This window comes from Beta vulgaris, chromosome 6 (assembly GCF_026745355.1).
Source record: "Beta vulgaris subsp. vulgaris cultivar EL10 chromosome 6, EL10.2, whole genome shotgun sequence".
Lineage (NCBI taxonomy): Eukaryota > Viridiplantae > Streptophyta > Magnoliopsida > Caryophyllales > Amaranthaceae > Beta > Beta vulgaris.
The window spans coordinates 39761284-39833372 of NC_079207.1; the positions used below are offsets into that span (position 1 = coordinate 39761284).

The 72089-nt window shown below is 36.5% G+C and overlaps 1 protein-coding gene, 1 non-coding gene and 1 pseudogene across 2 annotated transcripts; 1 reads left to right on the forward strand and 2 right to left on the reverse strand.

The window, feature by feature from the left end:
• Positions 1–17305: 17305 nt before the first annotated feature.
• LOC125494418 (small nucleolar RNA R71) lies at positions 17306–17412 on the reverse strand. The gene has a single exon (XR_007270688.1). It is a non-coding gene; the product is annotated as a small nucleolar RNA R71 (small nucleolar RNA).
• A 10870-nt stretch (positions 17413–28282) lies between these two features.
• On the forward strand, positions 28283–29689 carry LOC130591821 (DNA-directed RNA polymerase subunit beta''-like). Its single transcript, XM_057395754.1, has one exon. It carries the CDS (start codon positions 28466–28468, stop codon positions 29687–29689), a length of 1224 nt encoding a protein of 407 aa, XP_057251737.1. The 5' UTR covers positions 28283–28465.
• A 4579-nt stretch (positions 29690–34268) lies between these two features.
• LOC125494414 (uncharacterized) lies at positions 34269–36397 on the reverse strand (annotated as a pseudogene).
• Between the last annotated feature and the right edge of the window lie 35692 nt (positions 36398–72089).

A 72089-nucleotide genomic window follows, 5' to 3' on the forward strand; every position in this document is an offset into this window, starting at 1 on the left:
GTTTTTATATATGAATACTTATTTTCTAATTACCTTTATTATAGTACTATTAAGGCATTGGCCCAACCTATTCTCAGGAGAAAATTGATGAACTCAGGGATTTGTGGATTACATACGTCGGAGATCAACACGAAGCACAAATGATGAATGAGTTCTAACTTTCCGCCTAATTTTTTTTTACCTTGATCCACTTTTGGACAGGCATTGTATTTTTGGATTTGGATATTGATATCATGTGGTTTTTTTTAGAAGTTTAAAATTATGAATATTAGTTGAATTATTTTGTGATATAAAGAATTTTGGAAGTTTGGAATATCATATTCAATTTATTGTTTGTAAGATCTTATGGGTTGAGTATTAATTATACAACAGATACAGGTACTGTACTATCTTGTTAGAAAAAGGAATTGTACTGTACGACATTGTTGTGCTGCGTCTGTCAATATATATGTGAAATGATAATTTGATTCTTTTTTTAAAAAATATCATAGATAATAGTTATAAGTAATATATGTTATATATATTATAGGAAAACATAACAGTTATTCAGGATACGTGTTAAATTTTCCTTTTTCAATTTGTTATATAAATAGCAAACATAACACTTATTTACAAAATGTGTTATCTAGTGGCATAACGTGTATTATAAATGACTGTAATGTTTTCTCTGGCAAACATAACACTTTCATCAGGTGTTATGTTTACTTTACATTACATTGACTTGGATAACACCTCAAAACTGTTATGTAAAGCCTTATTTAACAGTTATCTTTGCCCTTTTTTGTAGTAGTGGTATTGCTCCTACGTTTTCATTTCGAAAAGTTAGACATAAAATATTTTTGAGAACCAAAATATTTTTTTTGATATGAACCGAAATTTTTTTTCTTCGGAAATTGAGGTTCGAAAATTTTTTCCGGAAAATTTGAAAGTTCGAAATATTTTTCTTCTTCTCTCGAAAATTTTGAGGAGTCCGAAAAAAAAAAAAATTTCGAGTGAAAGAAATTTTTTTCGAGTGATCATGTGGTCCGAAATTTTTTTTTTTTTATTCGAAAAGTTATTTTCAGGCACTTAAGTAATATTATTTATAAAAGTGTCTGCATTTTTTTTTCATGCCTTTAAGGTTTATAGTATTGTATTGTGAGAATGGGTAGTATAAGAAGGACATATAAGATAGAAACATTATATGTCTGCATCAGGAAGTTAGTTCAGCATCATTATTATTTTTCTTCCTGCAAATCTGCACATTATCATTTCTTTCTGTAATGATGCATTATTATTATACTACCCTGCTATTGATGCATGAATATTTTTCTTCCCTACTAACTGTTTATAATTCTTGCCTGCAAAGTGTATATTTACATGCCTTTGTTTTTGTTTACCTCTTGTTATTTGTGGGAACACGTTAGAAAGAGTGCTAAACCTTCTGGTTTATTGTGATGTAGCTCTGCGAGTATGGCTGCTAATCTAGGAAACTATTTTAACCCCATCATTCTGACTGACGATGAAGCCGACGACCGTCATGCACCCATTGACCATAGGGAGTATGAAGACCTGCATTGGATAATGCGTTGTATTTTGAGGAAGGAATTTGCTAGGGATGATGAAGTCATCATAGAGATGGACCGTGCTAGAGGTACTACTAGAGAGGATATTTATGATGCATGTATGAGGATTGAATCTGAACCTGAAGAGGACGAAGACACCATACCTATTAGAAGGTCTAAGATTCAGAGGAAGTTCATCGATTACTATGAGGATCAAGAAGAGGATGAAGCTAGTGATGAAACCTTCATACATGAGCAATATAAGGAAGACAAGGATAAGGATGGCAATGTAGTGCCATAGGTTATATATAGACTTATATACTTTTTTTTATATATAGGTATACATAAGATTTTAGTTATAAGAATTTGTTAGATATGTGCCAACAAGACAAAAGTGTTTTATAGAGTTACCATTCTAGGAAAAATATAGATACTAGTGTGTTATTTTTATTTCACATTATTTTTCCCTTCTATGGAAGAATAAAATTAAAATATAGTTTATTTATTGGAGGAATAAGAATTTATTTTGGGCACGTAATGGGAAATATTTTTTTATTTTATTTTATTTTCATTATGTGATTATATTTTCTTGCTCAATTCCATTTCATGTGGATATGAATTTATTTACGTGAACAATTATATGAATATTAGAGAACATTTCATATTGGAACTTAGTGGAATTGTATGTTGATGCGATCTTTAATGATCAAATCAAGTGTTGCCTTGCTTAGACGACTATGTAAGTTTTCTGGAACCTGAGTAGAGTTATATTACTTTCAGAACCCGAAGTAAAATGGCTAACAACACTGAACTAGCTGATGATATTCGCCTCTTGGCGGAGAAACTGAATCAGGACAAGGTCGAACGTCCAGAGACTGCTGGAGAGATGTTCGAAAGACCGGCCAAAGTGAAACCACCTTACTTTAAGGGACAATCTGACCCTACTTCCTAGAGAACTGGATTAGGGAATTTGAGAAGTTATTTGAAGTAGTGAATTGCCCTGCTAATATGAGAGTAGGCCAGGCTGTTTTATACCTAAAGGATGAGGCCGATTTGTGGTGGAGAGAAAATGGGGCTAGATTGAGTGCTGCTGAGGGATTCAATTGGGAAGCCTTTGTGGTTGTGCTGAGAGGAAAGTTTTACCCCGCCTTCATGAGGAAACAGAAATCTCAAGAGTTCATCAACCTTAGAATGGGTAGTATGACTATTTCTGAATATTATAGTAAGTTCATAACCCTGTCTAGGTTTGCACCTGAGGTGGTAGCTACTGAGGAGCTTAAGGCTCAAAGGTTCGAACAAGGGTTGACTGATGAAATCCAGCTGAGATTAGGGGGTGAAACCTTTACATCTTTAGATGTGGTGTATGGGGGAGCTTCTCATATATATGGGTTGCAATCAAGGAGAGATAAGAAGAATGGGATAGTTGGTGAAAAGAGAAAAGAGGTTAGTACTGGGGAAAACCAAGGAAACTTTAAGAAAAACCGGAATGGAAATGTGAATTTCCAAGGAAGGAACAACCAGGATAACCGTAGTCAGGGTAGACCTGAAAGGGTTTACAATTGCAAGAAGTGTGACAGAAACCAGCCTGGGAAAGACTGTAAGGAAGAGCTAGTGACCTGTCACTATTGCCAGAAAAAGGGTCATAGAGAGTATGAGTGCTTCTCCAAGCACGGGAAAGATTTGAAGACTCAGGGGAATGGTAATCAGGCTAGATCGGGGTCCAATCAGCCAGGGAACCAGGGTCCTAAGCCTGGAGGTCAGAATAACCAAGGAAACTATAGTAGGCCTGCTAATGAAAATCCTACCCAGAACAAGCCTGCGGGAAAAGTGTTCGTGATGAGTCATAGCGAAGCAGAGAGGTCCGCTGATGTGGTAACTGGTAATTTCTCTATTAATTCAGTTTCGTTAAAACGTTATTTGATTCGGGGGCAACCTATTCTTTTATTTCGTCTTCTGTTCCAAAGCGTCTGGGATTAGTAGAGTATGAGTTAATTGACTTGTCTATCAGTATTCCTACTGGGGAAGTCGTAAAGTGTACTAAGTTGTTCAAGAACCTGCCCTTGAAGATAGGAGAGAGTGTCTTTCCATCTGATTTAATCGAGTTTAACTTAGGAGACTTAGACGTGATTCGTGGGATGAACTGGTTGAGTCATTACAAGGCTAGGATTGATTGTGAAGTTCAAAAGGTAGTGTTGAGAAACCCTTCGGGAAAATTGACCTCATATAAACGATTTGGGAAACCCAAGAAGTTTGGAGTGATCTCTGCTATGCAAGCGCAGAAGTTAATGAGAAAGGGGTGTGAGCTATTTTTCTGTAGCGTGCAAGATGTTAGTAAGGAAGCTGAACTAAAACTTGAGGATGTTCCAATAGTGAATGAGTTTATGGATGTATTTCCGAGTGAAATTTCAGGTATGCCGCCTGCAAGAGCCGTTGAGTTTACCATAGACTTAGTTCCTGGAACTGCACCTATATGTAAGGCACCTTATAGAATGGCACCTCCTGAGATGGGTGAGTTGAAGACGCAATTGCAAGAACTTCTAGATAAAGGTTACATCAGGCCTAGTGCATCGCCTTGGGAAGCTCCTGTATTGTTCGTGAAGAAAAAGGATGGGAGTATGAGGTTATGTATCGACTATAGGGAGTTGAACAATGTTACCATCAAGAACAAGTACCCTTTGCCTAGAATAGATGACCTATTCGATCAACTGAATGGAGCAAGTGTGTTCTCGAAGATTGACTTACGTTCAGGATATCATCAATTGAGGGTAGCAGATAAGGATGTACCTAAGACTTCCGTTAGAACGCGTTATGGTCACTATGAGTTCACTGTAATGCCATTTGGGTTAACCAATGCTCCTGCGATATTTATGGACTTGATGAATAGGATCTTTCATGAGTTTTTGGATAAGTTCGTAGTGGTTTTCATTGATGACATTTTGATATATTCGAGGAATGAAACCGAGCATGATGAACATTTAAGGATTATTTTGGAGACTTTGAGAAAGAACCAACTATATGCCAAGGAATGAAACCGAGCATGATGAACATCTTTACTCAAAAGGACTTGAATATGAGGCAAAGAAGATGGCTAGAGTTGATTAAGGATTATGATTTAGATATCCAGTATCATGAGGGGAAAGCAAATGTGGTTGTTGACGCCTTGAGTCGAAAATCGAGTCATAGCTTGAGTGCTTTGATAGTCCCTGAGGAGTTCTGTCGAGATATGCAAAGGTTGAGCCTAGAAATTCTAAATCCTGGGGAAAGTGAGGCTAGACTTAGTAATCTTTCTTTGGGAGTGTCAGTTTTCGACGAGATTATTGAGGGTCAAGTCGGGGATGAGCACCTAGACAAGATCAAGGAGAAAATGAAGCAAGGTAAGGAAGTAGACTTCAAGATTCATGATGATGGGAGTCTAAGGTTTAAAGGGAGGTGGTGTGTACCACAAAAGTGCAATGACCTTAAGAGACGTCTTATGGACGAGGGCATCAATACTCCTATTCGTGCACCCTGGGGGTGACAAGTTGTATAAAGACCTTAAGGTGATCTATTGGTGGCCGAACATGAAGCGAGAAGTAGCTGAATATGTGTCTAAGTGCCTCACCTGTCAGAAGGTGAAAATAGACCATAAGAGACCTATGGGGAAAGTTCAATCGTTAGAGGTTCCTGGATGGAAGTGGGATTCTATTTCTATGGACTTTGTGACTGCCTTACCCAAGATGAAGAGTGGAAATGATACCATTTGGGTTATTGTGGATAGACTGACCAAGTCCGCCGTGTTCATACCTATTAAGGAGACATGGAAAAAGAAGCAACTCGCTAAGACCTATATCAAGCATGTAGTGAGATTGCATGGAGTTCCAAAGGACATTATCTCGGATCGTGACTCTAGATTTCTATCTAAGTTCTGGAAAAAGGTCCAATTAAACCTTGGGACAACATTGAAAATGAGTACCGCCTTTCACCCTGCGACCGTGGTCAGACTGAGAGGACTAATCACTATGGAGGATATGTTGAGAGCTTGTGCAATTGATTTTCAAGGAAGTTGGGAGGACCAATTAGATTTGATTGAGTTTTCTTACAATAGTTACCATGCGAGTATAAAGATGGCACCTTTTGAGGCATTATATGGACGGAAGTGTAGAAGTCCCATTTGCTGGAATGACTTTAGCGAAAATATAGTTTTGGGGACTGAATTTATTGAGGAAACCGTCAAGAATGTCAGATTGATTCAGGCTCGAATTCAAGCTGCGCAAGATAGGCAGAAAAGTTATGCAGATTTAAAACGTGCGAAGATGAGTTTGCTGTAGGTGATAAAGTATTCTTGAAAGTATCACCCACTAAAGGCGTTATGAGATTTGGGAAAAAGGGCAAGCTAAGTGCTAAATATGTAGGCCCATATGAGATTTTGGAGCGCATTGGGAAAGTAGCTTATAGATTGGCATTGCCAATGGAGTTTGAAAAGATGCATGATGTATTCATATATCCCAACTTAAGCGCTACATCCCTGATGAGCGTCATGTGTTAGAGCCTGAAAGAGTGCAGATAGATAGTAGCCTCACATATGAGGAAAGACCTGTCAAGATTCTCGACAGGAAAGTGCGTAGTACGCGCAACAAAGATGTTCATATTGTCAAAGTTCTTTGGTCTAACCACGAGTCAGAAGAGGCAACGTGGGAAGCCGAAGAGGATATGAAGAAAAAGTATCCACCTATTCCTTGAGGTGAGTTACGAGGGCGTAACTCGTTTTCTTTAAGGGGGTAGAATGCGATAAATTTCGCGCTTTTGTCTATTTTTATGAGATTTTCATGCATATGTATGCCTATGGAGGGCAAGTTGCACATGTTAGTGCAAAAGAGGTAGAGTCTCCGCATAAGAAAATGTTCATAAGTAACACAAGTGTTTTAAAAATGGGAAAGTGACACGAGGCACTATCTTTCTTCAAAAGTTTTCGAAATGTTGAGTTCAAATATTTGAAAGTACGAGGGTTTTGTGTTAAGTTTCGGGACGAAACTTCTTTTAAGGGGGTAGACTGTAATCCCCCACAATTTTAAAGAATTTTCATAAATATATTAAAGTATTTATGTAGTTATATTTAAATCCAAATGAGTTTGGAAAATGATTTGACTTTTAAAAAGGGTTGACTATTTTAAAAGTCAACTAAAAATATTTTTCATAGCTTAATAAAATTGTAATGTTTTAATTAAGCATGTTTTAATAAGAGTTTTAATTATTAAAAGTATTTGAAAAGGAAGCTTAATGGAATCGAAAGCCCAAAAGTGATAAAAAGGGAAAGGTTATTTGATGACTAAAGTCCTAATGAGCCCATCTTATTAGTCATCAAAGTTTATTTTTAAAATCTCTTTTTAAGCCCAATAGGAAAAGCCTCTATTTAAATATCCTAAAAACCCAAATTTTACCCTACACACTCTATTTCTCTCTCCTCTTTCCACGTGATCTCTCTCTCACTCGGCGCTCCTTCTCTCTCTTCTTCTTTGTGTGCGTCGTTCTTCGTTTCTTCTCAAAAATTGTTTCTTCTTCTTCAAGTAACGTTTCTTGTTGAACAAGAAACGTCACAAATCTTTTCAAGAACCAAGTTATTGCTGCCGCCGGTCCCTTTTGCTGCACTGTGTCCGGCGCCCTTTCTTCTCCATTGTTGTGGTTGTTTTTCTTTCTTCTCTTAAGATTCCATTAAAGTATAGTTTTTATATTATTTTATTATTTATTAGCATGTTTTAGATTTAAATTATTGTTTTATATGCAATATAATTTCGGCATATTATTATATTATAATAAATTTAGATTATTAATTAAGTTATTTTCAGTTTTTTATATGAAATTTATAGTTTTTAGGGTTTTTAATCACTAGAAACTATATTTATAAAGTATAAATCATGAGATTTGGTTAGTATATAATTTTATATGTATTAAATATATTTTCAGAAGATTTATTAAATTTTTAAATGCTGTAATTTCAGAAAATAAGTATTTTAAGGTTTTTAAATGATTTTTAATCACTAGAATAGTTGTACTATACTAGGGATTAAAAATAACGAAAGTTTGTACGAAAAACGATTTTAAAACACGTTTAAGGGGTTTTGGTCGTTTTAAAGTTGCTGTAAATTTTTAGTTACGGATATTTATTTCATTATTTTATTTTCTTGGCGGAGATTTCATAGTAGGAGACTTTTAGAGCGTAAAAGTGGCCTACAGATTTGTTTATACAAGGTACGTACATCGTCTACGTGCTATATGATTTAGAAGCATGCTCTAAGATGTTTTTTATTAGTATCATGTATAGGACTCTATTTGTTCATATATATGATTTACTGGAATTGTTTTACATGTTATTTGCCTGTGTGCTACATGTAAACTAGAAGTATTTATGAGTATAAATGTTTGTATGGAAGTTTGATGCAAGCAGATAAGTCAAGTTTATTATTAATTCGTGAGTGAATTAATGTAAGTAGATTGAATCATGTTTTCATGGATTCTTGAGTATTATTATTATCTTATAAGAACGTGGATCTTATTTGGTAAGTACAAGTTATACCTATATAAAGGTAAAGTTATTGTTGGCTAGGTTCAACAAGCAAGTTAGTAAAGTATAAAAAGAAGTTAAAGGAGTCTTGATTGATAAGTTGTGAACACTTGTTAATCAAAGATAAAAAGGATTTTGTTATGATTGTGTGATTATTAGTTATGTGTTATTTTTGGTTGGTGTCAACAAAGTAATAAAATATATTCAACGTAAAGTGAAACGAGAATAGGTTATAGACTTTAGACTGGTGCACGTCTAGAGTTGGACACTAAGGGTTGGAGTACATGGTGGTAGCCCATGGCTTTTCTAGGATTGGATTGATCACCATTCCTCATTAGTTCAAAGGTTCCTCGATATCGCAGGTCATTTTGGAATATGTCGTAGCTCCCATATTTCCTATTTTCAGGTTAGACAACTCGTCCAATAACTATTCCATTTAAAGAAAGAAATAAAGTTTAGAGTCTAGTTCAGTAAGAGTTGTCTGCAGATTATTATATGTTTCATTATTTTTATTCCTGCAAGTTATTTTGTAGTATCATGTTTAGGATTAGTATGTCTGATATGTAGTACTCAGCTTTGCTGATTACGTGCTTGTTGTGTTTGTATCATGGCTTTGCCTATTGATCCTGGGTGATCCTTCGGGGGGCAGAGTTGAGACGGCATTGACATTACAGGTTCGAAGATGCATCTCATTGGGAATCTGGAGTGGAGAGACTCTTGTATTAGTAGTAGCATTTAAGTTGTTTTCATAGGAGCTTATGTTTTCAGACAATAGTTTTACATGTTTATATGGCATTCTTGACACTTTTTCACTACTTACTAATGGGATTTAACACAAGTTTTGTAATGATTTTGATCTTTTTCTCTACAATTTTGTAATATGCTCTTGTTAATCATTTGAGCTCATTTGTGTTGGAGAAAGTTCAAGTTGGGAAGTTAGCATGTCGAAGAGACTCTTTGAAGAGTTATCATAGTGAAGCAAGGAAGTGGAATGCGCGCTTCATGAATAGTTTTGGTATGAGTAAGTCATTTTCAAGAAGGGAGATGAGAAGCTAAGGTCAGGTCTCCGCGGTCACTGGAGATTTCATTGCGGCCGCGACGAATTATGACAGAAAAGAGCCGAGAGCTCCTCCACGACTTCACCGCGGGCGCGGACCACCTCCGCGGTCACGGTGCTTTCCTCCGCGGTCGCGGAGCCCTGCAACGAGAAATTCGGCTTTTCGTCTTCCCCTTTTTTTCGGATAAAAACAAGAGTTCGTCTTTTGTGTTGGGTCGTTTTTTTTTCATCTGGTTTTTAGAGAGAACTCAAATAAAAAATTGTAATTTCTTTTATTATGGAGGTAATCTTCCATCTTGGTGTATCAATCGAATCAACCATTTTAATCAACTTGTGAGTTCAATTCTTCCTTTAATTGCTTGAATGTTGATGATTCTTCATGTTCTTCATGTTTGATTGTTTTTGTGCTTAAGTTAACTTGATCAATTAACTTTTCTTATTCAATCTCTACTATCTAGATAATTGTCTGCTTTGAGATTATCTAGGGTTTGTAGTTTATGCCCAATTATCGCATGCTCGTGGATGATTGAGTATAAGAAGAATCATCATATAATTTTGCATTCGATCGCTTGTGTGAATGCTAGATTACGCTATTGAAATCTCCCTAGTTGTTATCTAATTGCTTAATTAAACCTAGAACGCTCGGTAGGTTGTTAGCCATTAAGGGTAGATTAGAGCGCTCGCTTAGTCTTACCACTACGTTAGGGGAGATTGAATCTTATGATTCACAATAGGGCGTTCAAGTAACTTAGGTGTTGAATTGTTCAATGATCAAGGGTTGAACTGGTTGTGAAGATTGATTGCCAAGATCTCGTTTATTATTTGATTTTCCTTGTTTTTGCTTTGTTGTTTCATTTTCATTCCTCAAACCCCCCCATTGTTACCATAGCACACATCTAGTCAAACCAAACCTACCTTCTCCGTGGATTCGAACCTTACTTCCTTATACTACGTTTGTGTAAGATAGAATTGATTTATTTGCGCGTTAGCCGATACGACTTAGGCCTCGCCAAATTTGGCGCCGTTGCCGGGGAAGGCAGCAAGTTTGGGTTTTTTTTTTTGTGTGTTTCTGTTTACTTTTGTTGTTGGTGTGTGAACCCGTCTTATGGTTCACACCCGTGCTTCTCATATTGGATCTTTGTTGTTTGATTCAGAGATCGAAAGGACACTCTATCGGTTGAGAAAGGAAATTCGGGATATTCCGGAGTTGCCCTTATTATATTGAAGTTGAGGAAGAAGAGATGCCGCCTAGAGCTGATCCGACATTGAGGGAGCTTTCTGCTCCTAATCTGGACCAAGCACCATTGGCCATTCAATATCCAGAGTTAGGGGAGAATGTTACTTTTGAGCTGAAGTCGGGTCTTGTTCATTACTGCCAAGCTTCCATGGTTTAAATGGGGAGATCCAATCAAACATCTTGCGGAATTCCATGCTGTTTGTACTAGTATGCAGCCAAGGGGTGTTACGGAGGATCAAATCAAACTTAGAGCCTTTCCTTTTTCATTGAAGGATAAGGCTAATGATTGGTTCTATCATTTGAGCCCCAACAGTATCAACACATGGAGGGGGATGAAGCAAGCTTTCTTGGAGAAGTTCTTTCCTTCAAGCAAGTTGAATGAGCTTAAGAGGGCCATTAGCAACATTGAGCAAGGTTATGATGAGATCCTTTATGACTACTTAGAAAGGTTTAAGAGGCTCGTTGCTTGTTGTCCCTATCATGGTTTTGCCGAGAAGGATCTTGTGTTATACTTAGTTGGTGGGCTCCTTCCGTGAGAGAAGGATGGTAATGCTGCTTGTGGGGGTAACATTGATAACAAGAACCACAACAAGCCATGGAGCTCATAGGTGAGTTTGCTGAGAGTTCTCGCACTTATTCTAAGAGAATTACCACTCGGGGAGTTAAAGCGGCAAGTTCTACATCATCTTTGAAGTCGGAGGTGTCCGACCTTAAGGGAATGTTTCGGCAATTTTTGGTGAGTGGTAATCAACAACAAGTGAAGGCTTGTGGTATTTGTTCCAACAACGATCATCCGACTGATTCTTGTCCAACTTTGCAAGAGGAAACCCGAGAGGTGAATGCCGTGGGATTTCAAGGGCAAAGGAAGTATGATCCATTCTCAAACTCTTACAATCCCGGATGGAGAGATCATCCGGCCTTAGTTACAAGAAGGGAATCCAACTCTTCAAGGAAATCAAATTTTCAACAAGGTAATCACCCTCCTCCTACATGCACCATATCAAGCTCAAGGGAAATCCTCTAGCTCCAACTCAATGTCCACCGAGGATATGATCAAGGCCTTGGCTCAAAATGTGACTACTATGCAGTCCAACATGGTGCAATTTCAACAGGAGACAAGGTCTAGCATTCACAATTTGGAAACAAGTGGGCAAATGTCTAGTGTCGTGAATAAACTTGAGCCCAAAGTTCGGGGAAGCTACCATCTCAAACCGAGGTGAATCCAAGAGAATGTGAGTGCCATGACTTTGAGGAGTGGCAAAGAGTTGGTGATCAAGAGCCGCAAGAGCAAGGTTGTGAGGAGATTGTAACAAAGGAAGAGGAGGTGGATTCTAGTCCCATCAAAGAAGTTGAAAATTGGTGAGTCCTAGCTCTCACCAAGAAGTAAAATCTTTTCCGGATTTCAAACCGGTACCCCCATTTCCCGAAGCATTAAAGGACAATCGTAAGCTTGAATCTTCTAAGGATATTTATGAAACATTTAGTCAATGTGTCGTAAATATTCCTTTGTTAAAATTGATAAAAGATGTGCCTTTGTATGCTAAGTGGTTGAAGGAAATTTGTTCCATCAAAAAGAAGAAAATTTCAAAAGGGAAGCAAAAGGTGAAGGTTAGTGAACATGTTTCCGCCGTTTTTCAAAAGAGAATGCCAAAAAATGCAATGATCCGGGCATGTTCACTATACCTATAACCCTTGGTGACACAAAGATTGATAGGGCTATGCTAGATTTGGGAGCCTCCATTAATGTGCTTCCTTATTCCTTATATGAGTCCGTAGAACTTGGTGAATTGCTTCCTACTAATGTTGTCATACAATTAGCGGATCGGTCCACTTCCATTCCTAGAGGTGTATTGAAAGATGTTCTAGTGGAAGTTGATAAGATGACTTTTCCGCTGATTTTTATGTAATTAACATGGAGCATGATAGGCATTCGCCCCTATTCTTTTAGGGAGGCCGTTCTTGAAAACGGCTAATGCTAGGATCGATTGTGGTACCGGTTCTTTGACCATGCAGTTTGATGGTCAAAACGTTGAGTTTAAAATGCATGATGCCATGGGAGGTAAAGAGGATCACTCTATCTATTCTATTGATGTGGTTAAGCTGAGTGTTCATGATTTGTTCGATATGAGGTAAAATTTTGGTGATTGCATGATGTCGAGCTTTCGACTTTAAACTAAGCGTTTCTCGGGAGGCAACCCGTGTTTTGTATATATTTTTTTTGGAGATGAGTTGTTATGTTTTGTTTTGTGTGTTTTGGTGTTTTGTTTCTTGTAGGACAACCTTTGAAGTAAATCAAGAGAGCTGAAAGGGGTGGGTTTCATCACCACTTCCTTTGGAAAAAAAAAAAAAAAAAAGACCGCGGGCTAACCGCGGGCGCTGCAGCAGACCGCGGGCGCGACGTCAGACCCCGCGGGCGCGGCCCGGATTGCAAGTAAAATAAAAAAAGAGCCGCAAGCTATCCGCGACTCCCCGCGTGAACCTCCGCGGGCGCGGACCTTTTTCCGCGTCGCGGATCATCGTATTTCCGCCAGGTACGTTTTTTCTATTCGCCCTTTTCTCTTTCTTCTTCCTTCACTCCATTTCGACCCTCTCTCTCCCTCTCCTCTCACTTTCCCTCTCACAAAACCTCATCCCCTTTCATTTCTTCAATTCTTTCACTAAATTACTCTCTTTCACTCATTCAATCCTTTCCTCACTCTCTCATCTCATTTCCCACTCAATTTCCTTCAAAAATCTCCACTTTTCTCATCTTTTTACAAAATCTTTTGAAAACCCTAAAATTTGGGGGTTTTTGATTCTTGGAGTTTTTGGCAATTAAAGAGCAAGGAGCATTCTTGGGTGTTGTTCTCACTTGGTACTTATCAACCACTTTATTGATTCTTCCATAAGGTAAAACTTCAATTCTTCACTCTCTTTTTGGAAGTTCCCTTCATTTTTCTTGTGGTTGATTGATTATTGAGATTGTGGAGATTGTTGTGTTTTTAGAACTCTTTGTGGTTGTGTTGCATTGTTGAGAGTTGAATTTGTGAATTTTGGAGTAATTGTTGGAGGTTTGATTTGAGAAATTGAGGGTGGAATTGTTGTTTGACTTACTTGGGTTGTCTTGGTGAGATTTGTGGTTGTTTTAGCAATGGTAAGAAAGCGTGGTCGTACCCAAGGTTCCAATGAGCCTGAGGCTCATGAGGAACCTGCTGCTAGTGAGGTGATGATTGACACTATGGGGTTGACTGGACTCAATAGGTGACTTGGAGAAATCTTTGTCGATCCAAACGAGTGGTCCAGTGTACCAAGTTCATTGACACTACTTTCTTGGCTCAGTTGGGGCTTTTAGATGGATTTAGAGAGATGATGGGAGAGCTGGATTATTGGGCATGCTTGATTATACACCTCGCACTTATAAGAGGTGTGTTTATGAATTTTTATCTACTCTCACCTTGGTGAAGCATAGGGGAGAAACCCGTATTCGGTTTAGGATGCATGACCGAGTGCGTGATATTTCTATGAGCCAAGTTAGAGAGGCTTTTGGTTGGGTCGCTCCTTCCAGCGACAATCCTTTTGTCCCCATGGGTGTTCCTCTGAGGAGGTTGGTGTCTTTTGGTATCGCATTTCTGGATTACCCCTTAGCAGTGGTGGTGAGAAGATTAGTAGTATCCGTCACCCTGGTCTACGCATGGCTGCTTACTTCCTAGGCATGACTATCTTCTGCAAGGGTGAGACGGGGAAATTGAACCAATTAGAGATGTGCTATCTTCGTTCCTTGCTTCCGGTAGTGTTGGTATTCCGGATTGGGCCGACCTATGGCTCAAGTCTTGCATTGATGTGCGAACCAAATTGGGTGGTCACCTAAGCATGGGGGGTATGATTACACATTTGATTACGCGGTTGGGATATCCTCCTAATAATGCTTGTGAACCGGTGGCTGATAAGTTTCTCTTGTTTAATGCCCGCACATTGTTGAAAATGAACATGTTGAAGAGCTCTGATGGTCCCCATTTCAGATACACTGTGGTGATGGTTTTATCTTTCTTCCTTGGGCAATTTTCCTTTTGGCCCCACGGTGGCCGATTTCTTTATTGGCCCGAGGTAGGCGGTGGATTTTGGATGATATGGATGAGGATGAGGAAGGTGATGGGGATTATGATATGGAGATGGAGCAAGGAGAAGGAAGTAGGCTTTCCTCTATCGAGGAACAGTTGCAGGCTCTTACTCTCCAGGGTAATGCTACCATGGGCTACATGAGGCATTTAGATGCTTTCTTTCAGCAGCAGTATGGTGGTAGCTATGTTCCATATGGTGATTTCCCTGGAGGAGCATCTGGCTCGGTGCTTCCGGTAGCGGTGGGCATATCATGGTGATCCCTAGAGGTTTGTTTTCCTCTTGCTTGCTCTTTTGACCTTCTTACACATTGGGGACAATGTGTCATTTAAGCATAGGGGAGAGGAGTTTTTGATATGTGTTTATATTGTAAATATTTGTTTTTCATTTCGTAAGTTTAATCAAAAAAAAAAAAATGATGAAAAAAAAAAGAAAAAAAAAGAAAGAAAAACAACAAAAAAAACATGAGATGAAAAAAAAAAAAATGATGAGTGGCTAGGTGAAAACCCGGGAGGGCGCCTAGGCAAAAGGAGAGGACTCGGATGTCACTTATTTTTCGGAGTGGTGGCATATGAAGGGTGTTTGAAGCGGCGTTTGGGTAGGTCACTCATTGTTGAAATAAGGAGGTTGTGGTTTAGATGGTGGTAGGTTAGAAAACCTCTTGTTTTTCATCTTGGAGCCATAAGGGGAGTGGAGGTTTTTTAAAGAGGTAAGCTCTTGGTTTGATGGTGTTATTCCGAACCAAGGCTTTGTTTTGAGGGAGTAGTGTGTGAGTTGAGCTTGGGGGACTAGGACATGTTAGCTCCCTTGCTCTTTGGTTTGTTGTGAGTTAGCTTGGGTGTGTTGAGGTCATTTCCACCCAAGTTAACTATCCTTGTGGATTTGGAGCGATAAGATGGCTAGAGTTTTGGTGCGTTGAGATTACTTCCGCCAAACTTTAGCTAGTTGCGATTCATCATTATTCGCTTTTGATTGGAGTAGTGGTGTTAGGATTGGATTTTTGTGTGAATTTCTCCATGCTTTTCTTGATAGACCTTGGAGATAGAAAGGAGTTAGGATTTTACTCGAGGACGAGTAAAGGTCTAAGCATGGGGGAATTTGATATGCCATGTTTATATGGCATTCTTGACACTTTTTCACTACTTACTAATGGGATTTGACACAAGTTTTGTAATGATTTTGATCTTTTTCTCTACAATTTTGTAATATGCTCTTGTTAATCATTTGAGCTCATTTGTGTTGGAGAAAGTTCAAGTTGAAAGTTAGCATGTCGAAGAAACTCTTTGAAGAGTTATCATAGTGAAGCAAGGAAGTGGAATGCGCGCTTCATGAATAGTTTTGGTTGAGTAAGTCATTCAAAGAAGGGAGGTGAGAAGCTAAGGCCAGGCTCCGCGGTCGCTGGAGATTTCATTGCGGCCGCGACGAATTATGGACAGAAAAGAGCCGAGAGCTCCTCCGCGACTTCACCGCGGGCGCGGACCCCTCCGCGGTCGCGGTGCTTTCCTCCGCGGTCGCGGAGCCCTGCAACGAGAATTCGGCTTTTGTCTTCCCCTATTTTTTGATAAAAACAAAGTTCGTCTTTTGTGTTTGGTCGTTTTTTCATCTGTTTTTAGAGAGAACTCAAATAAAAATTGTAATCTTTATTTTGGAGGCTAATCTTCCATCTTGGTGTATCAATCGAATCAACCATTTTAATCAACTTGTGAGTTCAATTCTTCTTTTAATTTGAATGTTGATGATTCTTCATGTTCTTCATGTTTGATTGTTTTTGTGCTTAAGTTAACTTGATCAATTAACTTCTTGCTTATTGCAATCTCTACTATCTAGATAATTGTCTGCTTTGAGATTATCTAGGGTTGTAGTTTATGCCCAATTATTCACGCTCGTGGATGATTGAGTATAAGAAGAATCATCATATAATTTGCATTCGACCGCTTGTGTGAATGCTAGATTACCCTATTGAAATCTCCCTAGTTGTTATCTAATTGCTTAATTAACTAGAACGCTTGGCTAGGTTGTTTGCCATTAAGGGTAGATAGAGCGCTCGCTTAGTCTACCACTACGTTAGGGGAGATTGAATCTTATGATTCACAATAGGGCGTTCAAGTAACTTAGGTGTTGAATTGTTCAATGATCAAGGGTTGAATTGGTTGTGAAGATTGATTGCCAAGATCTCGTTTATTATTTGATTTTCCTTGTTTTTGTTTGTTGTTTAAATTTTCATTCCTCAAACCCCCCCCCATTGTTACCATAGCACACTCTAGTCAACCAAACTACCTTCTCCGTGGATTCGAACCTTACTTCCTTATACTACGTTTGTGTAAGATAGTATTGATTTATTTGCGCGTTAGCCGATACGACTTAGGCCTCGCCAGTTGGTGTGTTTTAGTTTCTGACATTGTTATTGGTTTCATAAGTTTTAATAAAGTTGTTTTAGAAAGTTGTTTTCCGCTGCAAAATTCTGAGTAAGCCGAAACGTTATCACACGGGCGATAATGCCTGGGTAATTCTCTAAGGTTTATTATAAAAGTATTTTCTAGAAAGGAGAATTGTCGGGGTGTTACAACAGTTGCTTAGAATGATCAAGCAAGAGCCTTATGGAGGATTTACTCATGAGTGTCCACTTGACCATTTGGCGAACTTTCTTGAACTTTGTACCACGGTCAAGCAAAATAATGTTAATGAAGAGTTCGTGAGGCTTAATCTTTTTCACTTCTCTCTCACGGGAAATGCCAAGAAGTGGTTACAGTCTCTACCCCCCGATTCATTGACTACTTGGGCACAAGTAACGGCGGCTTTTGTTGATGAGTTCTATTCCCAAGAGAAGACTTCCGAGGCTAGGAGGAAGATCTCTAATTTCATACAAGATGAGGATGAGAGTTTGAATAAGGCATGGGATAGGTTCAAAGACCTCCGAAGGTCATGTCCGCACCATGGGTATAGTCAATGGATGTTGATGCAAAGCTTCTATGTGGGTTGCTTCCAATGACTAGAGCTAGTCTTGACTCCGGAGCGGGGGGTTAACTCACCAAACTACCGGTTGATACCGTTGAGCCCACCATAGAGGAGGTTGTGCGGCATTACTCTTGGGGGAACACAAGGTCTACAAGCAAGAAGGTTAGTGGCAAAGGGAAGTATGATGTAGATGCTATGGATCATATCCATTCCAAGCTAGACACTCTAGCTAAGAAACTTGAGAAGGTGAACTTGGCATCCCCAAGCCAACCACCTTCCCAAGCTTTCTCTTGTGAAATTTGTGGGGGCACCGATCATGCAAGCTCTTATTGTGGAGGATCTACGGAACATGTTGCATGGGTTGGTGCAAGGCAAGAGGGACCTTCAAACTTCAACAACCAAGGGAGGTGGAACAACCCCTCTCAAGGATCATGGAAACACCCTCCACCACAAAATCACAACAACTACACATCCAATTTTCGACCACCCGGTTTCAACCAACCACAACAAAGACCACCCTTTGAGCCTAACCCACCAAAATCTTCATCACTTGAGTCTACACTTCAACTTTTCCTTGCCCAACAAACCAAGACCAATGCCGATAATGATAAGAAGTTTGGTGATATTCACTCTTCCTTGCAATAAATGCAAACTCACAACAAAATGATTGAGACCCAACTTGCTCAAATTGCCCAACAAGTAAGCAACACCACTTCTTCTTCTACTCAATTCCCAAGCCAACCCGTGATTCACGAGCATGCCAAGGCCATTACTTTGAGATCAGGAGCAAATTATGAGGGGCCTAAGATGCCTAGTGAGGTGAATGAAAGCCCGAAAGTTGAGAAAAGGGGGAGTGAAGGGGAGGTTGAGAAGCTTCTTGAAGAGGTAATAGTGGAGGATGAAAGTGATGTCGTACCGAGCCTAGAGAAAGAAGTTCATGAGCAACGCAACGAGGCTAGCCAATCGGCACCCAAGGCTTATGTGCCTCCAGTTCCTTTTCCTCAAAGGCTAGCTAAGAAACAACTCAATGATAAATTCATGAAGTTCTTGGAAGTCATGAAAGGACTTCAAGTGCATATCCCTTTCCTCCAAGCCATGTCTCAAATGCCCACTTATGCACCAAGCTCGAGGAAAGTGCTACTATTGCTTTGACCGTCGAAGTTAGTGTCGTACTTCAAAGCAAGCTCCCCAAGAAGCTTGAAGATCCGGGGTCATTTTCTATTCCTTTGAAGATTGGGGACTTGGAGCCCAAGAGGGCCTTGGCGGATTTGGGGCCGAGTGTGAGTTTGATGCCCTTGTCCATAGCTAAGCAACTTAATTTTGAACTCAAGCCTACAAGGAGGCTCATTCAACTCGCCGATAGATCGGTGAAGGTCCCAATTGGAGAGTTGGAGGATGTGCCGGTCCAAGTTGGAAGGGTCTTCATCCCTTATGACTTTGTGGTTATGGAGATGGAGGAAGACTCCCAAGTTCCTCTTATACTTGGGAGGCCTTTCCTTAAAACGGTCGGGGTTCTTGTTGACATGAAGCGTGATGTGCTTACATTAAGGGTAGGAGATGAGAGCATGGAGTTTGCTTTTAAACAATCAATGAAGTCTCCAATCATGGAAGAGGTGAAGAGGATAGATAGTTTTGGTGAGAAAGTCTTGAGTTTGAAGGGTATGAGGAATAAGAAGGTTCCATTGGAAGATGTACTTTTGGGAGAGGATTGGGAGGATAATGAGGAAGGGAAAAACTTTAAGCTTGCCATGGATGCCTCTCCAACCTATTGTGCCAAGGAGGAGAAGATCGAAGCCCTTGAGGTGCCTTCACCTAAGGAGGAGAGTTCTAAGCCTCCTCCCAAGGTAGAGTTGAAACCTCTTCCCCCTTCTTTAAAATATGCATTTCTTGGTGAGGGTGAGACTTACCCGGTGATAGTCAATGCTACGCTTGAAGGCACTCAACTTACTCAACTTCTTGATGTCCTTTGGGAACATAGAAGTGGCATTGGGTATAGCATTGAAGATCTCAAGGGGCTAATTCCTATCCTATGCATGCATAGAATTCATCTTGGTGACGATCATGCTTCTTCTATTGAGCCTCAAAGGAGGTTGAATCCCAATACGAAGGAAGTGGTCAAAAAGGAGGTCTTGAAACTCATTGAGGCGGGGATAATCTACCCTATCTCCGATAGGCGGTGGGTTAGTCCCGTCCATGTGGTCCTTAAAAAGGGAGGCATGATCGTCATCACCAATGAAACGGGAGAGCTAATCTCTACTAGATCGGTGACCGTGTGGCGTATGTGCATAGATTACCGGAGATTGAATAAAGCCACCCGGAAAGATCATTTCCCCATCCCATTTATAGATCAAATGTTAGAAAGGTTGGCGGGTCATTCCCATTTTTATTTCCTTGATGGTTATTCGGGATTCTTTCAAATTCCCATCCACCCCGATGACCAAGAAAGGACTACATTCACTTGTCCATTTGGTACCTTTGCTTATCGAAGGATGCCATTTGGCTTGTACAATGCGCACTCTACATTCCAACGATGTATGGTCGCCATCTTTTCAGACATGTTGGAAGATACCATTGAGGTATTCATGGATGACTTCTCTGTGGTAGGTTCATCTTTTGGCGATTGTCTCAAGAACTTGAAAAATGTGCTTCAAAGATGTCAAAAGATGAATCTAGTGCTTAATTGGGAGAAGTGTCACTTCATGGTTGAGGATGGCATTGTGTTGGGACATAAGATTTCCCAAAAGGTAATTGAGGTAGATAGGGCCAAGATTGAGGTCATAGAGAAGTTGCCCCCACCTACTACGGTGAAGGGGGTAGGTTCTTTTTTGGGTCATGCCGGCTTCTATCGCTGGTTCATAAAAGACTTCTCTAAGATTGCTAGGCCCCTATCTAGCCTCTTGCAAAAAGATAATGAATTTGTTTTTGATGATGATTGCATGAACGCTTTTGAGACTTTAAAGCATGCCCTTATTTCCGCCCCCACTGTGCAAGCTCCGGATTGGAGCTTGCCTTTTGAACTAATGTGTGATGCTAGTGATTATGCAGTGGGAGCCGTTTTAGGGCAAAGAAAAGAGGGAAAGCTTCATGTTGTTCACTATGCGAGCAAGACACTTGATTCGGCTCAAAAGAATTATGCCACAACGGAGAAAGAGTTGTTAGCGGTTGTGTTTGCCTTTGATAAGTTTCGGCCTTATCTTGTGTGCTCCAAAGTGGTAGTGTACATGGATCACTCGGCAATCATGTATCTTATGTCCAAGAAGGATGCGAAGCCGCGATTGATTCGATGGATCTTGCTCCTCCAAGAATTTGATATTGAGATTAGAGACAAGAAGGGAACGGAAAACTTGATGGCCGACCACCTTTCACGGTTACCTTTGATTGAAGACTCCCCCTCCCATGAGCTTCCCATTGATGATAGCTTAAAGGATGATCTCCTATACTCCATCAAAGCCCTTGATCCCCCTGGTTTGCCGACATGGCGAACTACTTGGCTTGTAGGATTATTCCTTTTGAGTTTACATATCAACAACGAAGGCGGTTCCTCCATGATTCTAAGTTTTATGCATGGGAGGACCCACTTTTGTTCAAACGGGGGGAGGATGGTTTATACCGGAGATGCCTTCCAGATGATGAGATAGCAAGTGTGATAAAGAAATGTCATTCATCCCCTTTTGGAGGACATATGGGAGCCGACAAGACCGTTGCCAAGATCTTATCATGTGGATTGTGGTGGCCGACATTGTTCAAGGATGTTTTGCGATAGGTGTCAAAGGGTTGGCAACATCTCAAAAAGACATGAATTACCCCTCACCAACATTCTAGAGTTGGAGATCTTTGATGTTTGGGGGGTGGATTTCATGGGACCTTTTCCTTCTTCACTTGGTAACTCCTATATTTTAGTGGCGGTTGACTATGTCTCTAAATGGGTGGAAGCAATCGCCTCTCCTACAAACGATGCTAAGGTAGTTACCAAGCTCTTCAAGTCCGTGATATTTCTGAGGTTTGGGGTTCCAAGGGTCGTCATTAGTGATAGGGGATCCCATTTCGTCAAAAAGAGTTTCCAAGCACTCCTCTCCAAATATGGGGTGCATCATAAAATGGGGCTCTCCTATCATCCACAATGTAGCGGCCAAACGGAAGTGTCAAATAGGGAGGTGAAGCTCATCTTGGAGAAAACTGTGAACCGATCTCGCAAAGATTGGTCATTAAAGCTCGATAATACTTTATGGGCTTATTGGACAACTTTTAAGACACCAATTGGCACAACCCCCTACAAGCTTGTGTATAGCAAATCATGCCACTTGCCAGTTGAGTTAGAGCACAAAGTATATTGGGCCATCAAGCTTTTGAATTTTGATCTCAAGTCATCCGGAGAAAGAAGACTTTTGGATGTGCATGAGCTCGAAGAGCTTAGGTTGGATGCCTATGAAAATGCTAGGATTTAGAAGGAGAGAACTAAGGCATGGCATGATCGAAGGATAATGAAGAGAGAGTTCAAGGTAGGAGATAAGGTCCTTCTCTTCAACTCTAGGCTAAGACTCTTTCCGAGGAAACTTAAGTCTAGGTGGAGTGGACCGTTTGAAGTTAAAACGGTGTTCCCGCATGGAGCGATGGAAGTGTGGAGTGAAGAAAAAGGGACGTTCAAAGTAAATGGGAAAAGACTCAAGGTATACCACGATGGAACCCAAATTGAGCACATTTGTCACATTGCTTTGGATAACTACCCCCTTCCCCTATGAAAATTTTAATCGTAGGGAAGTCAAGCTAATGACTTTAAAGAAGTGCTTACGGGAGGCAACACAGGTTCCAAGCTTTAAAAATAATAATAAAAAAGGGGGGGGAGTGAATAAGAGGTTTTGTCATGAGAAAGATTGAAAGAGGAGTGAAAAAGATGAAAAAAACGGCTAAGTGTTGAAGAAGAGAGGGAGGAGCGAGCCAAAAGAGCCCAAAAAGGGCGCTCCACAAGAGGAGCAGGCGCTCCTCTAAAACAGGAGCGGGCGCTCCGTCCCCCGCAGAAAAATTGGCAGAAAACAGAAGTTTTGGAGCGTTCGGGGAGCGTTCAAGGAGCGCCCCGCTCCAGGCTTAAAGCAGGCGCTCCCTTTTAGCTAGAGCGGGCGCTCCAGCGCGGTAACGCGTTTTCTTTTTTTAAGCTCCCTTTTTTCCATCCGCCCCCCCCCCCCTTCTCACTCACTCACATTCCCCCCTCAACTTCCATTCAAACCCCCTTTTCTCTCTCTAACGTCCATTAAAACTCAACCTTGAAACCTCCATATCTCCTTCATTTCTCAACATTTTCACTCACTTCCTTCACAAAACCTTAATATTTTCTCTTCCTCTACACAAAGAACCCACTTTCGTCCAAAAGCCCCAAATTCGAAAATTCGTCATCACTGAAAAGTTGAAATTTGGGGGAGATTTCTTGAAGAAAAAGGTTAAGGAACACGGTTGAAGCTTGAAATAGCCTACATTGTTCGCAATTGGGAATTTCTTCACCCCTTTTAAAGACGGAGGTAAAACCCTAACCCTAACTTTCATTTTTCTTCTAGATTTGGTTAGGAAATTTGAATATATGATGATTTTGGTGCTTCTTGTGGACTTAGCTGGTAGATTTAGATAGATTTTGATTTTTATCTGATTTTTTAAATTTTTGTGTGATTTCTTTCATTATTTTCTTTTTAGTTGCTTACTCCTTTTAGCTTACTTAGCTTAATTTTTCCTAGTTTCTTTTGTTTTTAATTTTTTATAGTTTCTTTTCAATTTTTCTTAATTTTTACTTTGATTTTTTGGACTTGTCTTAGTCGGTACCCTCATTTTTGTGCTTATTTATCGGGTTGAGCTCGTGTATTTTGATTTCTCAAAACCATCTCTTGGTTGAGTTATTCTCTGTAAACTCCAAGCATGTTTCGTTCGCACAAAAAAAAAGTAAGAAAGACCATGGCTCCTCTTCCCAAAAGAACCCAAAGGGCACCCTTCCGGCCCTTAAGTTCGCCAACCCCGAACATAAACGTTGGTATGACGAACTTAAGCACCGGAAGATCAAGGCTTCTATGTTTTTCCATGGTGACCCTTGAAAGCCTAGGGATACGGCGTGATGTAAGGCGTGCCTTGTTTGTTTTAGGCATGGTTAGATTTTACACATTTAGCGCTTTGACGTATAAGCGCCTCACCTTGGACTTCCTCGCCTCTCTCGAGAGACGTGAGGTTGAGGGACATGAGGGGGAGTATGAAATCTCATTCCAATTGTTCAATCAACCCCAATGCATCTCTTTGGCGAGACTAAATCAAATTTTCCAATGTATTGCCTCAAACGCCATTTGCAACCCCGAGATTTGGCAATACCCAGTCTTCTATCAAAGGGACGTATTTTGGCGCGACATTGCCGGATACGCCCCCTCTGATCCAAAGACGGGTTATTCCTCTCACATGCATTCCCCCATCCTTAGATACATTCACTGCCTCTTGGTTATCGCCATTTACTCAAAAAAGGAACCAAGTAAGGAAGCATCGGAGGAGGTGATTGCACTCTACATTGCCGCCCATCACCCTGACGAAATTGGGGGCAAGTTGAATTTCGGATTTCTATTTCTCCAACGGTGTCTTGCTATACGCCATGGGGAACTATTCAAATCCGATATTCATTATGGGGGGATGGTTACTATCATTGCCTCCGCTCTTGGGTTTGGGTAGCAACTCTCTTTGTTGACTCCAGTTGATGAGAACCCCTTCCTTGATTTGAATTATATTAGAGCCGCTGGGTGGATTGACTTTACCCCCGACCCCGAGCGGTTTGTTTGGAAGGTAAGGGGTCGTCATCACTGTTACCTCCCAAACCCGGAGGTGACCCGATTTGATCGCGACGGGGAGGATGCTGATATTCTTCTCATCCCTTTTGAGCCCCCCGTCGGGGAAGCCCAGGCCGCACGCGTCGACTTAGCTCCTCCTCTCCATCAAGAGGAGCCGAGTTCCGGCCGTCGTGCCTCAGTGTCGTCCTACTCTTTTGACTACGAAGGGGCCTATTACAATCTTGCTCTCAACCAGGATCATATGATGAATATGATCCAAGGCATGAGAGAAGATTGGAGCAGTATGATGGTACAAACTAATGCTATGTACCATCACCACGTGGAGAGTGGAAATGTTGACCCATATGTCAACTTTCCAAATTGGCCTCCTCAACATGGGCCGGTACCGGGATGGAATGAACACCAACCCACGTACCCGTATTGGCCCCAACACGACCCACCCTATGATTGGCAAGCACCCAGGGGTTCCAACCCCATGGGTGATCCCGCTTATCCCCACCCCTATGGTGCTTGGCCGTCGGGCTACACGGACGGTTGGAAGCCTCATGGCCCCTCCCCTTTAGCTTTCTACGGCTTGATGCCGCGCCCTCCCCCTTCGGGAGGCATGCCACCACCTCCCCCTTCGGGAGATGGTCCATCTCACATGGACGAGGACTAGTTCCTTTTGCCCCGCTCCCCCTTTACTTGTTTTGACTGATTGCACCGAGGACGGTGCCTTGATTGTTTGGGGGGTGTTTATATTTGATTATGCTCGTGGGATGTGGCTTCTTTTTAAGGGTTTGGGGTGTCTTTTTGGGTACGCGTATTAGAGAGGATGCATTGCTAGGTCGGGTTTACGGGGCATGATAGGAGAGTGTGCTTCATTGTTTATTGCTTTGAGGAATTTGATGATAAGGACCATGGTGGACTGTTTTTCTTGTATATTACATGTTATATGACTTTCTCCTGTTTCTACTCTTTTTGTTGCTTTGTATATATCTTTTTGCTTTACTTTTTTTAATTTTCTTCTTATCTTCTTTAGGTCTTAGACTTGCATGTAGTATAGTTGCATAGCATGATAGTTTTGCATGTAGCTTATAAATTGCATATAGGATTTGTCTTTTGTAGTTTGAGTATAAATTTTTAAAACAAAAGTTCTTTTTTTTCAAAAACATCAAAAAGATTTTTGCATCACCTAATTAAGGAATAACTCTATGATTTGAATTTAGAGGTTAGAGGTTGGGAACTTGGCTTTTAAGTAGGGGTGAATTAGCTTGAGTGTCTTATGTGCTCGTTAGGAGTATTAGGGGTGCTTTAAGCTTGGATGCCTAGGTCTTGATACTAATAGACCCCTCGATTGTCCGAGACTCGCCTTAGCGTGAATTAATGTCACTATTTCCCTATGAAAAGTCTTTACTCTCTCCTTTGATCTTGGATAAGCCTTTTAGCTACCTTGAGAACCCTTCTAGCTCAATTAAGTGGAAAGCTAGTAGCGTTTAAAAAAAAATGAAAAAAATGAAAAGAAAAAGAGCCCTTTGGCCAATTGGATCAAATAAGTGGTGCATAAGAACCCACAAGGCTAGTAGCCTATAGTTATAAAAAATAAAAATAAAAAAAAATCATGCTTTGGCCTCTAGAGATGCTCCAATGCCTTGGGTATGAGCTACCTGACCCTCTTATCGCGTTTCATACCGAGTGCTCGGTACCGTGCCTCAGAAACATGACTATCGAGTGAGAGGTAGACCGCTTGAGGAGGTAGTGTAGGGCCCTTGCAACAACAAAAAAAAAAGAAGTTAGCTAGTGAATAAATAGGCTAGCTTGGGGGATCTTGTGAGCTTATGGGGCGCGATTGGTACAAGGTTGAGCGAGTTTTTCCATTTTGTAGGGAAAGGTTTCACTTAAAATCAATGACGGCTTGTGTGATAGTTGAGGGTCCTCTAAGACGATCATTTTCTTTGTACACTAGCTTAGACCACCCCTTTAACCCCTAACTTGTGGATAAGGAAGGACGGCTATAAGCTTCGAAAGTTGGTCGAGATTTCCCTTTGCCTTGACACCTCTTATAAGACGAGGACCTTGATTTTGTGATGCCCTTTATAGTTTTTATTCATGCATTGGTTTCCTTGAGAATGTTGATTGCTTGAGGACAAGCAATTCGCAAGCTTGGGGGAATTTGATAAGTGGACTTTAGGTTCACTTATTTGCATTTAGTTTAGGTCATTTAGATTCATTTAGGCCATATAGTTTCCTTTTTCTTCCCCTTTTCCATCATTTTTCATATTCTCATGCTTAGCATTTAGTTTTAGTTCATTTGCATATTGTTAGGTTGCATATAGGTCACTTCATTTGCATGTACATTCCCCCCCTCCCCCATCTAATATTTTCTTGGAGTGTTTTGAAGCTAAGATAAGAAAGGAAGAGGCTCCAAGCAAAGGAGCGGGCGCTCCTGAGGAAGAGGAGCGGGCACTCCATATTACGCAAAGAAACAAAGGCAAATGGCAGTAGCTTGGAGCGGCCAAGGAGCGTTCCCGGAGCGGGCGCTCCAAGCCTGGAGCGGGCACTCCATGTTGGTAAGAGCGGGCGCTCCGTCGTCCAGATTTCCTATTGTTGGCAGTAGCTTGGAGCGGCCCAGGAGCGATCCAGGAGCGGGCGCTCCATGTTGGTAGGAGGGGGCGCTCCGTCGTCCAGATTTTCCAATTTTTGTTCTGTCTTTTACAACTTTGCCCTTATTTCTACGGGGTATAAAACCAATTTTGTAATAATCCTAATCAGAAGCTTTTAATTTCGGAATTAATTAGTTCTAATTAGAGAGAGTTTTTAGAGAGAGAAGTAGAACTTAGAGAGAGAAACTCTATTTAAGCTTTTGAATGTGTGTTATTAAAGCTATTTCAATGGAGTTTTGCATTTGATTTTCATCCATCTTTGAGTATTTCTTCTATCTCTTCTCTTTATTAACTTTTAAATTTGTTTTACCTTGTTTTAGTATTGATTAGTAGTAAATAGTTGATGATTAGCTTATTAGATATGATTTTCACCATTGTTGCTTCAAGCTTTTTATTTATTCCTTTCCATGGCTAGTGAGTATATTAGTAGCTAGGGGAAGGGATGACCTTGCTAATCATGTGTTGGCCTTGAAAGTTAAGCTTGGGGGTGTGATTTGGGTGAGATTGTGTTGTCTAGCTAATTTGATTGCCTTGTTTATTTGATTGATCACCATTTGAACTTGTTGTGGAAATCTAAGGTGAAGGATTGAGAAATGAAACCTTAGATAGACCTTTAGCTAGATTTTAGGTTGGCTTCACCATGAGAATAGGTGATTGACCCCCTAGGACCTTATTTGGATCACTATGAGTTGTGGAAATGCTTGATTAATTGATTTTACCATGAGAATAGGTAAAATCGGTTGATTAAGTCCTCTTAATTAGCTCGAGAGAGTAACTAGGAAGCATTTGAGTGACTTAGTCCCCTAATCGACCCTAATGAATCCCCTTGGCTTGACAATTTGGTTAATTACATGTTAGCTCGTGAATCCCCTATCCCTAGTGTCCTCTTAATATAGTTTAATTCGAATCATTGTAGTCTATTTGTTAGTTTCTTAGTTCCTAATTTCTTAGTTGTTCACTAATCTCAAAAACCCCAAAAAATAGGCTTAGCTCGCTAAATGGCATTCAACCCTTGATTAATCTTTGCTTCCTCGTGGATTCGACCCTTTCTTACCCTATATTAGGCTAAGTTAGGTATTTAATTTGGCACGTGCAACGACCGTGTCATTGTTTTAGTAGATACATTATATTTAAGTTTGGTTTGAAGTTAACATTGCTAGTGTTGTTTGGTTTTAAAGTTACTTTGATTATTTATTATATTTCAATTCTAGAGTTTAGTTATATATTTTCCGCTGCAAAATTCTGAATAAGCCGATACGTTATCACACGGGCGATAATGCTTTGATGATTCTCTAAGTTTTATATTGAAAAGGTATTTTGTAAAAGAGAGAATTATCGGAGTGTTACATTTAGCTTCCGTTGGAACTCTAAAACACTTTAGTTATTAGTATTATTTAATGAAAAAGCCTGCTCATAGGGTACTTAGTCATATTGTACCTAAGCTACGTAATTCTCTGATACCAGTGGAATTCGAGTCTGTCGGGTTCAACTAGGATCATAATTTGTGAATTTTTAGGGGAATTAAGATCAAGAAAAGGAAGTTTTCTAATCACTAACTCAAACCCATTCATTGTCGAATCCTACTCAGCGGAATATGGAGGTACTTATGGCAGAACGGGCCAATTTGGTCTTTCACAATAAAGCGATAGATGGAACTGCCATGAAACGACTTATTAGTAGATTAATAGATCACTTTGGAATGGCATATACGTCACACATCCTGGATCAAGTAAAGACTCTGGGTTTCCAGCAAGCCACTGCTACATCCATTTCATTAGGAATTGATGATCTTTTAACAATACCTTCTAAAGGATGGCTAGTCCAAGATGCTAAACAGCAAAGTTTGATTTTGGAAAAACACCATCATTATGGGAATGTACATGCGGTAGAAAAATTACGTCAATCCATTGAGATATGGTATTCTACAAGTGAATATTTGCGACAAGAAATGAATCCTAATTTTAGGATGACTGACCCTTATAATCCAGTCCATATAATGTCTTTTTCGGGAGCTAGAGGAAATGTGTCTCAGGTACATCAATTAGTAGGCATGAGAGGATTAATGTCGGATCCACAAGGACAAATGATTGATTTACCTATTCAAAGCAATTTACGCGAAGGACTCTCTTTAACAGAATATATCATTTCTTGCTATGGAGCCCGCAAAGGAGTTGTGGATACTGCTGTACGAACATCAGATGCTGGATATCTCACGCGCAGGCTTGTCGAAGTAGTTCAACATATTGTTGTACGTAGAACAGATTGTGGCACCATTCGAGGTATTTCTGTAAGTCCTCGAAACGGTATGATTCCGGAAAGAATTTGGATCCAAACATTAATTGGTCGTGTATTAGCAGACGATATATATATAGGTTCACGGTGCATTGCCACCCGAAATCAAGATATTGGGGTTGGACTTGTCAATCGATTCATAACGCTTCGAGCCCAACCAATATCCATCCGAACTCCGTTTACTTGTAGGAGTGCGTCTTGGATCTGTCGATTGTGTTATGGCCGGAGTCCTACTCACGGCGACCTGGTTGAATTGGGAGAAGCTGTGGGTATTATTGCAGGCCAATCCATCGGGGAACCTGGTACTCAACTAACATTAAGAACTTTTCACACGGGCGGAGTATTTACAGGGGGTACTGCAGAACATGTACGAGCCCCTTCTAATGGAAAAATCCAATTCAATGAGGATTTGGTTCATCCCACACGTACACGTCATGGACACCCTGCCTTTCTATGTTATATCGACTTGTATGTCACTATTGAAAGTGAAGATAAATATATAATATATAAAAAGGTTCGTATATGATGGATATACAATTCATTTTCTTATTCATTGGAATACAATACTTTAGGGGATTTCGTTTCATCTATCATTTAGTTCAGTTTTAATTTAGGTTTTTTGTAAATATGGAATATATATATTAATATATATATATATATATATATTATATAATAATTATATATATATATATATAATATAATATATATATATATAAATATGAAATAAATAAAGAAAGGAGTCTTTATGTCGCGTTACCGAGGGCCCGTTTCAAAAAATACGCCGTTTAGGGGCTTTACCTGGAAACCAATAAAAGGCCTAGAGCGGGAAGTGGTCTTAGAAACCAATCGCGTTCCGGGAAAAGATCTCAATATCGTATTCGTCTAGAAGAAAAACAAAAATTGCGTTTTCATTATGGTATTACAGAACGCCATTTACTTAAATACGTTCATATCGCCAAAAAAGCCAAAGGGTTAACCGGTCAGGTTTTACTACAATTACTTGAAATGCGTTTGGATAACATCCTTTTTCGATTGGGTATGGCTCCGACTATTCCTGGAGCCCGCCAATTAGTTAACCATAGACATATTTTAGTTAACAGCCGTATAGTAGATATACCAAGTTATCGTTGCAAATCCCAAGATACTATTATGGCGAAGGATGAACAAAATCCCGATCTCTAATTCAAAATTCTCTTGATTCATCCACCCGTGAGGAATTGCCCAAACATTTGACTCTTAACCCATTCCCATATAAAGGGTTAGTCAATCAAATAATAGATAGTAAGTGGGTCGGTTTGAAAATAAATGAATTGCTATGGTAGAATATTATTCCGTCAGACTTAGCCCTAAATAAATTACAAAGCAAAGAGTTCGGACAATTGGGCCCCTTTCTTTCGCCAAAGTCAAATGACTTAAGGTTTAAAGTCAGAGGTTTGATCCAGATTTTATCCTATATCATGTATCCTAGATTGGCAGAAAGATTTTCACTCCTTGTCCATTCGTTCCAGTATTTTATGTACCGTGGCAATTCGAAATAGAATAAATATATATCAAAATAAAAGAAGGATCCAACTCTTATGTTCTAATACTAGGATTTTATGTTGTTTGATTTGTTACCATTAGGAATGTTGGCGAATTAAATACTATAAATCTCATAATTAACATGTTTGCACAACGACATAAAACACGCAAAATCCAACATAATAACAATCATATATGAACTCAACATAGTTTCTATACATGATACTACATAACTTTCTTTCTAAATTTCATGATACTACATCAATCAACACATAGGTATGTAGGTACCTTGTGTAAACAAACTAGCTACTAGGCCAATTTAACAGTCTTAAAAGTCGATTAGAGAAATTTTTCCGCCTAAAACAACCAATATAAATTCATAATCAATACTCAATTAATTTCCAGCAACTTTAAAATACTTTAAACCTCTTTTAAAAATATTTAAAAGTTGTTTCATCATTAAAACTTTAATTGCTTACTACTATACTAGCTATTAAAATCTTTAAAACTCCATCAATAATATCCTTTTTAAAATTCCAGCAACATATAATCTGTAAAACTCCCTTTAAACATGCTTAAATATACTTAAACTTATAAGAATAATCAATTCCATAAGTTATAACATACTACTATGATTTTTCAATTTTTAACACCCTAAAAATTCATGCTTTGATAATTAAAAATCCAATCTAAACATAATAAATAGGAAAAATTGACAATAGAGGTCTGAACTTTGGGCGATAATTTTTAAAAGGTTTGAACTATTGATTAACCTGTGTAGGTCCCAACTTTAGGGGGTCTTAACTTTTAGCGGGCCTCGGTGACTTATAACTGACGATTTTTTTTTAAAATCTCACCTAGTTCCTACTTTCCTCCCTCAATTAACCCTTCTGGTGTGACCCAAGTTTTACAAGTTATGACCTATTAAGCCAGTTTCAAGTCACTAAGGCCCGCTAAAAGTTAATACCCCCTAAAGTTGGGACCTACACAGGTTAATGAATAGTTCATACCTTTTAAAAATTATCACCCAAAGTTGAGACCTCTATCGTCAATTTTTATTTCTTCAATACATAAATTATTCAATACATAAATTATATAATCTTAGATTCATAATGAAATCATCAAACCAAAGCTTTTAAACATAATTAAACAAAAAATAAATCTTAAAAACACAATCTTTAAATAAAATTTGAGGTGGAAGAAAGGTAATCAAACCAAAACAAAGGAAGATAACAAATGTGCGTCGGTCAAAGGTGGCGTGGCAGCAGTACTGGCAGCAACACGTTGGTTGGCGCGATGGTTTGATGAGGAGGGGAGGTTAGTTGTTGAAGAAGAAATCGTTGCTTGGGAAGGAAGAAAGAAAGAAAATCGTGAGAGAGAAAGAGGGAGGAAGGACCACCGGTTATGAAGAGTGAGGAGAGAGAAAATTATGTCTGGGAAAAAATTATGGGTTTAATGAATTTATATGTGTTTCCTTGTGGGCTAGGAAACAACAATTAGGCTTAAATAGAGTTTAATGATGAGTAAAATTGATGTTTCCTTGTGTTTCCTTGTGGGCTAGGAAACAACAATTAGGCTAAAATAGAGTTTAATGATGAGTAAAATTGATGTATGGATCTTCTAACACAACTAGAAGTCATTTTCTTAATCTAAATAATGTTTGGATTCCTCAAGCCCATTTAGACTCTTTTTTCAAATTCAAAAAGTATTTCAAATGTTTTGCAAAGCATGCCCAACCCAAATATTTTAACTTCTTTAAATCCTTAAAATAATTTCTTTGACTTTCAAGTAGCCAACCTTTTAAAGAAATAAATTATTTTAATACTAAATTACTTCCTCCGTTTTTTTATACATGCTACATAGAGAAAGTGGGGGGTTTTTAAGAAAGGTAGAGAGAGAAAGTAGGGGACCACCACTTTTTGAATAAAAAAACATTTGTTAAGGAAAAAGTATGAGTATTTTAAAAGAGAAGGTGGGGGGCCACCAACTTTTTAATAGTATTTTAAGATTTTTATGGTGAAAAGGAATCCATTTATGATATGTAGCATCTATTATGACATTTTCATTTAAGGAAAATGTAGCATCTATAACAAAAACGGAGGAAGTATATTTAAATATAATAATATATATACTAAAATATATTTATAAAATTTATAAATTTACGGGAGATTACAGATTGAGGTGAGATTTGCAATGAGGGTGATTACTCTTTTTGCGTTGAGATAACTGTGAAATATTACACCACAACACTAGTTTGGAGGAAGAAAGAAAAGTTCTGGGTTTAAAGCAGAAGAAGAGAACAAAAAAAAAAGAATGAAAAATTCAAGATTCTAGAATCCTGGCGGAATTTCCAATCTCTGATCACATTTATGCTACGCATTGCACATCGAGTTAAAGTTAAAGTTCGTGCTACGGACCGAATAAAGGTTGTGATGCTTAGTGCACTGTGACTATCGCTCGTTTTTAACCCAAATTAAAATCAAATGTACATTTAGAATGTTTTAAAGGAAAGCCAAATGCAAGGTTTATAAGATTTTATGTTCATTATTTTTCTCCACTTTAGGGCCTGTTCTCCCCAACTTATTTTCAGTTCAGTTGAGTTCAGCTCCATTCTTTTATAATCATTTTGTGAAATATTATTACTATGTTGGTCTAATTTATTTTACTAATTACTCTTATTATTATTATTTATTTTATATCATTATTATTAATTATTATTATTATTATTATTTCTATATATTATTTTGTTTATTATAGCTTTATTCATTATTATTACTATTATTATTAGAAGGAACATGGTTTAGGTCAAAAGCACAAATAAACCCACGTTTTTAGCCCATAAACCAATCAAATCGCGTCAAAATATTATTATATTATTAAATCTAATTATTAAAATAATAATATTAATTTACTTCTTATATATTATTGTTATTATATAATCATCATCAAGTATTAATATATTAATACGAATAATATAAAATAATTATTATTAATTATCATTATTATCATTAATTATTATTATTAATAATAATAATTTATGATTATTAATATTATTTGTTCATAACTATAATTTCAATATATCCAAAATACTATTATATTTATTATTATTACTTATCGTTATAATTATTATTTAATATTCATATTATTATTTTTTAAATATTATTTATATATTTATTACATTCAATTTAATTCAATTCAGTTCAGTTCAGTTCAGTTCAGCTCAATTCAGCTCAGCTCAGTTCAGTTCAGTTCAACTGTTTTATGCCGAAGAGAACAGACCCCTAGTGGTCCGCACGTTTTGTTATTATCAACCCCCTAATCATCTCATTGTAAGTGTGTGTAAGATCGAATTTATGTAATACTCCCTTTTTCCAAAAAGATGTTTCAATACCTTGTTCTCCCGTCTGCCAATGTATGTTTTGTATCATTATTACTAGTTTTTGAATCCGTGCAAAAATGCACGGGAAGGGATTTGCTTAATACGACAAAATTTCCAATGAAATGAATATTAATAGACAACAAATTTTCTAATGAAACAATAAGTAAAAGTTATAATAACAAAAATTACAAAAATGTGTATGAAGTTATACATTTTGGAACACTTCCTTATAAACAACATTTGTAGTTGTTTTGCACATATTATTCTCTTTATCACAAATCAGAATTTTAAGTTCTTTTTTGCTCGTGACTCGGGAAATAGCGACATATAGCTGACCATGACTGAAAACAGGCCTTGGTGAATACAACCCGACATGCGACAATCTTGACTTTTGTTTATAGTTATGGCAAAACACACAGTTAAAGGAAATTGCCGTCTTTGAAATCCGATAGGAAATTTTGTTGAATTAGACGGTGTTAGTGTCATTCGTGGGACGAATACTTTGTCACCAACATTGCTCCCTGAAATGACGGTAGCTTCGATCACTCGATTGCCTAAATGCTTACTACCAGCCTTGTGCCATTACACAATCCAGATGTTTGATCAATATTACGAAGCAACATGATCGGCGCACCAACTTTTAACTTAATATTATGATTTGGCAGGCCCGAACACTTTATTGTGTTTAAGAATTCAGTAGAATATATATCATGAGCCCCTAAGTTCCCTTCATCTTTACTAATTGCATCACAACTCAAGTAAATTTTCTCATCACCTGGAATTGTGGACAACACATGATCATTTACCTTCTCAACTATTTCATTAGTTGGAGCTAGAATTGCTCTTTCTTGGAAGTATTTGGCTTCCCAAAGATGATCAGTGACTGAAGGGTATGTGCTGTTGATAATTGATGATATGGGGTCATCTCCACCGTCTATAAGAATATCTTCACTGATTTCAATATCCACTTCTCCATCATTGGGCCCTCTAGCTCTGCCATCACCAACGCTCAGTATCCATTCTGAGAACTCCCTTATTTCATTAGCAGTCGACGAAGAAGAACATGATTGAAGTCTCATATTGCGTGTAAGCTTCAAAACCTTACATAAATCCCATAGAAACGAAGAGTTTAAGGTCGCAAATACTATGTCTTGCCTTGTACCCTTGGGTATAACAGGAAAAATTTGTCTTAAATCACCACCAAACACAACTTTACCTCCAAATGGTCGATGTAAATTATCTCGATCAACAGCTTGCATAATGTCCTTTAAACTCCTATCAAGTGCTTCAAAGCAATATTTATGCATCATTGGTGCTTCATTATCCCAAATAATTAGGTTTGTTCTCATGAGCAATGCAGCTAAGTCAGAACCAGGCCTAATACCTACACACGTAGAGTTTTCACAAACATTCAGTGGAAGCCCGAACCTTGAATGGGCGGTTCGACCTTTTGGAAGAAGTAGGGACGCACTTGATGCCACAGGCAAAACAATTTCACCCATCTTCCTAATTGCAGCACACAATGTCCTCCAAATGTATGTTTTACCCGTGCCTCCATATCCGTATACAAAAAAATCCTGATTGGCCATTAACAGAGTCATTATTTCGTTGAAAACCATTAGTTGTTCTTCAGTTAGACATGGAAATAATTTTCATATTCCTGAATTAATGAGGGTATGTCATATGAAAGCTCATCCGCTATTACTTATTTTAACCTTCAAACACGACTAATTCATCGGAAAAGGCATCTCACTGAATTTTCGAAGGTACTCCATTACTTTGTAGTTTAGCTTCAATATACCAGTGCAAAAGCTTGAATTTATTCATCTGTTAGATTAAATCTATAACAATAGAGAAGATTTAATTTAGCTTCCTTATTGATGTCATCGTGATCCTTTTTTCGTTGCACAATTATTAAACATGCATAAGCGATAAAAATGTAATACGCAAAGTATTGTAGCGTGTACCTTTGTTTTTATGAATACGACATTGTTTATAGAATGTCATCAGATAGTAGGTGCCATGTTTTTCCATATGTCTTCTGGTTTAGATAAGCTACCAGACATAAGTAACTGCAAAATAGATTCCTTAGAAATGCCCCTTTCTCTAAAGCTTGCCTCTGTTATGGCGTCTATGTATTCCTTGTCGTCATCAAGCAGCCCCTTGCGTAGCAGCTTCTTTGAAGGTTGGATACACTAAACCATCAACGTTTTTCTTCTCTCGTAACGTCGGACCTTTGACAAAATTAAGGAGCGTTCTTAGATAGTATTTCTCACGAACCTGGAGTGACATGGTATACCCTGCCAAGTGAGAACCTTTCGACCTAGGTGCCATTTTCGCGTAGGTTGTTTCCAAACAAATTTTGTGGGAATCTACATAAGTCAACTGTCTTGCTTCTTCATACTTTTGGTTGCATTCCATCCACGATAAAAACTTTTGCTATCAACATTAGGTCTTCAAGTACATCTCCTGCATCCATCTGGTCAGTGTAGACGACAGTTTGCTCCCAGGTAGATGGAAACTCAATCTCTCAACAGCAGGGGTTCGATGGTGAATAGGAAACCATATATCCTCCACACTGCCTCACAAGCAGATATGTAAGGCAGTCGTAATACATTTTAATATCATCAATCTTTTGTGGATCATCAGCTATTTTTTTTTGATAAGCAGGCAGTTACTCTATCGTAACCCTTATTTATGTACTTGAACAAATACTTTATCGATCTGGATTGATTGCACCATTCAACTTATATGGCACGATATTTACGAAGCAGTTGTGGATTATAAGGAAAACAAACCTATTATCAAGATGCACTCCGTTCTTCTCAACCAGAGTTCCGTTATCTCTTCTTCTATAAACTGGATATCCTTCCTCATCAACCTTTTTTCGTCAATAAATCTTTTAGGAAAATGCTTTGTGCACTTATTTTGATCCATAGCAAGGTGCATTAGTGTTGGAGGAACACGGACTATGTAGCATCATTTCTGTAACAGTCTCATACAAATCCGGATCCTCAATTGGATCTGGCAACTCAGCGCAATAATCTTGTCAATATCGCTTGCTGTGGATATTTTAGTAGGGTGCAGGAAAAGAAGTATATGAGCATGGGAAGGCCACGCTTTTGAAATCAACTGTGTAAACAACTGGAGAAAAAAGAAGATATGTATGCATCATTATTTGAACAACCTTATAAGTAGACCAACTATTCTTTTAAGAGAACAATGTTTTGTAAAGTAGTATGAAATTCAATTAATTTAATAAAAATATATATTAAAGATGAACAAAAGGTATAAACATCAACCTCATTAGATCAGGTTTGATTTATACGTACCAGCTTTAACTCGGCCAAATATCTCATTCTCCTTTAGGTCTTTAACCAATTGGTCGAGTTTCATCTTAAAGATTCAACATATGATATCCGGTCTGTCCTTGGGTCTAAGTCCCCTTTTTTGAACGAATCTGCTTATTTGTGGCCATTTACCATTACACGTAAAGGTTATGAACAAATCTGGGTAACCATACCATCTACAAATGGCCATTGCATCCTGATAGTTCTCTCTCATGTAAGATGTCCACCTGTGAATGAGGGTGGTATAACAACACGACTGCCATTGGAAGATCCCTCTGTATCCCCTCTTTTCACAACCCCTCTCAAATTCTTCACATTATCTGATCTTAAACTTTGTTGGTTATTCTTGAGAAAAGAACTCTCTGCCTCAATCATAGTGTAACCGTCAACCAAAAATTGTTGATACAACCGAGATATAATAACAAGTATCGGCTTCTAGTTCACGATCTTGCATTCTATATGCAAACCACTCGCGCATAGTAAGTCGTTCTCTTTTATTTGTAGAACTACTTGATGCGGTCTATCTCTATGCATAACATCTACTCGATATCCATCTTCCCCATATGGAAAATCAATGGATATTGTAACGGTAAATACGATGGGTGAAACTCAGATATCTGCCTTAATCTTCCATTTTTCCTTTGGACTACTATATTCTTTATCTGTTGTATCAATGTCTCCGACTATAAGCGCGGCCACTTCAGATGTTGTTGGAAGGTTTAAGTCCTTCTAATATCCTTCTGCCATTAGCTTAAGTTTTAAGTCTTTGCAGTTGTTTGATTCAAACTATCTCTAGCATTCTAAAACTCTTGGCTAATGGGTTATGTTGATAACCATATCCTTCAATTGTGCAACGACACGATCTTAAATTTATTAGGTTTTTGAACTGACGCAATATATATGTTCAAATGTTAGAATTGCTTTATTAAGAATGGGATATATATATCATTTCATACAAATGACATGTTCAAATATTTGCAGTAAATTAGCATAATACCTTGCGATTCTTCTATTGCGAACCTCGTCTCAGTGTCATATATATAGTTGAGAGAATTTAGGACGTGCTCCATCGTTCGGCAAAACTGCTATCAAGTGATGATTTTGACCTCCAATCTTGTATGTATATGGACAGACCATGGGTATAGTGGTGCAATTACTCTACGCCCATAGAAGTGAACGTACATCATATTTACCTCTAATATTATCAAGGAAGTGCGCTTCTACTATGTCGCTTCTTCAATAGATCTTCCAAAAGTTGTGGTGGACGCTTAAGTAAAGGTAATTTTACTTTTCCTTGCATGCACACATCCAAACTTTGGTCGTCCATTCTTATTCTGTTTGTTTACTCGTTCACTAAACCACATTTGTGTTCCACAAGACTCGCAAACACAGGTGGGATCTCCTAAATCTGAATAACCTTCTATAATAAAGAAAAAGCTAATCACTGTAATTAGTGTTTTATAGAAAATGTTAACATGATAGTATATATATGTAAGTCTAGTAATGCACCATTGACTGCAATGTCATTACCATTAATTCATCTACAAAAAGGATATATGATACGTATTCGTTATAGGATTTACGGTATTCTTATTAAAAAATGAGTAAAAGAAACAACAATATAAAAAGAATACTAAATTATTCTATGCCTTACTGCATGACTTATACTTGGATCAATTATTTCTGCTCGCGCAATAGAATTTGAATAATTGCCAACATGCATATCATTTCCTTCACTATCATGGTCATTTGTAGACAAACTATTTTTTTTAATGCATAAACACTAAAGTTTACTAATTGTATAACTTATGTACAAACTATTTATGGTGTTGTATTAGTTAATTAATATTTATTATAACATACCTGGAATGATTCTCTTTGAAACCAATTCAAGGACTTGCCTACTTCATATAAGCATGTCTTTGATCTAAATGAACTGCATAATCGCATAGGTTGTATAACTTCGTTGACAGTGGACATGATTAGACGCTATGTTAAGCGACAATAAGGTGATGTCAGTTGGTCACAACAAATTATATTTAGGATCATACTATGCCAAACTGAAATCAAATGAATTGTCATATTTCTAAGGGTTAAATTTATTACCCGAACCTCTTTTGTCTTCAATAAGTTTTCGTTGATGCCTTGTTTATCTTTGATGCATGTTGTTTATCTGACGCACATCATTTTTTAAAATATGATTAAATTGTTTATACAGTAATGTTGTTAGACAAATTAACAAACAATAAGTGAAAAATTTATTATAAACTAATCGATACTAATATTTGTTATAGCATTAATGACGATTGAGTTCATGTCCACATGATGTGTGATTCTCGTGAACTTGAACATGATACACTTTTCCATATACTGCATTAAAATTAATGTTACATTACTATCTTGCAAGTAATACGTTTTAAAAGTAAAAGAAACTATATACATTCACCATTAGGAATCGAGTTACGTAGGAATTAGTAGAAAAGTTTGTAAACATAGACAATAAGGGAGATTTAGAAGTTGAACAAACTGCTTATAATGCCGGGACAATAAACATGTTTGTTGCATATATAAAAACAAAAGGATAACTAATTATTGTCCAAATGGTTGGATAATATGTGTTAATTACTTAATTGTAATTGCGATGTATACCTGATGAAGATCCGATAAGAGGTAAGTTGATTGGCGTGGGTATATTATTTCGTGGTTGTATAGACGTAGAGGAACGCATAAATCTTGCACGCTTTTCTAACATAATAAACTTCCTCTTCTGTCTTGCATATTTTTGTTGAGCTTCTTTTGATAACAATTGATTGAGTGAATGTGTGGTAACTAAACACTAGTAGAATAAATGCTATTTGTTGCGGTGATATTGCTGCGGTTTTACCTATACGTAGCATATTACACGCAAAAAGAAAAGAAAAATTGAAAATAACAATATTGCTGCGGTTCCGCCCAAAACCGCAGCAATATTGTTCAACGGATACATTTTGAAAAAAATATGGGGTGGAGGAACTAATATTGCTGCGGTTTTGGGCGGGAAACCGCAGCATATAATAAAAATATTTATAAATATATTGCTGCGGTTTCCGCCCAAAACCGCAGCAATATTGTCTACTCTAAAAAAAAAGGACGCGGCCCAATTAGGGTTATTTCTTCTTCCTTTACAACTCTCCAGCCGTTTTTTCTAAACCTCCATCTCTCTATCTCTCTCCCCCTCTCTCTCTCTCCTAACTCTCTCCTCTCTCTTCTTCGTCATTTTTTGTTCTTCGTTTTCGGTCGTCATATCTGGTTCATCATTTCTTCTTCGTTTTCTTTTGTTTTTCGTCATATCTGGTTCGCCATATCTGGTTCGTCATATCTGGTACAACTCCTCCAGCCGTTTATTTCTTCTTCGTCGTTCGTCACTTTTTGTTCTTCGTCGTCATATCTGGTTCGTTCGTTTCTCTCTCTCTCATATCTGGTTCCGTCATTTTTTTATATTCGTTTTATTTGTTTTCGGTCGTACATCTGGTGAGCCACAAGCCCTCCAGCCGTTGATTTTTCGTCGTTTGTCAGGGGTTCGAGCCACGAAGAAAACGATGAAGAATGGAGGGGTTCGAGCACGAAGAAAACGATGAAGAATTGAGGGGTTCGAGCAACGTTCGTTTTTGTTCGTTCATATTTGTTCGTTCGAGCCACGATTTTTCAGATCTGATTTGGATTTTGGTTGGTTGCTAAGATGATATATGTGTTCCTTATAATGTAGCTGGATGTGATTACTTTCTATTAGAAAGCTTAATTTTTTTTGTGTAATTTTTATTTTCGTCAGATTTGTATTTTTTTCGTGTAATTTTTTTTGTAATTCGTTTTGTATTTTTATTTTGTTTAATTTTCTGGTAATTTCACCAGATCTAGATTTTTTTAGTTATTTCATATTCTTTCCTTTTGTCAATTTTGTTGTTGATTTTAAGATTCTGTGAATTAGGTGATAGTGGATGATTAATTGCTTGATTTTAATTCAAATTTGATAGCAAAATGCAAAAAAAAAAAAATTTTTTTTTGGTTACCAAGACCTATTGCTGCGGTTTTTGGGCCAAAACCGTAGCAATACTATTTTAATATTGCTGCGGTTTGGTCTTTAAAACCGCAGCAATATTTCTTATATTGCTGCGGTTTAAAACCGCAGCAATTATTAATACTATTCTGCGCCCTTAATTGCTGCGCGCCTATTCGCAGCAATAGGGCACTTTTTAACCGCATAAGTAGCCTTTTTTCTACTAGTGAAATTAAGAAAATTTTTCACGTTAATAGCATATAAATTTGTACATATGTTGATGTAGTTTTATATTCATATGATGGTACATAAAGATAGCTGTCAGAATGTAGGTCCAAAAAGTGCGTTTACGTTTTTTAAATGTAAAACAAATAAAATATATGTAGTGGAATAAAGTTCATGTTATAATTCTACTTATGAGCAGTGAGTTGTTCTTGCCAAAGTATAATAATAAGCAAATTAAAATAGGTAACTGGTTCATCTAACAATTTTTCTGACTATAATTATTAACAGCGAATTTTGATCTTTCACGTTTGCTCAATAAAAAAACATTAAATCATTGATATTGCTGAAAAGTTTAGTACAATAATATAAATTTAGCATGAATTAACAATTTGTTTAAATATGTATGAAAACTATTGAATGGACAATGTGAAATGTTTATTAATGTACATAAAATAGCGTTATGAATGAAATAAAATTATAATGGTAAATGAGAAGGCCATTTCGTTTCTATATTTGCCTTAAATTTGGTAAACCCATGGTAATCATGTTAGTATAAAAAGATTTCGAAGCCCAGTATAAGTGTATCAATTACATAATTACCTTGTTATTAAGCCCATTATAAATTTGCATCTAAACATAACCCTAATATGATAAACTCTTTGTATACTACCTAAAAACTACCTAACCTAAAACATCAATAAAAACCGACTTCACTAAAACTTAAATTTGCATCTAAGCATTTGCTTTCTCTCTCTCACTAAATACGTTCCTCCTCTCTCTCTCTCTCTCTCTCTCTCTCTCTCTCTCTCTCTCTCTCCTTCACTAAATACGTTCTCTCTCTCTCCTCTCTCTCTCTCTCTTTCTCTCTCTAGAACATTCATTATCTTCATCTTCTCTTCAAAATGGCAAGTTTCCATTGCCCTATATTTTCCAGATTTTTACAAGAGATACTGACAACAACAAAAAAATTAGATTAACAAAAAAAACAGATGAAAATTGTTGCTTAAACATATATCGTGGAAAAAAGAGTGTTTATTAATAAGGTATCAGATTAAATATCAGAAAAGTGGAAACTAAAATTGGGGAATTGAATCTTAGGAAGGTTCTTTTGCATGCACAAAGAGTTCTTTTGATGGCCATTGAAGAAGGAAGGTGAGGAAACGCACATTTCAAGTATTATAAGATCTACAGGTGTAGTTTTTTTTCGTTTTAATTTTGCTTTTTTACTAATTATTTCCTATATTATTTCATGAATATATCATTAATTGATCGATCTAAAATTTTCCCCGTTTAAAAAACGGTAGATAAAAAAATAATCGTATATCCTCAATTTTTTTCTTTCGTATTTAATTTGATGGATCTGTATATTTCTGCATGCATGTCACCAAAAATCTATTGTGATTGAACTATTCTTTGAAACTTTAAATCAATGTGTACAACTGTGTATATATATATAGACAAGGATCTGGGGTTTTAACAGATAATACAGAGATAAAATAAATCTTAAAATAAACATTAAACAATTAAAACTAAGGCGGTTTAACCAGCCATTGCTTAAAGAAAGACTTACAAATCGTCTTGATATGAAACTGAAAATACTAAAGAGAGTTACCAAAATCTTGAACAAAGTATTGACAATTGGGAAATACCCAGAGTCAATAAAGACCAAATTTACAAAATGAGTAGATATAACATTTTTGAAACAGATTATATTATCAAAACCCAAGAACGTGATATCATTTAACAAAGCCTATTGATACTATAAAATTGTTTTCAGCTAAAACCTTGCAAAAACATGTTGAAAAGGATATCGTTACATCCATATAGGATTGGTTAAGTAGGTTTAAAACCTTCTTACAAAAGAAGGATTGAATTCTTCAGTCCTTGTGGTCTCAGAGATGGCCGATTCAAAGACTTTAATGATTCCTTATTAGGAACAATAGAGTCAAGCTTATGCATGGGTCCAGTCTCGTTCGATTGTTATCCAAATTTCAGTGTCTCTTTAAGTGATAAAAATATCTTATCCTCCTTGCTTTTGCAAATCAAAACTCATAATTACAAAATGTTCGATGGTTCTATACCAGTAGTTTGATTTATAAAGTCCACTACAAAGCCATGATGTCTGCTTGTAATACTAAAAACTACAACATATCAAGAAAGGAGAAACTCTCCTCCTCCAAACCGACCTTTCTAGGTCTAACATAAGACCCTAGACCAATACAATGGAATGACGTCAGTCTTCCTGATGATTGGTTCCTCGAGGAGCAGCTGAACCTGAAGAGCAGTCCCCAGCTCTTCCAGAACCTAACACCGATTTACAACAAGTTGTACGTACTCTGATGGTAGTGTAAAACTTAGTTTTAACAGGAGTATTAGCTCCAGATATTAGACCATTCCTCTGTTGAAAACTTGGAAGGTCTTCTCATCTACCTTCTATAAACAACATGCATTACAAACGACAATCAGTTGTCCTAGAAACAATTATCAGAAAGGCCAAGGTATTCTACCTCAGATATACCTTACCTTCCATCCAAAATGTTGAATATAGAACCCAAGTTCCACACCCGTTTATGCTGAACGACAGTCTCCTCCAGATCGCCATCGGCTTCGGTTATAACTGAGAACATTGCAAATGAGCTAAACGTCCTTGAAAAGAACTTTGAGGTAATAAAAAATTAGTTATGAAGATTTTTTGCCACACATAATCTCTCAAAGAGAACATGGTTTTTTGAACATTTCCTAGATATACGTGACAAATACAGAAAGTTACTACAACTTTTTAGTTAACACAAAGCTCATATTTTATTTTTTGACTGGTTTGAACTCTATAGTTTTGACCAAAACATTGTTTACCTTTTAAATCCATAGAACTGTAAACACCAGCAAAAGGACATCCGTCTGGGAGACTCCAGATGGCACTGTTCAAGCTGACATCTCCTTGGACAAATTACCTTCTCCATAGGAGATGCACAAGGTAGAGGCCTCACTCTAAAGATACCTCAAGATGAAGATACCACAACCTCAAAATATTGTCCTACAAAACATATTCACCAATATTACCTTAACACGTTAGGAAAGCAACTTTCCAGAATTGAGAAACATAACTTAAAAACTGATACAAACTCGGTCTCAACCCCTGTAGATAAGATCCTCCGAAATCCGATTTTTAAACCATTTCAGATTTCGCAAAAGGCACAAAACGAGGTCATGACTTCAAAAACCGAATTTCTTCAAGCAATCAAAGACCAACTTTAGCAGGGTGGAACCTTCTACCTCGCGAGTTGTTGAGGAAGAAACAGTCCAGAATAACACTATCAGTGTCCTAAACTAGGTGAAGACACCGATACCGAGACTACCTCCATCCATGACAAAACACCTGAAATAGCTAAGCTCTCTTGGCAAAATTCTGGTCCTCTTGATGTTATTCCTATAAGATCTAGTGAATTCCAGGTTGGAAGTCAGCCTAACACGATTGTTCAACCAAAATATAACGCATCTTCCATTTATGAATGGAACATAGATGGCATGAGTGAACACCAGATTTTAAACCTTTTACAACAGATGACCATGGCTTCAAATGCTTATAAAACCCAATCTGGTACGTCAGATAAAACGGTTGCAGAACTGTTAATTGCAGGCTTCTCTGGCCAGTTAAAGGGATGGTGGGATTTCTATCTCACCAAACAACAGCAACTGGATATTTTAAATGCTATCCAAACAACAGAAGATGGGGTTCCCATTCTCAACCAGAATGGTGAACCAACCCAAGATTCTGTCTCGACCCTAATCTTTACCTTATCTCTACATTTCATTGGAGATTCCTCCCATCTAAGAGATAAAAATGCGGATCTTTTATCTAATCTTAGATGCAAAAAACTTAGTGATTTTCAATGGTATAAGAATACTTTTCTCACTAGGGTTATGCTTAGGGAAGATTCTAACCAACCCTTTTGGAAAGAAAAATTCCTAGCAGGACTCCCAACCATCCTAGGAGAAAAAGTCAGAAACAGAATACGGGAAGACTTTGGGGAACATATCATCCCTTATGATAGACTAACCTACGGTGAATTAGTTAGCCTAACCTCTAAACAAGGCCTTCAAATATGTCAGGATTTGAAGCTTCAAAAACATCTTAAGAAGGAGTTAAAAGAAACTAAAAAGGAGTTAGGATCCTTCTGCCAACAGTTTGATAACTCCTTCCCCCAAGCAAAAACTTGCAAAGGAAGTTGTAGTAAACCAACCACTTACCAAAAACCCTATAGAACCCGAAGGTTTTATAAAAAGACTGAGAAAATCTTCCATAAAAAAACCCTTTGAGCAACGAAAATGGAAGACCCATAAGAAACACCAACAAACCACCCCAAAACCTGACTTTAAAAATATAACATGTTTCAAATGTGGTAAAAAGGGTCATACTGCCAGATATTGTAGAGTTTCTAACAAGATCCAAAATCTTGACCTAGATGATGAGACTCTAGGAAGAATTTCAGCTCTTCTAATAGAATCTTCTGATGAAGAGACTGAATCTTATAATTCTGCTGAGAGTCATGGACCTCAGATTGATGAAATTGATTCCTCATCTTCGGAAGAAGATGAACCTTATACCCTAAACGTTCTAACCAAAGAACAAAGCCTTATCCTAGATGTTATCCAGGATATTAGCAACCCTGATTTACAAAAACAATACCTTGAGCGCCTTCGTGAATCCCTTGAGGAAAAACCTAAAGAAAAAGATCTCAACCCCCCTCCCCCAGCACTGAACCATACAACCTCACCTCTATTTTAGAAAAGAGGAGTTCTAGAAAGAAGCCAGAAAGAACCATACAGGATCTTCAAGCCGAAGTTAAAACCATTAAAGCTGACATAAGAGATCTTAAAATAAAACATTAAACAATTAAAACTAAGGCGGTTTAACCAGCCATTGCTTAAAATGAAAGAATTACAATTGGGATAACAATTGTCTTCTATGACTGCTTTGTTGGAGTTTTCCTGGCCTGAAATAACAATTGGGATAGAATGACCTTTTTCTATCTAAGAAAAAAAAATGGTCTCGTCGTTTCAGCGAAAAAGATTTCCTTATTTCAAACAAAGATTAGATTCCTTGGTCACTTGGTGTCTTGTGGAACTATTACCCCTATTGATAGATCTCTCCAATTCACCAGCAAATTTCCTGATAAAATCCTAGACAAAACACAGCTACAGAGATTTCTTGGTAGCTTAAATTATGTCTTAGACTTTTATCCAAATCTTTGTAGAATTGCCAAACCTCTCCATGATAGATTAAAGAAAAACCCACCACCTTGGTCTGATGTCCATACTCAGGCTGTTAAAACAATAAAAACCCGTGTTTTAGAAATTCCATGCCTTAGTTTAGCAAACCCTAACCTATCTAAAATTGTTGAAACAGATGCCAGTGACAAAGGTTACGGAGGTATCTTAAAACAAGTCGACAATGGAAAAGAATACATTATCAGGTTTACCTCAGGGCACTGGAATGATACCCAGAAAAAATACTCTACTATAAAACAAGAAATGTTGTCAATTGTTCTTTGTATTACCAAATTCCAGTCTGATTTATTAAATAGAAAATTCCTCTTACGAGTTGATTGTCAAGCTGCTAAAGCTGTTTTAAAAAAGGATGTCCAAAACATTGCTGCAAAACACATTTTTGCCAGATGGCAGTCTATTTTAAGCATTTTTGAATTTGAGATTGAGCATATAAAAGGAGAAGAGAATTCTATCCCTGACTTCTTAACCCTTGAATTTCTTACAGAAATGCCAAAAAAGACAAAAGATAAGGAGAAGTCCCGACCTCCTCCTGAGAAAACCATATGCACCACACAAAAGCCAATCAAAACCTGGTACGACGCAGTTCAGAATATGGGAAGTGAAACCTCCTCCATTGATAGAACTCATGAAGTTCAAGACTGGCTCCTTTCCATCTCGGAGCACCCTTCTTCTATCCTAAAACACCCCCAAATACTCCAAGCTTTCCAAAGCTCAAAGCAAAGCCAGGAAAACTCCAACAAAGCAGTCATAGAAGACAAAAATCACGCAGGTAAAAATATTACAGTTATTTCAAAACCAGAGGAAGGAGAATCTTCCCAAAAAACCCTTCCTCAAAAACAATTTGTTAAAACAGGCAGCTCTCAGGTTGTGTTGGCTCAACCAAAGAAAAATGAGACTTCCGAATATTTTGTAAAAACTGCTTCTCAAAACATTATAACTATTGAACATGGGTATCATGATGATGATCCTTATGTTTCAATTCAAAAGATTTTTGGGAAAAACTGGTTCTACAAACCGTGGGATCGTACTAAAACAACAGATTATTACCAGACGATCCTTGAAACCACTGGCTCTGCTGAATTCAAGCACTTTTTCTATAAGAATGAACATACTGAGCCATCTTATTCAACCATCAAAATCCTCTGGGACTTTAGGGCTATTTTCTTCACCTGGGTCGGTGTCAGGATCACTTTCGTTAGGGGTGTCTGTAGTAATATGAGAGGTTAGAAGTTGAATTATGGCAGAGTCATGCTGTTGTTTTGTTTTAAGATCTCTTATGTCAGCTTTAATGGTTTTAACTTCGGCTTGAAGATCCTGTATGGTTCTTTCTGGCCTCTTTCTAGAACTCCTCTTTTCTAAAATAGAGGTGAGGTTGTATGGTTCAGTGCTGGGGGAGGGGGGTTGAGGTCTTTTTCTTTAGGTTTTTCCTCAAGGGATTCACGAAGGCGCTCAAGGTATTGTTTTTGTAAATCAGGGTTGCTAATATAGGGATAACATCTAGGATAAGGCTTTGTTCTTTGGTTAGAACGTTTAGGGTATAAGGTTCATCTTCTTCCGAAGATGAGGAATCAATTTCATCAATCTGAGGTCCATGACTCTCAGCAGAATTATAAGATTCAGTCTCTTCATCAGAAGATTCTATTAGAAGAGCTGAAATTCTTCCTAGAGTCTCATCATCTAGGTCAAGATTTTGGATCTTGTTAGAAACTCTACAATATCTGGCAGTATGACCCTTTTTACCACATTTGAAACATGTTATATTTTTAAAGTCAGGTTTTGGGGTGGTTTGTTGGTGTTTCTTATGGGTCTTCCATTTTCGTTGCTCAAAGGGTTTTTTATGGAAGATTTTCTCAGTCTTTTTATAAAACCTTCGGGTTCTATAGGGTTTTTGGTAAGTGGTTGGTTTACTACAACTTCCTTTGCAAGTTTTTGCTTGGGGAAGGAGTTATCAAACTGTTGGCAGAAGGATCCTAACTCCTTTTTAGTTTCTTTTAACTCCTTCTTAAGATGTTTTTGAAGCTTCAAATCCTGACATATTTGAAGGCCTTGTTTAGAGGTTAGGCTAACTAATTCACCGTAGGTTAGTCTATCATAAGGGATGATATGTTCCCCAAAGTCTTCCCGTATTCTGTTTCTGACTTTTTCTCCTAGGATGGTTGGGAGTCCTGCTAGGAATTTTTCTTTCCAAAAGGGTTGGTTAGAATCTTCCCTAAGCATAACCCTAGTGAGAAAAGTATTCTTATACCATTGAAAATCACTAAGTTTTTTGCATCTAAGATTAGATAAAAGATCTGCATTTTTATCTCTTAGATGGGAGGAATCTCCAATGAAATGTAGAGATAAGGTAAAGATTAGGGTCGAGACAGAATCTTGGGTTGGTTCTCCATTCTGGTTGAGAATGGGAACCCCATCTTCTGTTGTTTGGATAGCATTTAAAATATCCAGTTGTTGTTGTTTGGTGAGATAGAAATCCCACCATCCCTTTAACTGGCCAGAGAAGCCTGCAATTAACAGTTCTGCAACCGTTTTATCTGACGTACCAGATTGGGTTTTATAAGCATTTGAAGCCATGGTCATCTGTTGTAAAAGGTTTAAAATCTGGTGTTCACTCATGTCATCTATGTTCCATTCATAAATGGAAGATGCGTTATATTTGGTTGAACAATTGTGTTAGGCTGACTTCCAACCTGGAATTCACTAGATCTTATAGGAATAACATCAAGAGGACCAGAATTTTGCCAAGAGAGCTTAGCTATTTCAGGTGTTTTGTCATGGATGGAGGTAGTCTCGGTATCGGTGTCTTCACCTAGTTTAGGACACTGATAGTGTTATTCTGGACTGTTTCTTCCTCAACAACTCGTGAGGTAGAAGGTTCCACCCTGCTAAGTTGGTCTTTGATAGCTTGAAGAAATTCGGTTTTTGAAGTCATGACCTCGTTTTGTGCCTTTTGCGAAATCTGAAATGGTTTAAAAATCGGATTTCGGAGGATCTTATCTACAGGGGTTGAGACCGAGTTTGTATCAGTTTTAAGGTTATGTTTCTCAATTCTGGAAAGTTGCTTTCCTAACGTGTTAAGGGTAATATTGGTGAAGTTGTTTTGTAGGACAATATTTTTGAGGTTTGTGGTATCTTCATCTTGAGGTATCTTTAGAGGTGAGGCCTCTACCTTGTGCTCTCCTATGGAGAAGGTAATTTGTCGCAAAGGAGGATGGTCAGCTTGAACAGTGCCATCTGGAGTCTCCCAGACGGATGTCCTTTTGCTGGTGTTTACAGGTTCTATGGATTTAAAAGGGTAAACAATGTTTTGGTCAAAACTATAGAGTTCAAACCAGTCAAAAAATAAAATATGAGCTTTGTGTTGAACTAAAAAGTTGTAGTAACTTTCTTGTATTTGTGCACGTATATCTAGGAAATGTTAAAAAACCATGTTCTCTTTGAGAGATTATGTGTGGCATAAAAGTCTTCATGAACTAATTTTTTATTGACCTCAAAGTTCTTTTCAAGGACGTTTAGCTCATTTGCAATGTTCTCAGTTATAACCGAAGCCGATGGCGAGTCTGGAGGAGACTGTCGTTCAGCATAAACGGGGTGTGGAACTTGGGTTCTATATTCAACATTTTGGATGGAAGGTGAGGTATATCTGAGGTAGAATACCTTGGCCTTTCTGGATAATTGTTTCTAGGACAACTGATTTGTCGTTTGTAATGCATGTTGTTTATAGAAGGTAGATGAGAAGACCTTCCAAGGTTTTCAACAGAGGAATGGTCTGAATATCTGGAGCTAATACTCCTGTTAAAACTAAGTTTTACACTACCATCAGAGTACTGTACAACTTGTTGTAAATCGGTGTTAGGTTCTGGAAGAGCTGGGGACTGCTCTTCAGGTTCAGCTGCTCCCTCGAGGAACCAATCATCAGGAAGACTGACGTCATTCCATTGTATTGGTCTAGGGATTCTTATGTTAGACCTAGAAAGGTCGGTTTGGAGGAGGAGAGTTTCTCCTTTCTTGCTATGTTGTATGTTTTTAGTATTAAAAGCAGACATCATGGCTTTGTAGTGGACTTTATAAATCAAAGCTACTGGTATAGAACCATCGAACATTTTGTAATTATGAGTTTTGATTTGCAAAAGCAAGGAGGATAAGATATTTTTATCACTTAAAGAGACACTGAAATTTGGATAACAATCGAACGAGACTGGACCCATGCATAAGCTTGACTCTATTGTTCCTAATAAGGAATCATTAAAGTCTTTGAATCGGCCATCTCTGAGAGCCACAAGGACTGAAGAATTCAATCCTTCTTTTGTAAGAGGTTTTAAACCTACTTGAACCAATCCTATATGGATGTAACGATATCCCTTTTCAACATGTTTTTGCAAGGTTTTAGCTGAAAACAATTTTATAGTATCAATAGGCTTTGTTAAATGTATATCACGTTCTTGGGTTTTGATAATATAATCTGTTTTAAAAATGTTATATCTACTCATTTTGTAAATTTGGTCTTTATTGACTCTGGGTATTTCCCAATTGTCAATACTTTGTTCAAGATTTTCTATAGTAAAGGTTTCATTTTTTACCAGCTTATTGGCTTTACTACTACTACCATGAGAAGAGGATGAGGTTCCTCTGCTCCAAATAGAACTCATGAATCTGGTTAAAAAACTTAGACCAGGGTTAACACTTGGTACAAGCCCTATAATCTACCTGCCATAGAGAAGGTGTAGCCCTATGGTCTGACCGCCACTTTTGGGACTTACTGCCTCTACAACCTTAAAAATAGCGAATACAAAGGACTGGAGCAAGAGTTAAGAATGGAAAGTACTATAACCAGAAATATAAAGTTTTATAAGGAACAAAAATACTACAACCCCTTGGCTCTGATACCAGGATAAGACCAAGGATCTGGGGTTTTAACATATTACAGAGATAAAATAAAATCTTAAAATAAACATTAAACAATTAAAACTAAGGCGGTTTAACCAGCCATTGCTTAAAATGAAAGACTTACAAATCGTCTTGATATGAAACTGAAAATACTAAAGAGAGTTACAAATTTATTTGTGGAAGAAGAGAGAGAGAGAGAGATTTTCTGAGGAGCTTTTGTTCTCGTGTATTTTGCTCTGCCCTTAATCTGAAGAAGAGTCCTCAATATATAGGCAGGGGAAAACTAGTAATGTCACGTTGTTTTACTGTGTATGAACAATTTGTCTTCTGCTTTAAACTGTTCACAATTTTGTCTTGTAGAAGCTTTATACTGTTGATGAATAGTTTTGTAGCTTTATAACTGTTGAGAAACTTGTCTGTTGCTGTTCAAAATTACTAGTGAGACTGTAGTTCTGAAGCATTTTGTCTGTTTGCTGCGTAAAACCTGTGCTGCTTTGAAGATAGTGAGCGATATCTTTTTTTTTTTTTTTTTTTTTTTAAGTCTGGAAACCAGCATCTTCTTCATCGTCACTCAGGTGGATGGAGGAGTCTGCTATTGTTTCATTGTCCGAGGATGGAGGATTCAGACATGCTATTAGCTAGCTGTCGAAGGATCCGTGCGTAATCTTCGGGGGTTTTAGCTGAGGCAAGCAAGGAATTTGCTTGTGATTTATGGGCTAGGAACTGAGATTGTTCTGCCCCTGATGTCATGATACCTGTGTTACTATTTTTCTTTAGCCATTCTCTAATGGCTGGTTCGAGAATAGACTGCGGAGCATTGAAGTTTGACCACCATCTAGTTTTAAATTTTCTTTGTAGGACCATGCCCCCTTGATCTTGGTTGATTTCGAGGAACCATTGACAAACCCAAGGGAGGTAGAACTTCATTGAAAATAAACATAAGGCAGGAAAACGCCTTTCAATATTTGAAGGTTTATATTGGGTTCTAAAAGTATTATAGCTTTTTGTGACTTCAGGGTGAAGGATTTCTGTAGAAGAGCCATAGAATTTCCACCAATGTGTAAACCAAGATGGCAATTTTTCTGGCTGTATGGTTTTAGTGTTAAAGTAGATTAACCAAGAATGGGATAATCTATTGTTTTGTATTAGGAAGGTGGAGAACCAAGCCTGTTGGTAATCCCAATAATTAAAGGTTTTACAATGTGGGAAAGTGTTGTTGAAGCTAATAGGGAAGGCTTTGTGTTTTGAAAGGTCTTGATTCCAGTCGTGAGGACTGAGAACCTTTAGGATTTTGATGGTTGAATAAGATGGCTCAGTATGTTCATTCTTATAGAAAAAGTGCTTGAATTCAGCAGAGCCAGTGGTTTCAAGGATCGTCTGGTAATAATCTGTTGTTTTAGTACGATCCCACGGTTTGTAGAACCAGTTTTTCCCAAAAATCTTTTGAATTGAAACATAAGGATCATCATCATGATACCCATGTTCAATAGTTATAATGTTTTGAGAAGCAGTTTTTACAAAATATTCGGAAGTCTCATTTTTCTTTGGTTGAGCCAACACAACCTGAGAGCTGCCTGTTTTAACAAATTGTTTTTGAGGAAGGGTTTTTGGGAAGATTCTCCTTCCTCTGGTTTTGAAATAACTGTAATATTTTTACCTGCGTGATTTTTGTCTTCTATGACTGCTTTGTTGGAGTTTCCTGGCTTTGCTTTGAGCTTTGGAAAGCTTGGAGTATTTGGGGGTGTTTTAGGATAGAAGAAGGGTGCTCGAGATGGAAAGGAGCCAGTCTTGAACTTCATGAGTTCTATCAATGGAGGAGGTTTCACTTTCCATATTCTGAACTGCGTCGTACCAGGTTTTATTGGCTTTTGTGTGGTGCATATGGTTTTCTCAGGAGGAGGTCGGGACTTCTCCTTATCTTTTGTCTTTTTTGGCATTTCTGTAAGAAATTCAGGGTTAAGAAGTCAGGGATAGAATTCTCTTCTCCTTTTATATGCTCAATCTCAAATTCAAAAACGCTTAAAATAGACTGCCATCTGGCAAAAATGTGTTTTGCAGCAATGTTTGGACATCCTTTTTTAAAACAGCTTTAGCAGCTTGACAATCAACTCGTAAGAGGAATTTTGTATTTAATAAATCAGACTGGAATTTGGTAATACAAAGAACAATTGACAACATTTCTTGTTTTATACTCCCTCCGTCCCATAATATAGTGCTTCATTTCCATTTTGGGTGTCCCAAAATATAGTGCTTGGTTCTATATTTAATTCCATAATTTTTTGTGATTTGCCTACAAAAATCGTGCCATCATTATTTGTTTGCTTCTTGAAAATAGTTTTTTTGCTTTGTTTATTCAACCCAAGGGTTGCATTTAATGCTCTTTTACCAATTATTCTTCATTCTCTCTCCTAAGATCACCTTTTTCCACACAATATTTATTTTAATAATAAAAATTTTTTACTTTCCTCTTAGATTCTATTTACCTTAATTCCCGTGAAAAAATGGAATCAAGCACTATATTATGGGACGGAGGGAGTAGTAGAGTATTTTTTCTGGGTATCATTCCAGTGCCCTGAGGTAAACCTGATAATGTATTCTTTTCCATTGTCGACTTGTTTTAAGATACCTCCGTAACCTTTGTCACTGGCATCTGTTTCAACAATTTTAGATAGGTTAGGGTTTGCTAAACTAAGGCATGGAATTTCTAAAACACGGGTTTTTATTGTTTTAACAGCCTGGGTATGGACATCAGACCAAGGTGGTGGGTTTTTCTTTAATCTATCATGGAGAGGTTTGGCAATTCTACAAAGATTTGGATAAAAGTCTAAGACATAATTTAAGCTACCAAGAAATCTCTGTAGCTGTGTTTTGTCTAGGATTTTATCAGGAAATTTGCTGGTGAATTGGAGAGATCTATCAATAGGGGTAATAGTTCCACAAGACACCAAGTGACCAAGGAATCTAATCTTTGTTTGAAATAAGGAAATCTTTTTCGCCGAAACGACGAGACCATTTTTTTTGATTAGATAGAAAAAGGTCTTTAGATTTTTGAAATGCTGGTCAATCGTGCTTGAGTAAACTAGCACATCATCAATGTAAACTATGCAAAATTCTGAATAGGGGTTAAAGATATCGTTCATTATCCGTTGATATTCAGAAGGAGCATTTTTAAGGCCAAAAGGCATTACATTCCATTCATATTGGCCAAAAGGAACAGTAAATGCGGTTTTATAACGGTGTTGTGGTTTGATCTGTATCTGCCAGAAACCAGATTTCATATCAAATTTTAAAAAGATGAAAGCATGGTGTAACTTCTGCATCAAGTCTTTTTTATTGGGTATAGGATAACGAATCCATCTAAGGGCGTCGTTAAGAGGTTTATAATTTATAACTAATCTGGGTGTGCCACGTTCAATTTCTGAAGCTTTGTTAACGTAAAACGCTGCACAACTCCAAGGGGAGCGGGATTTTGAAATTAAGCCTTTACTTTCGAGAAATATAATCTCTTCATGACAATAACATTCTAAATCGGCATTCATCTGGGTTGGCCGGGCCTTGGTAGGGATATTCTTCTCATCATAATCTGGTTCATAAGGTAAGTCGACCATGTGTTGCTTTCTATCCCAGAAGGCATTTGGAAGATCAGAGCAGACTTCTCGTTAAGGAACTTTGGAAGTCAGCTATTTGGTTTTTAGAGCACTACTTTGTAACTGATCTTCGATCTTTTGTAAATGGATTTTTTGTTTTAGATCGTGCACATCACTTTGCTTTCGGTTGATAAGAGAATTTATCTCACTATTGTAAATAGAACTTGCTTTTATAATGTTGAGATTCCTAGTTTTATAGGAAAAGGAATTCTAGTTTCTTATTTTTGGTTTTGAAGGATATCCTATCATAGCTAACATTGTAAGGGGTTATTATATTTATGAAAGGTGTTCCCAAAATTACAGAATGGTGTATTTGGTAACAAGGACAAACTGGCTTTTTAGTGAAAGACCTTGATTAAGAATGTGGCTTCAGTTTTTCCTTCTATTTGCATCTTGGTGTTATTAGCCGAGCTAAGTCTTTCAGAAGTTTTTTGATGAAAACGTCTCGGGACAAGACTAGATTTAATACAATTTAAATCTGCCCCGGTATCGAATAAAGCTATGGTATTAATTATGAAATCACTAGAAAATTCAAGTGTAACCTTTATATAATATTTTCTAGAACTGATCTCTTTTAAAACAAAGAGGAAATCCTCTGGGACTTTTGGGCTATTTTCTTCACCTGGGTCGGTGTCAGGATCACTCTCGTTAGGGGTGTCTGTGTAATATGAGAGGTTAGAAGTTGAATTATGGCAGAGTCATGCTGTTGTTTTGTTTTAAGATCTCTTATGTCAGCTTTAATGGTTTTAACTTCGGCCTGAAGATCCTGTATGGTTCTTTCTGGCTTCTTTCTAGAACTCCTCTTTTCTAAAATAGAGGTGAGGTTGTATGGTTCAGTGCTGGGGGAGGGGGGTTGAGATCTTTTTCTTTAGGTTTTTCTTCAAGGGATTCACGAAGGCGCTCAAGGTATTGTTTTTGTAAATCAGGGTTGCTAATATCCTGGATAACATCTAGGATAAGGCTTTGTTCTTTGGTTAGAACGTTTAGGGTATAAGGTTCATCTTCTCCGAAGATGAGGATTCAATTTCATCAATCTGAGGTCCATGACTCTCAGCAGAATTATAAGATTCAGTCTCTTCATCAGAAGATTCTATTAGAAGAGCTGAAATTCTTCCTAGAGTCTCATCATCTAGGTCAAGATTTTGGATCTTGTTAGAAACTCTACAATATCTGGCAGTATGACCCTTTTTACCACATTTGAAACAAGTTATATTTTTAAAGTCAGGTTTTGGGGTGGTTTGTTGGTGTTTCTTCTGGGTCTTCCATTTTCGTTGCTCAAAGGGTTTTTTATGGAAGACTTTCTCAGTCTTTTTATAAAACCTTCGGGTTCTATAGGGTTTTTGGTAAGTGGTTGGTTTACTACAACTTCCTTTGCAAGTTTTTGCTTGGGGAAGGAGTTATCAAACTGTTGGCAGAAGGATCCTAACTCCTTTTTAGTTTCTTTTAACTCCTTCTTAAGATTTTTTGAAGCTTCAAATCCTGACATATTTGAAGGCCTTGTTTAGAGGTTAGGCTAACTAATTCACCGTAGGTTAGTCTATCATAAGGGATGATATGTTCCCCAAAGTCTCCCGGATTCTGTTTCTGACTTTTTCTCCTAGGATGGTTGGGAGTCCTGCTAGGAATTTTTCTTTCCAAAAGGGTTGGTTAGAATCTTCCCTAAGCATAACCCTAGTGAGAAAAGTATTCTTATACCATTGAAAATCACTAAGTTTTTTGCATCTAAGATTAGATAAAAGATCTGCGTTTTTATCTCTTAGATGGGAGGAATCTCCAATGAAATGTAGAGATAAGGTAAAGATTAGGGTCGAGACAGAATCTTGGGTTGGTTCTCCATTCTGGTTGAGAATGGGAACCCCATCTTCTGTTGTTTGGATAGCATTTAAAATGTCCAGTTGCTGTTGTTTGGTGAGATAGAAATCCCACCATCCCTTTAACTGGCCAGAGAAGCCTGCAATTAACAGTTCTGCAACCGTTTTATCTGACGTACCAGATTGGGTTTTATAAGCATTTGAAGCCATGGTCATCTGTTGTAAAAGGTTTAAAATCTGGTGTTCACTCATGCCATCTATGTTCCATTCATAAATGGAAGATGCGTTATATTTTGGTTGAACAATTGTGTTAGGCTGACTTCCAACCTGGAATTCACTAGATCTTATAGGAATAACATCAAGAGGACCAGAATTTTGCCAAGAGAGCTTAGCTATTTCAGGTGTTTTGTCATGGATGGAGGTAGTCTCGGTATCGGTGTCTTCACCTAAGTTTAGGACACTGATAGTGTTATTCTGGACTGTTTCTTCCTCAACAACTCGTGAGGTAGAAGGTTCCACCCTGCTAAGTTGGTCTTTGATAGCTTGAAGAAATTCGGTTTTTGAAGTCATGACCTCGTTTTGTGCCTTTTGCGAAATCTGAAATGGTTTAAAAATCGGATTTCGGAGGATCTTATCTACAGGGGTTGAGACCGAGTTTGTATCAGTTTTAAGGTTATGTTTCTCAATTCTGGAAAGTTGCTTTCCTAACGTGTTAAGGGTAATATTGGTGAAGTTGTTTTGTAGGACAATATTTTTGAGGTTTGTGGTATCTTCATCTTGAGGTATCTTTAGAGGTGAGGCCTCTACCTTGTGTCTCCTATGGAGAAGGTAATTTGTCGCAAAGGAGGATGGTCAGCTTGAACAGTGCCATCTGGAGTCTCCCAGACGGATGTCTTTTGCTGGTGTTTACAGGTTCTATGGATTTAAAAGGGTAAACAATGTTGTGGTCAAAACTATAGAGTTCAAACCAGTCAAAAAATAAAATATGAGCTTTGTGTTGAACTAAAAAGTTGTAGTAACTTTCTTGTATTTGTGCACGTATATCTAGGAAATGTTCAAAATACCACGTTTTCTTTGAGAGATTATGTGTGGCATAAAAGTCTTCATGAACTAATTTTTTATTGACCTCAAAGTTCTTTCCAAGGACGTTTAGCTCATTTGCAATGTTCTCAGTTATAACCGAAGCCGATGCGAGTCTGGAGGAGACTGTCGTTCAGCATAAACGGGGTGTGGAACTTGGGTTCTATATTCAACATTTTGGATGGAAGGTGAGGGTATATCTGAGGTAGAATACCTTGGCCTTTCTGGATAATTATTTCTAGGACAACTGATTTGTCGTTTGTAATGCATGTTGTTTATAGAAGGTAGATGAGAAGACCTTCCAAGGTTTTCAACAGAGGAATGGTCTGAATATCTGGAGCTAATGCTCCTGTTAAAACTAAGTTTTACACTACCATCAGAGTACTATACAACTTGTTGTAAATCGGTGTTAGGTTCTGGAAGAGCTGGGGATTGCTCTTCAGGTTCAGCTGCTCCCTCGAGGAACCAATCATCAGGAAGACTGACGTCATTCCATTGTATTGGTCTAGGGATTCTTATGTTAGACCTAGAAAGGTCGGTTTGGAGGAGGAGAGTTTCTCCCTTTGCTATGTTGTATGTTTTTAGTATTAAAAGCAGACATCATGGCTTTGTAGTGGACTTTATAAATCAAAGCTACTGGTATAGAACCATCGAACATTTTGTAATTATGAGTTTTGATTTGCAAAAGCAAGGAGGATAAGATATTTTTATCACTTAAAGAGACACTGAAATTTGGATAACAATCGAACGAGACTGGACCCATGCATAAGCTTGACTCTATTGTTCCTAATAAGGAATCATTAAAGTCTTTGAATCGGCCATCTCTGAGAGCCACAAGGACTGAAGAATTCAATCCTTCTTTTGTAAGAGGTTTTAAACCTACTTGAACCAATCCTATATGGATGTAACGATATCCCTTTTCAACATGTTTTTGCAAGGTTTTAGCTGAAAACAATTTTATAGTATCAATAGGCTTTGTTAAATGTATATCACGTTCTTGGGTTTTGATAATATAATCTGTTTTAAAAATGGTATATCTACTCATTTTGTAAATTTGGTCTTTATTGACTCTGGGTATTTCCCAATTGTCAATACTTTGTTCAAGATTTTCTATAGTAAAAGTTTCATTTTTTACCAGCTTATTGGCTTTACTACTACTACCATGAGAAGAGGATGAAGTTCCTCTGCTCCAAATAGAACTCATGAATCTGGTTAAAAAACTTAGACCAGGGTTAACACTTGGTACAAGCCCTATAATCTACCTGCCATAGAGAAGGTGTAGCCCTATGGTCTGACCGCCACTTTTGGGACTTACTGCCTCTACAAACCTTAAAAATAGCCGAAATAAAAAGGACTGGAGCAAGAGTTAAGAATGGAAAGTACTATAACCAGAAAGATAAAGTTTTATAAGGAACAAAATTACTACAACCTCTTGGCTCTGATACCAGGATAAATGCCAAGGATCTGGGGTTTTAACAGATAATACAGAGATAAAATAAAATCTTAAAATAAAACATTAAACAATTAAAACTAAGGCGGTTTAACCAGCCATTGCTTAAAATGAAAGACTTACAAATCGTCTTGATATGAAACTGAAAATACTGAAGAGAGTTACAAATTTATTTGTGGAAGAAGAGAGAGAGAGAGAGAGATTTTCTGAGGAGCTTTTATATATTATTATATATATATATATATATATATATTATATATATATATATATATATATATATATATATATATATATATATAGAACAAGGTTCAATTGGCTTATGTGTCATTCACTAAAAGAATCTGTCCACATGTCATTTGCAAAAGCCCCCTCACTACCTTCTGCCATGTGTAATTCTGACTAATGGAATGCATCAATTGCAATATTTGTAACTTTAGTAAGTTTGTATATTTATGTAGATTAATTTCTAACTGTTTTCCTATTTAATATATATTAGCGATCTTTTGGCATTTTTCTCTCCACTCTCCACATCAAACAAAAAAATTCATTATATCATATACGGAAGTAGATATATACTGTCAACCACCTTATTTTTAATTCTCGATAAAAAAAAAACTTTTAAAAAAGTTGTTAAAAATTAAAGCTTAAATTATCAACTCAAAAATTCAATGACCACCTACTTATTAGGATTTAGTGGGGTCAAAACAAAGAGAATTGGTACAACTTTTAATTAAACAAAAACATTAAGTGCATATTTACCGATTTGAAGTATAAACAAAAAACGATGAAGTCTGATATAAAAAAAAAAACTACCACGTTAGAAATTTGACAATCTATGATTCCACTCTCACAGTCTCACTTAGACTTGTACTGGATTAAGAGGAAACAAGCGACATTGATAGAGTTTTTTCAAAATAGGAGTTTGGTTTATAAAATTGAAATTAAATGGAATAACAAAAACAACCATATTATTATACAACAACCATATTATTATACAGTCGGGCTATGGATGATGAAGATTGAAAAAATTCGTTTAAAATGAATTACCTTATGTAATTATTATACAACAACCATATTATTATAAATAATTGTAGCTCAAGAAGATTTGATATACCATTGTCAATTACCGTCACAAACAAAATAGTGATTTCGAAGTGTAGGAGCCTTTTAATGGATATTATATCTAATAGTAAGATAATCAAAGATCAAAGAATAACAAAGAATCTAGTAAACGGGAAAATAATTTTATTCTACAAATAATCTTCAAAATTATTATTAAGAAAAAAAAACCAAATGGGTGATTTCACAAGTTAAAAGAGGTACCTTTTAAGCAAAGTGTAACTTTTAATTTTAAATGGGTCACTTCTAGATTAATAAAATTGACGTATTTGAGGCAAAAAGTTACCCATGTCCCACATTAATTTATTGTATATCTGTGTTACTAAAGAATTTGTATAAATAAAATAGTCATCAATATTTTTCAGTATATCTAATCAACAAAAAATCTCCCGTGTATTTTATCATGACATTAGCTACATTAGTCATTGAACGCAAGGGTCATAATTTGCTTTTAAAATATATATTTTTATTACACGATATGATTATAAAAACTTTAAATCACAAGCTAATATTCAAACTATGATTTTAGGAGAAACATCCTAAAATCCTAAATTTACAAAATAAAATATTCCCTCGCACTTTAATGTGTATTTTGTTTCATCTATGTATTTTATATATGTATATATTACGATTACAAGATTTTTAAAATTTAAAAATGTTGTAACAAAGGATTTATATATATCATGAAATATAATTTTACATTTTACATTATTTCCATCTTAAAGGCACGAATTCTAATTATAATAATTATTGATTCAATAAATTTGAAACAAAAACAACTACTCCCTCCGTTTCCTAAAGATCTTCCCTCTTTCCTTTTAAGGGCGTTTTCAAAAGATCTTCCCTCTTTTGCTTTATTCCTTATTTGGTAAAACAAATTTCCCTATTTGCCCTCTCATGTCACTATCATATGGTCCACCATTATATTACTAGAATTTTTTGCACGCGATGTGTGCTTGAATTTTTTTCGAACATAAACTCAATTTTCTTCGGCATAAGAGTCAAAATTTGAACATTAGACATACGAAGTATAATTGTTTTTAGTTGCAAAATTTGATTGGTTTAGTTTCTGTCACTTAAGTCTCTCACCATTCTTTTTGTTTTTTTTTTTTACTTTTCAAAGTTAAATTCTATGAATAAAATAGAAAATTTTTGAATTTATTTATAATTTCTAATATTATAATTTTTTAATTGATTTTTGAATTAAGTACAGTACTTCATAAATTGTAAAGAAAGTAGACACTTTGATTTCAAGTCAATTTTTTCATAAGTTATAGTTTGCAAGTGAATTTTTAAGTTTTTCTAAAGTTTTCTCATTTTAGTGATTTGCATAACGTAAATTATGCAATTTTATGATTTTAGTTGAGTTGTGAGTGATTATTATAATTATATTTTTGATATTTTTGTTTGATGCCCCCTTTGATTTGTAAGTGAATTTGTAATTTAGAATGGGAAGGGGGTAAGATAGTTTCTTCATTCGCGGACACCATAGCTCCCCCCTTCCCTTATATAATAGAGATATGTTGTACTTTAATTCTTGAATGATATTTTATATAAATCTTTTTACCATGATAATATATCGCTATTATATAATAGAAAAAATACGTCCAAATATATGTAAAAGTTTCATTATATATAGGAAACACTATAAAAAAAGTAAATAATTTTTTTTTCCTTGTCTAATTTCTAAATTTTGATTTCACTACAAATACACCTCTATTTTTTATCATGACCCATCATTAATTGTGAATAGTTCTTGAGAATAGTGACTTGTAAGTAAATTTTTGTAAATGTTTTTGTATGTATTGACGTTCTAGGTTATTAGTTTTAGTTTGTATATTAATTTTAAGTTTTAATAAAGTTTCCTGATTATTTGAGTGATTTGCGTGATTTTTATAACGTGATTTTCTCAATTGTATGGGTGATTTGTAAAGTTTCTTCTTTTAAGTGATTTATGAGTGGGTGTTGTAAATTTATTTTCGGTATTTTGATTTTGACATTCCTTTTGTAATTTAGAAAGAGAAGGGGGGCAAAATAGGCGTTTCAAAAGAGGACACCATTGCTCCCCCTTCCCTTATATAATAGAGATAGATAAGTTTATGTCAGATTATTTCACTTTTGGTCAAAACAAGTCACTTTCAAGTCCAGATGGGTTACTTTTTAATTCAGAATGGGTCACTTTTAATGTTAAACAAGCCAGCTTTGTATAAGTCAATTGACCAATTTAGGAAATAAAGTTACCCATTTTTTTAAGCTGGGTTATGTATTTAACCACGGTTACTATTTCAAGAGTTACAAGCAAAAAGGGTATGAAAATTTAATATGTGATAAAGATTGTGGCAACTCATCTGTTTCAACCAATGTGGTTCATGAGGAAGTTTCTCAAAATGTTTAGATTGTGTATGAGTTGTAATTGGCCCAATTTTTTACGTATCAATTTAGATAGTGTAATTGTTTATTTTTTTTATGATAATGTGTTGTCAATTCAGTTTGATTCCAATCAATCTCATTAAACAAAAATGTTGCTGACATTAATAACATGTCTCTTTTTGTCTGATAAATACTTTATAATATCACATACAAATATAGCCTCCCGTGCATTTTTACACGGGTTAAAAGCTACTAGTCAGAATAAAAAGGAAATCAGAACCTGGTCTTGCTTCTCCCACAACCCGCTATCAGACTTGTGTTACCAGTATTAAGTGTTCCTTCCCTCAACTATTGCACGATTTTCTCATAGAGATGGTCTTTCTTTTTCTTTTTCTCTGGGCAACAAGAGAAAGAGATTGTCAGTCTTTACATATGTTATTTGGTATCTGGGATATGGTAATAGGTAGTTTCCATTTACTAAGGGCTAACTAATCCATCTAGATACTACTCTCTTGAAATGGTAACATATTACTCACTATACTCAGGCTTTGTTTGGAAATTAGACGTAAGTTGTTAGTGGTTAGTTGTTTGCATTAGATGTTAGCGTTTAGCTTATTGTATATTAAAATGTATCAGGGCTCAAGTGATTCGCCGAAGCGACGAGATCTTAAAAGCTGGTTTTTCAAGTGTCTAGTGGGACGTTTTGTTCAATCGGGGAAGGTTTTTGGGACAACACCTAAAGATATACGAAGTGAGAATGCTGACATGAGTAACGAGAAATCCTGTGAAAAACACAATAAGTGCACATATGAAAGTTTTAGTACTTTATTAGGTGAAATGATCAATAATGATATTGGATTAATTTATTGGTGGTATTTTTTTAAAAGGTAGTTTATTTGACCAGTTTTAGGATATGGTCATTAGATTACTAAATTCACAAAGCTCTTTCCCAAAAGCTCCGACTTGTAGCTTTTTCAAAATAAATTTTTTGGGCTCAATTGTTTTTTAGTTATCTCTCAACCAAACACTCCCATTAGAGATCTGAACCAGCCATACCTCTATATTTATCTCATACCTCTCTGCCAGAAACTCTCTCAATCAAACACTTCCTCAATTAAAAAAAACCTACAATTATCTTCTTCCCCTACTATAATATATTAAACACCCAATAGATATAACTATCTATTTCCTGCGTTTCACAATAAGTGAAACACTTTCCTTATTTGAAATAATCGCAATAAGCGAAACCAAGTTCAAATGGTAAAAAAAGTTCACTCTTATTACAAATATATCACCAAAAAGAAGAGGAGACCACAACTTCAATACTTCTCCACTCTACTTTATTGTGGTCCCAACTATCTCTCTCTAAATTCCTTGGTAACTCCCCCTTTCTCTATGTTTCACTTGTTGTGAAACGGAGGAAGTATATTATATTATTACCGGCGATATCTTTTTTTTTAATTTGATTTAATCCAATTTTTAGAAGTTGAACCAAACATATAAATACAATCCATGTATTTTAGGCTTAGCATCACATACCATTTTTTTGACAAGCTAGCACGAAAATCGTGTAGAAAGAGGAAACAGGTATGGATGGGTGACATGTCCAAATGATGTACCCTAGTAGACATGAAGTTGAAGGACAAGGCGGTGCAAGATGGGCCACTAAGCTATTAGCGTACATATTGGTAGGTCCATTCAGACCAAGGTTTGATTCGTGGAAAAGGAATGCCACCAAGTAAGCAAAGTTGGTAAAGTCAGTAACGATCACGTACAGGAACAAGAAACAATGGCACACCAAATAGGAGTACATTGTTCATCTGAATCTGAAGACATAGATCAATCATTATTAATTCACTAATACCATAATAAATTGCTTTACTTGGAGCCATGTGACATTAGAGAGAACTAATCATTAAGATGGGGGGTGGTTAATGTTAAGAAGGGAGAATTTCTAGGATATAAATATACATAGACTATATGTCTATGCACAATAGGATATCATCGAGATATGGGGTGTAAATTTTTTTTGCTAAATAAAATAAAATAAATTACAAGCGATTTAAGCAGCTACTTCCTCCGTCTCATCAGGGCCGTTCCTGAATATTATTGGACCCAGGGCGAAATTTTAAAAATTACTCAATAAATTTTTTTATGAAAAGTTTTCATTAAATTAAAAAATAACATTACAATCGAATCGCATGAGGGAAGAAATAAAGAAAATGGTGGGAAGATGGAGGGCACAACTCTGAAATGTATGCTGGAAAAAAAAATGAGATGCTCTGCTACCGAAAAAAATTCCTAGATATGCTACTAGAATATGAGATATCAAACTACAGTCACTACCCACATAACATCTAGAAGGGTGGAGATGGAGAAAAAACTTATTTAGTAAATTCAACAACTAGATGACTTATCCAATAGAACAATCATGAACTACACAAAATCAAGATAATCTAACTAAAACAAAACTAAACAGGTTCTTACAACATTATAACAAAATCCAGGCCACTAATTCAGTAAGAAATCCAAAAACTATAATTAAAAAAAAAGCTTATTTCTTTTATTATCGCAACACCAAGAATCTAAATCTCAAATTATTAGAAAATAAAGTTCATAATAATAGATAAAAACTAGCATACAAGAAAGAAGAAGATTAGAATTACAAACCCAAGAGTATTGTTGCTTGTGACTGTAGATCCCATTAACAAACCGGGCTATTTTACTCAAGTTTTTTTCAATTTGAATTTTATAAATGGGGAAGAACATAAGTTCAACTTATATGGGAAATTTGCAAGAATTTCAGGGAGAAAAAAAAAAGGAAAAATCGTTGAATTGGAGATTAGATTTTTGTTATTTTTGTTAACTGAATTGTTTTGACCATGGTAATGGGTAGAAGATGAAGAATTCCCGAAAAAAATCTTAATTTTGAAATTTCTTACTAATTTCAATTGATTGGAAGTAAAATTTATGAGTAATGCATTATATAAATGTAATTTCTCCCTAGTTAAAAAATCTTGTTGCTATATTTAAGAGGAGTTTAACAGCTATATTTTGGAAAATATAAAATTTTCAATGATATTAATGGTGGTTAGAGAAAATAATGGAGATTGAATTTGGGTCTTGAAAGGAGAAAGAATAACTGAAGAGTAAGGCTATGTTCAGTTTACCTTATTTTTATTTATTTCAGATCTAATCAGATCAGATCAGAAAAAATAAGTTCAGATCAGATCATGCTTATATTTAAAAACTCATTATTACTATTAAATATATTTCACTACATATTAGTAAAAATTATAATAATTGAATATTAATAAAGTACTTATTGAGACGAATCAAACAAGACCCCACATGACTATATTTTTTCTTATATATTGAGAAAAATCTACAAGATTCTCTCTAATTATGAATAGTGTCAAGATTCTAAGTGAGAAAGATCAAAAAATACAAAGGGAGTATTATTATTTACTAGTATATTTGTTCAAAAGGATTATTATTGTTGTTGTTGTTGTACTTATTAATTATTAATATTGGTAAGTATTATTAATCTTGTTGTTATTATTATAAATGTCATTGTTATCATTATTTTAAGTTATTTTGTTGTTATTAAATAATAGAAAATTAAAACCATGTGTTAAGAACATAAGATTGATGCAAATATATATATATATATATATATATATATATATATATATATATATAATATATATATATATATATATATATATATATATATATATATATATATATATATATATATATATATATATGATAGCTCAAATTCATGACAACGAAACTACTAAGTTCGGATTACATTTCAAAATAAGTTAAGTGCGAGATACAAATTATAAATTTAGATTCGGTATACCTCTTCCTACCTAATTCCAAATCTCTCTAGCTATTTGAAGTTGCACGCTATTTATTTCTTTCTCGCGCAAGTCATAGTTGTTTGTATATCTTATTTTATTTTATATGAAAAAAAAGAGTTGAGTCTGCCGACTTTTCAAGTGTGAAAATTTTTTTTAAGGGAAAGTGTGAAACATTGATAAGTGCTCTTATAAATTAATGACTTGGGTTATATAATTATTTTTAGTAATAATTATTATTATGATTATAATTATTATTGTTGTTCTTATAATAATGATAATAATAATTAGTATTATTAATAATAAAAATTGTGTAAAAGTTGTAATGGAAATAAAATGATAATAATAGTAATACTATAAATAAGATCTTATAATGTGTTGCATAATAATGAATTACAAAGTAATAATATATTCTTATAAAAGATAAGATCTTGTAAATCAGATCAGATCAGATCAGAAAAAATAAGTTTAGATCAGAAAATTTCAAGTGAACTAACATAGCCTAAAGGAGATTAAGAAGCGTTTGTGTTTGAGTTTCACAAGTCTACTTTCTCTTTCTTTAGCAGTCACGCTCCTTTTCCAAAATTACTGCCAGTGAGTTTTTTTTTGTATCTACGACTGGGCCCTTTTTAGGCTTGGGCCCTGGGGCATTGCCCCTCCAAACAAGGCTCAGGGTCGGGCCTGCGTCTCATAATATAGTGTTTGGATTTTTGTTTGGGTGTCCCAAAATGTTGTGCTTATTTTTTTTTATCAATTTGTTTGGACTAAATTATTCTTCATTTCAACATAAACGTTTCAAAAATACCCCTACCTTTCATTTAAATTATGTGTCCCTATTTATTATTTTACAGCATTCCAAGTAACATTTATTGCTCTTTTATTTTATTTTAAAGTAAAAAGAAGAAAAAAAACTAGTTTCAAATCAAAAATACCCAATAAACATTTACGTAAATATATGTTTTTGTCAAATCCTAAAACTCCTTCCATTTTACTTAATTCTTGTGAAAAATGAGAAATGAGCACTGTATTATGAGATGGAGGAAGTAATATTTTACAAAAAGATGACTTACAATTAGATTGAAAGGCGGGAGATGATACTAAATGATACTTCCTTTGTTTCTTAACTCATTTTTCGGATGTTTCAAAGTACTTAAAACTCTTTTTGATAACTTTTTACACAAAAAAGCCTTATTCTATTATTTTAGGTACATCACTACAAAAAATAAGCGGATTTAGCAACTAGCCATTTTCGTTGCTAAATAACCAAAAAATGGTTTCTAATGTTGTTAGCAACGAAATTGACAACCAAAATGGTTGGTTGCTAAAGGGTCAGTCGCCAATTGTATTTAGCAACGAAAAAGAGTAAATTTCCTTGCCCTTTTAGCAACCAACTACAAATTCGTTGCTAAATAGCAACCAATTTTTTTCATTTTCGTTGCTAAATAGCAACTAAATTATTAATTTTTGTTGCTAATTAGCAACGAACTTATTAATTTTCGTTGCTAAATAGCAACCAAATTTAACAATTTTGGTAGCCATCCCAACTTCCCATGAGGTCACTCATTCCAAGATTATTCCCAGTCGAGCAAGCTTAACTGTGAAGTATCTTAACCTATGAGCTCCCTAATAGAAAGATGCACGTTATTCAAATAACTAGTATAACGATTGTTCTTAAAGTATTCATAGATGTTACATATGGCAACAAAATTATAGTTTTGGTTGTTAAAATAGCAACGAATATAAATTTTTAGTAGCCAAAATAAATATTAGCAACCATTTTATTTTGGTTGCCAATCAGCAACCATTTAAAACTCTAGCAACATTAGCTTGACAATGAAAAATAGGAATTTGGTTGCCAATTGGCAACGATTTGGTTAGGTTGCTATATTGGCTACTAAATATTCAATCAGTTGCTATAATAGCAAGGGAAAGTAAATCAATTGTTATATTGGCAACGAAAAATTATACATTCGTTGCTCATCTATAATAGCGACCAACAACACAAACTTAGCAACCATTTTTCAACATTTGGTTGCCAATTTAGTAACCAATTTCAAATGGTTGCCAAAATTCGTTGCTGGATTCAGTTTTTTTTGTAGTGCATGTACCATATTTCACTATGACTTTCTCCCTCTCCTTGATTCATGCGCCATTTATTATGAATGTTGTAACTATTAAGAAACAAATGAGATGCGCGGCCATGGTGAATGGCGAGTTGGCGTTGGATATGAAGATTGAAGTTCTGAGAGAGGAGAGATAAAGGGGGAAAAGAAAGTAGCGGTTGGGAATAGGATACTGGACTTTCACAATTACAGGCAAACCTACCATCCTCTTCCTTTTTCTCAATTTTTTTTTGAAAAAAACAAGGGTAGCACTTGCTACCCCTTGTTACAACGTGGCTCCGCCACTGCAGGAAGTATGAGTTGTACAATTTTTGAGAATCATAGAGAGGTGCTATGCACAACAGATGAAGTCTCTGTTTGTTTTCCTTAGCCTTGAACTGAACATGGAGCCTCAATTTGTGAGTGGAAAAACCAATTCATCATAAAGTGTTAATAAATAGTAGTTTGTTTGATGCTATACATTGCTAATTGACAATGGAGAACTTCGTCGTTTCTAATTTTTAGAGCCAAACAGCGCCTAATGAACCACTAAACTATGCAAGTACGGGTCATTTCTCCACAAGGAGTAAGGAACACTGATTTTTAATAAAATAAACAATAAGTTATAGGCTGAAAAACAGTCGGAAGGCGTCAACTACAACCTAAGGACTATTAAACCAAACTAGCTACCAAAGATCAAATAAGATTACGGAAAGGGATCAATCACCAATCCATTCATGATTCAAGCAATTAGAAGTAAGGGTGAAACGTAGATGAAATAAGATCATGATCAAGCATAATATAGTTTAATTCATCGACTTTTAACTAGTTCTAAGCCTTCTCTCAAGAGTGAACATATAAATACCTAATTCACATAAGTAAGCCACTCTCATGGTCTAAAATATGCAACCAAGGAGAAACACAATGTCGATCCATATATGCACAATCAAATCTCAATCTCATGAGTACTTAAGCAAGATAATAGCGTAGCGTAAATGTCAATCTTTATCTCCTTCCTCAATTTGATTTAAGGTATCAATAAAACAAACATTCAAGCTACTAATAAAAATGCAAGCAAATAGTAATGATCATGCTATTCATTAAATAATAGGCCTAATCAAACCCCTAATTTCATACTCAAACACTCATATCAAGCATGGTTGAGTTTTCACCCAAATACTAACTAATAAATTAAACTACTCACTAGACGTGGAAATCAACATAAAATCCAACTATTATGTGGAGATATTAATTGTGTTTTGCATACAGATAGGGGGATAGGGTCCCTTGTGAGAAAGGGGGAAATAAAGGAGTTTAGGGCTTGTTTGGAGGATTGTGATGTATATGACATCAAGAGTTCATGGAATTTATTCACTTGGAATAACAAGCAACAAGGGGAGGCCATAGTCTTCTCAAAACCTGACAGAATGCCTGCTAATCAAGTTTGATAATCATGAAACTGCATAATTGAATTTTCAATGTGAAGGTGAATTTGATCACTCACCTGCATTACTCACTGTTTACCAGCGAGATAAAGAAGGTCGAAAGCCTTTTAGATATTTCACAATGTGGGAAAACCTCTCCACAATTTGAAAATCTTCTCAGGCAAGCTTGGAACACACCCATACAAGGCTCTAGGATGTTCCAAGTGGTGCAGAAACTCAAGAGAGTGAAATTTGTGTTAAAGGAGCTGAATAAGAATGGATTTTTAGAGTTTCGAGTAGCTAATTTGCAAGGTCATAAAAAGATGGTTGAAGAACAAAAACACATGCACCTTCATCCTGGAAACAAAGAAATTGCTGAACAAGAGCTACAAACAGTCAGGGAATATAAAGGGAAACATGGCATTTATGTGGCTTTTTTTTGAGACATAAGGCAAAGTTAGATTGGCTAAGATATGGTGAGGAAAACACAAAATTCTTCATCAAAGTCTTAAAGCTATAAGAATTCAGAATCAGATTTACAGCATACAAGATGAACAGGGCATTTGGCAAGATACTCCAGAGAAAGTTACCTAGGCTTTTCTGGAGTATTATAAGATGTTTTTGGGGAGTAATATCACTAACAGGAGAGCTGTGATTCCTCAATTGGTGTAGACAGGGCCTTTACTTACAGAAGAGCACAAAAGCATTCTTAATGCTCCTTACACTAGAGCTGAAATTAAGAATGCATTATTTTCTATCCATGGCTGTAAGGCACCATGGCCTAATGGTTTTGGGTCATATTATTACAAATATAGTTAGGACATAGTCCAAAATGATGTAATAGTTGTTGTACAGGAAACTCTTCGGAGTGGAAGAATCTTGAGAAAATTGAACAATACTACAATCACATTGGTGGCTAAAACTAGGTGTCCAAGTAATGTGACTGGGTATAGACCCATATCTTGCTGCAACATTTTATACAAATGCCTTACAAAGGTACTAAGGTAAGTCCTCCCTGATATTATCATTGAAAATCAAGGGGGATTTGTCCATGGAGGATTTATAGTGCATATTGTTATGGTTATTCAAGACCTAGTGAAACACTATGGAAGGAAGAAGGTTCAACCTGGATGTTTGCTGAAGATTGATCTCCATAAGGCATATGATATAGTGAACTGGGATTTCTTGCATGAAATGTTGTTACATCTTGGCTTCCCTGAGCAGTTCACACACATGGCTATGCAACGTGTCACAATACCAATGTACTCACTGATGATAAATGATAGCATGGAGGGATATTTCAGAGCTACAGGGGGACCCTGTGTCCCCTTTATTATTTGTTGTTTATTTGGAGTATCATTCTCGCATACACTACA

Excerpts from the sequence above, each read along its gene's own strand:
- LOC130591821 (XM_057395754.1), top strand. The coding sequence starts at position 28,466 with ATGGAGGTACTTATGGCAGAACGGGCCAATTTGGTCTTTCACAATAAA.